Genomic DNA, 72,089 nt, shown 5'->3' with positions numbered 1-72,089 from the left:
GTATTGTGTTATAAGGAAAATCTTTTTTATGGTAAAAATTCTTTTTTTAATTAAATCTTAAAGTGCATCAAATAGATCTGTATTCATTATTACATAGATTTTCCCCAACTCTCACAGGAAGACAAAAAAGGAGACAATATTTTGGGGGAGGACTTGGTTGATCCGCATTCTTTCTAGGACATGAAGTTTATGATTTATATATGACAACTTGAAAAATAGGATCCATTTCCACTAGACTTATCCATTGGAATTTCACCTTAAATACAGTCAGTCAACCCTCTTTATTCATGGATTCTATTTTTGCAAATTTGCCTTCTTGGTAAAATGTATTTGTAGTCTCCAAATGAATACTCGTGACACTTTCATGGTCATTTATAGACATAAGTGGAGAAGCAAAAAATTTGAGTTGCCTCATACATGTGTTCCCAGCTAAGGGTTCCTGTCTTCTTCTTTCAGTTTTTTTTTTCAAACTTCTTCAGTTTCCTGTTATATTGTAAATTAGTGTTCTTTCTGGGGTCTATTTAATGCCACATTTTAAAATTTTTGTGCTTTTTGTTGGTGGTTTTGCTGTTTAAAATGACACACGGGCATAGTGTTGCAGTGGGTTTCCTGTTCCTAAGTACAAGCAGGCTGTGAATTGCCTTAGGGAAAAAACACATGTGTTAGATAAGCTTCCTTTAGGTAGGAGTTAAGTGCAATTGTCTTCTACTGAGCTCATTGAGTTCAATATTAATGAATAGATGATGTGTATTAAATAAAGTGCCTTCAAACAGAAATACACAAAACAAGTCATCTAATGACCAATTTCTGAAAATGTGACCGGAGGCTCACAGGAACTTAACCCTGTATTTTTCCTAGGAGCAATGATTCAGTACTAATTAATTGAGCATTTGTATCCACTTTATAGAATATAACTATAATAAATTATAAGAATTGACTGTATCTTGAAGTAATTAATGTAGTGAGATAGAATGTCACACCTAAAAGAAATTTTGTGGAGAACCGTCAATTTTCACCAAAGCTTTTATAATAGTAAGTGATATTCTTCATTTGAACAAAATACAGATATTCATAATCACAATTTAAAAAGTGATAATAATGATATAAATTGTAAAGCCACTTTAAAATTGTCAATTTGATAACTATCTGTTGGCCAAGGCATTCTAAAAGTTTAGCTCCTTTTGGGAGCAATTGTTTTTGATAATCAATCATAGTTTTGTATACTCTAGTTGATAAAGATATTCAATTATTAAGATTATTCAACTCAGTTAAAAACTATAATACATAGAAAAATGAGGAAAAATTGTTAATAGGGTCTAAATATTCAGGTCATCTGTATTTAAAATGTAATAAACTTCTACAATATATGTATATCAAAAAAGTTATTGTTTTTATAATATTAAACTATATAATTTAATAAGGAGGAGAAAAATAGCTACCATATATTGAGTACTTGTTATGAAGGAGATGCTTTCTCTTGCTCCTTATATGTATTTTTCCATTTTGCCCAGTAACCACTGTATTAAGTAAATTATATTAGTATCCCAATTATACATTTAAAACTAACAAGCCCAAAGTCACACAACTGGTAAGGAAGAGACCCAAATTCATAAGTGAGTAGCTGTAATTCCACAGCAAGGAAATAAGACATAACACAGATAAACCTTTTATCTGATGAGATTTTATCAGTATGAGAGTCCCATTTTCAAATCTGTTCTCCATCCACGATACCCATATATATATATATGGTTTTATGATGTTCATTCTCAATAAGCAATCCCTACTTTCAACCCAACAAAGAAAAGCAAACAAAACAATTGTTTCCTGTCCACTCTCACCAATTGCTTCCCCTTTAGGATATTTGTAATTTGAAATGTTTCAGTACTCTAATTCAATACTATTAATTAAGAAACAGAGTGGTCATGAATATAATTAGATGTGAACTGGGCTGAAAGCATAGGATATTTCAAAATAAAATTTGTCATACACTTTTTTTAGGGAAATAGTTCTCTAGGTTGTTGGAATGACTAATAAACAATTTAAAGAAACATAATATTAACAGCTCCATAAAACAACTCCTCATGAATTTGGTACACATATGGGCACCTTTATATTGAACAAAACTGATGACAAAAACAAGTTTTTCTTGGAATATAAACACCAAAACTAGAGCATCCAGATGCTGTACTCTATTCTTTGTAAAATTCTCAGATAAATTTGGTTATGATGTCATTCTGTTTGTTTGTTTAATATGCTCTGTACATCATTTTAATAAAGTCATCATTATTCCTGTTTTTCTTGTTGCAAGGAAGTGTGAGTTTCTCCCTCATTGTATTTGAGGCAGGATTTCCACATAACCCCAACCCCACTGGGGATCATCCCAATTTTTTCAAAGAAATAGGTTTTTGACACTCTCTTTTATCAATTCAGTGGGACCTTTAGTTCAGATATTACTGCAGTTCTTTTATTTCAGTTAAAATCATTCGGAGAAGACCAAGGCAGATGATCAAATGCGATTCTTCCTAAGGGCATCACAGTACAACAAATGTATTTGTTTTGGGATTTGTGACAAGTAGCAAACTCTGTTTATAAATACAGATTAGACCATAGGTATTAGTGACACTCTGTCACATCACATCACACAGTTGCCACTGAATAATTTCAAGGTGTCTGATTCTCATTCTTTCTGTGACTGTTTTGTAAGCTGAAGATGATCATCTTTGCTACACTGAAATAAAATTCACAGCGAAACATGAATTCTATCCACCCCTTGGTCATGTCCATCCCTGTTTAGTCATGGGCGTCTGAAGTGACATCAAGGGCAGAGATTTCTTTTCACCTTCAAAGAAAACACATTTCATCTGCTCCCCTCCTTTTTGTTTTGTTCCTTACAGTAGAAGAACCTGTCTTAAAACACTAACCAATTTATTACCTCCTGTAAAGTTTTGTGGTGAACTAGGCACAGCTGAAATCAATGGGAAGTCTTTCCTGCAAGGCTTTTTAGGGTTCGATTCTCCGCACATGGAATTTGCGAGGAAATCTCAATTACAGTTTGAGCTCTGCTGGAGGGTGTGACTCCCTGTGGGGAGAATCTCTTAAAACAGGGATGAAAACCTTCCCCACTGGACTGGTTCTGGAGTAACTCAGAGGATAAAGAGACGACATGGTCTTGAGAGCTTCTGTCCAGATACTTAGAAGAGGGATTTAGCAGCCACTGCCAGCTCTTAATAAGAAACAGGTATGCTGAATCTTTCACCAACAGCTCAATTTCTGTCCTTTACATTTTAGTGGTGTGTCAGTGTTTGCCAATTAGACAAAAAAAAATGCAGATATCTGACTATAATAGAAGGGAGTATGAAGTCAGGAAAAAAGGTGATCCCCGGGAATAAATTCTAGGATTCAGAACCACATATAATGGAGTTGCTTTTTGAGTTCACATAAGATATTAATTTGTAAGAGGGAAATAAATTACCCATAATTGTACTAAATAAGCAGACTTCATAGACAATGAACACATCCAAGTCTGAAGTAGTCATTGGCAAAACTCATGGAAAGAAGATTCAAATGTTTGTAGTTGTTCTCAGACACTGACAAAGACATAGTTATATAAAAGAGTAGTTAAGCATGTGGACTCAGGAGCCAGATGACCTGGGTGCAAGTTCTGATCCCTCTACTTGCTACTTGTATGATCTTGGACGTGTCACTTCACTTTTGGGTCTCAGAGTTGTCATTTGCAAGTTTGGAAATGTGCTAACACTTGCCTCATGGAATTGTTGTGAGGATTAAGTGAGTTTTAACAGACCTAAAGTGCTCAGAACACTTCCTGGCATAAGGTAAGTGTGATGTGTGTTACCTATTGTTTTTATTGTTGTTACTATTTTTATCTTTGATATTAATGTATTAGCCATCATGGCCTTGTTAATCACTTCCTCCACAAAAAGTGATTTTTCCTCCACATGTGCTGTGGAGATTCACACCACTTTTTCCTGAGATGTCTTTGGGCATTTTACCATAAATCTCATTCTTTAATGCTTCCTGTAGGCAACTTGATTTTTCCTCCTCACTTAGAGGACGCAAATACACCAGCACACAAATACACCGGCATTCATTGAAATCTACACAAGAGAGGTGCTAGAATTTATCTCTTCTCCCTAGCTAAATAGTAAATCTGCTTCAGTAGAGGGATATTTGAATTGATTCTAATATATTCCTCCCTCCCCATGTTTAGAGAAATTGGAAAGCTAAAAAATATATATTATGGAGATTCCCTTGAAGCCAGGGTTCTGGATGTTTTTCTTTTTCTTTTTTTCCCCATGACAATTAGATGTCTTTGTGCCAATCTCGGTAGAGAAAAGTGTCATGGAGATCATTTTCCTGGGAGCCTTGGTTGTTGCTTCTGGCAATCCAGGTCAGATAATACAAGACTCTCCTGTAGTGCTTTCCAATGTCCACTCTCCAGTTTTGTGGGTAAGAAGAATCAGTTGTCATGGCAGGGGCTTTTTGACCTCTTAATCCCTGGATCACAGATTGATGTATCTGTTATTTAGCTTCCTGGTGAGGATAGGAAGTCAATGCAGCAGTGAGAGAAGAGCTATTGTTGATATCTGAGCTCTGGGTGCAGAAAATTATCTGAAAAAGGACCTTGTGGAGTGGGGCAACAGAAGGGCTTCGGACACATTTGTTGAGTGAGAGTCTAGAGAGTTTGCCTTTGTTTCTTGGCTTCCGGGTTAGAACCAGTGGAGAATGCAAGATATCAGTAAGGAGCATAGATGGGAAGTAAAGTTCCTTTGTCTCAACATTCTAAAGGAGGAACAGGAATATTCCATCTGCCTAAGTGTGACATAAACGGATCTGAGAAAACCCACTGTCTTTCCCACAGCTTAGCCTGGACCAGCCATAACAAAAAGGACTCCCGTTCTTAAGAGAAACCCATAAGCTGTTGAAAGAGAGTGCCAAATGCAAAGGAGTCCTGAGGTTGACAATAAGAGACAATTTTTGGCAGTAAACTGTAGACCACATAAGAATGAGGAGCACTCAGCAGAAACCAGTGTGGAAAGATGATGTCCCAGACAAAATAGCCCCCTATAATTTTGTTAGGTATACCAAGGAGAAATAAAAACTTTTATCCATGGAAAGACTTGTAAACAGATGTTTCAAAAAGCTTTGCTCATAATAGACAAACACTGGAAAAAAACCTAAATACCCTAAAATAATGGATACACAATGCTTTATGTTCCCAGTATAGATTAAAAAGTCCTCAGCTGGGCTTATGTTGTCTCCCTGGGAAATATCAGTAAAATGCAGAGATTTTTTTTTTTTTTTTTTTACTGTTATAATTCAGGTGGATAGTAGACTAGTGAGTAGAGGCTAGAGGTGTTGTTAAACATCCTGAAATGCACAGGACTCCCTCTTTATAACAAAAAATTACTCAGTGCAAAATGTCATAGTGCTGAGGAAACTTGTATATGAAGAACAGGAATATGAACATCAGAAATGGTGATGACTTTCTCAGAAATACAGATATTCAATGTATCTTTTCTTAAAATGTCCCAGTTTTATTAAGTAAATGATCAAGCTTTTTCTATTTGATATGATCTCTAAAGTTAGTTTCTGCTCTCTTGGAAATGAAAAATTCACCAAATTGTAGGAAAATAGTTTCTTCCTAAATGGAAAAATAAATCCTTTCTAACTCTCAAACACTTTGATAGTCTTCTTACTATGTAACTAGTACTATTGCACATAACTGAAATTCCAAGCAATCACTCTTTGCGCTTCTCTTTTAATGAGTGAGTATATCTTGATAATTATGTGCACTATACCGAACAACAGAGAAAAATCAGTATGTCATTTTTTTTGCCAGCTTAGACTTTAATTACATCATTTCCTTCTTTATGTTTGCCTTTTCAATTCTAAATAACCTCCCATCAGCTTTTTTTCTTCTATATTAAGGTATTAGTTTTCTCATATTGAGATTTTAAAATATATCTTACATGTATGTCATCAATATCTAATGTACTAAAATACAGGGACTAGTTAGAGTTATTGTAATGTCAGCCTGTATCTAATTGCTTTGCAGAAGAAAATAAAGAGTTTACATTATAAAAATATATACCCACCAAAATGTTTGAAATAGAAAGTTAATGGACCAAATATCTATTTAAGAGTACAAAAAAAATATGATATTCAAACAAAACCATAGTTGATAGTACTTTATAAAAATTTGTTATCTTATTAAAATAATTTGTTTTGTCATGAACTGGTGAGTTTGTGATCTCTGAATCTTTTTTTCTTACATGTTTTGAATGTCACTATTTTGGTCTTATAGCTATCAAATATAAAAACTACATTTTAGAAAGTAGAGTTTTATATATGGATCTGTGGATGAACAATGAAGAGTAGGTCAAGATCTTTAAATGCAAAATATTGAAAGGATGACTAAAGCATCTGAAAAAGGAAATCTATAAATATATGTTAATTAAGTACATATTTAATGTATAGTCAATTAAATATATGCCCATTAATTAAAATATTTAGTGACAATAAATAGTTTTATTTTAAAAAGTTAAAAAAGAAAAATTTTCATAAATCAGCCTTGATTGAGGAGTATTATATTGGCTTCTCCTGTGATATGTAATTAGATTTTTCTGAGTACATTTGGTAGGAACTTAGAAATTTTTACTGTCTTTTTTCTTTTTATTATATATTAATATTTAATATAATAATATTTATAATTAATTTATAATTAATATAACAATATTTAATATAAATATTAAATAAATATCTATTTAATATTTAAATTTTTATTATGAGTACATAGTATATAATAAATTACCTTACAAAGATGAATTTAATATAAGTTTAATCATCAAAGAACTCCTGTTCTAATTAATGAGACAGATGCCTTAGGCATATAGGATAATTAGTCCAGACTGGAGTTAGGAGAGATAATTTTAGGTAAGTGAAGCTGATAGAATCCCTGATGCATCAGGATGTCTTCAAAGGAGATTTGGATAACTGGGGAAGAGTTTTGGTTGAATAGATGGTAGTTTTAATTGTAATTTGTTAAAAAAAAAAATTGGTATAGACATACAATGGAATATTATTTAGCTACCAAAAAGAAAGAAATCTTGCCATTTGCAATGACATGAATGGAGCTAGAGGGTATAATGATAAGTGAAACAAGGCAGTCAGAGAAAGACAAATACCATATGATTTCACTCATATGTATAATTTAGGAAACAAAACAAACAAGCAAAGGGAAAAAAAGAGAGAAAAAGAAATCAAGAAACAGACCCTTAACTATAGAGAACAAACTGATGGTTACCAGAGGGGAGGGGGTGGGGGATATGGGTTAAGTAGGTGATGGGGATTAAGGAGTGCACTTGTCACGATGAGCACTGGATGATGTATGGAATTGTTAATGACTATATATAAATGATGCAGATTTCTGCAAATACTGACATCATTTCTAGCACCTTCATTGTGCTTATAAACATGTTCATTTAAAAAGCACTCTTCAAATGAGTTCTTTTTAATTATTAAAGGGCTACAATAACTAGTTTATCTTCATATTACAATATTAAAAATTACTATAATTCTTAATGAAGATATCTTTAATCCCATGGAAAATGACTGCACCTTTTAGGTTAACAACTAACATCTCTTTAAGGGTTTATTTTGAAAAAAAAAATACTATATCAATTGCAACTCTACATGAAGATCAATCCTATTCAATTTAACATAATGAGAGAGTCCTATTTCATAGATTGATAACACATTTTCTTAAGAGAAAATATGAACAAATACTGCAATAAAATAAGTTAAACATAAATATTCTATGCTTTCAAATTTTCCTGTTTCAGCTGTTAAAACATTTTTAGGTATAGAAATGTTGAAATCATTTCACAACATTGACAAAATTTTTAGTGTTTCCTTCTTTTGTTCTCTTAATATTCTAACTATCTGGAACTTTGGCAATTGCTCACTAAATGGTAAACATAAATTATGGAAAGTGTTGATGATTATTACACAAATTTGGAACAAAATCGGACTCCAATAATTGAATTACACTAGGGAAAATTGGGAGAAGAAACAGGGACTGATATTTACCCAGTGCCTGATGTGTGCCACAGTTTTGTAAGCCATATTAATATGCATCAAAAATGACAGCTTTGTAGCTACATCATTATTCCAGTATTTAGAAATGAGAAATCTGGGATTCAGAGAGATTATGTACTTTTCCTGATCCTCACAAGTTGGTAAAAGCCTATTAAGATTTTATCTAAGTTTGACCCTAAAATTTGACAGCTTTTGTTTTTGCCTTTTTTTTTTCTGATGAAAGTGTTCATTTATTTACTTTTTTTTTTGAAATTTACTTTAAGAATTGCTTTACAGTGACATGGAAAAAGCTGTATGTTTTTAATGTGTACAACTTGATGAGTTTGGAGATAAGTATACATCTATGAAATCATCACCACAATCTATGCCATAAGCCTATCCATTACTTACAAAAGTTTTTTCCTGTCTTCTTTATCATTGTTATTACTATCATTATTATCACTATTAATTTATGTTAAGAAAACAGCATAAGATCTATCCTCTTAACAATCTTTTGAGTATACAATGCATTATTGTTAACTATAGACACTGCTATAGCAGATCTTTAGAACTTATTCATCTTGCATAACTAAAATTTTGTGCCCTTTGACTAATACCTCCCATTTCTCTCTACCCCCAGGTTCTGGCAACTGCCATTCTCCTCTCTACTTCTATGAGTTTGACTATTTAAAATTTCTTATATAAGTGGTATCATGTAGTCCAAAATGTGTAGGGAACTCAATAGCAACCCCCCCAATAATGTGATTTTAAAAAGGCAAAATAATTGAATAGTCATTTCTCCAAAGACATACAAATGGCCATTGGTAAATGGAAAGTGCTCACTCAACATCACTAATCATCAGGGAAATACAAATCCCATAATAAGCTATCACTTTACACCAAATAGGTTGGCTGTTCTCAAAACTTTTTTAAATTGAAAAAAGATAACAATTGCTGATGAGGATGTGGAGAAAAGGGAGCTTTGTACACTATTGGCTGGAATGTATATTCACATAGCCAATATGGAAAACAGTATGTAGATTCCTTAGGAAATTAAAAATAAAACTACCATATGATCCAGCAAGCTCACCTCTGGGTACATACCCAAAGGAATGAAATCAGAGTATCAGAGTTATCTGTACCCCCATGTTCATTGCAGCAATATTCACAACAGAAGCATGATAAATGTCCATCAATGTACAAATGGATAAAGAAAATTTGGTATGTGTACACAATAAAATGTTATTCAGTCTTAAAAAAAAAAGGAAAGAAATTCTGCCATTTGCAGCAACATGGATAAAACTGTATGCTATTATACTGGGCAAATCTGACTTTTTGCTCATTAGAATATGGTATTAAATTTAGTATTAAAAGATGGCATTAATATTGGTACTTGTAATAGCAGTTCACCTGAGAATAGCCATAGTAGTAGCGGTGGTAATTGACAAAGGAGAGGAAAAAGGAGAAAGAGAAAAAGAGCTAGAACTTACTAAGCATTTGCTACATGCTAAGGACTTTGAATGGATTACTTACTTTAATCCTCAACACACCAACATGCAGTGGATAATGCTACTTTGCACATTTTATTTTATTTTTGTTTTGTTTTGTTTTTTTAAGATTTTATTTATTTATTAGAGAGAGACACAGCGAGAGCAGGAACACAAGCAGGGGGAGTGGGAGAGGGAGAAGCAGGCTTCCCTGCGGAGCAGGGAGCCTGATGCAGGGCTCAATCCCAGCACCCTGGGATCATGACCTGAGCTGAAGGCAGACACTTAACAACTGAGCCACCCAGGGGCCCCTACTTTGCACGTTTTAATAGGTTAGAAACCTTAAGCGGTGTTAGATTAGTTGTCCAGGTAACACACTAATAAATTATATAGTTCAGATTCAAATTGCAGGAATCTGATTTCATAATCCCTGTTACCACCTGACTGATAACTTATTATGGTTCATAATATTATAAGTAAAAATATATTAAAAGTAACACAGTAATTCTCCTCTGATCTAGAATGAGAGAAAACATGAAATGGTTAGGAAGGATCTTCAATGAGCAAAAACAGAATGAAAATAACACATGCAGTATAATCAACTATATTCAAAATTTTTGCAAGAAAAGAGAACAAAGTGTATAAAACAGTTACTGATTATTTTCCCTGTGCTGTGGAATCATCCTCATCATCATCATTTGCTTTTGCTTTTTGTATTTTCCAAAGTTTCATCGATCACAATGTACAACTTTAACATTTTCATTAGATAATAAACAATATTTGTATGAGCTTTTATAGATGAGGAAACGGAGAAAAATATTTAATGATTACTCCATATCAATCTTCCATTTAAATGAATAAAATCAAAATAAATGTTTTGAAAGGATTATTACTTCTCTGCTTAGAACAGGTAAACACAAAATACAGGGAGGAAGCCCTTTGGCACGCTTTAAGGAGTAACTTTCTATGAATGCTTAACAACTGAATATATTATTTTGTTGTTTTTCTGTGGGCAGCAGAAAAAACATTATAAATGTTTTCAACTTTAACTTTCAAGCTGTTACAGTTGGGAGTATTCTGTGATTTGTCTTGCTGTGTATAAAAACTGGTTTTCCTACTGAAATTTACCATTAGCATATTCTCATGGAAAGAAATAGCTGAAGAGAGGTGGCTGTAATATCTTTTGAACTCCCAGATCAAATTCTATAAAAGCAGGGGGTTCGTCAGCTTGGAATAATTTGAATAAAACGTGGATTGGAGGATTGTTAATAAGCAAGAAGAATATGAGGTTTTATTCCATTTATATTTTAGTTTCAGTTCGTGACCACAGAACACAGTAAATGAAATGTGGCAATAGAGAAATGAAAGGCTCTATCTTTAAGATGCACAACTGAAAGATAACATGACAACTTGAGAGACAAGGTTTGTGGAGAAGCAGTTTAATTTTAACCTCAGTTACACATTAATTTGTGTTGAGAACATAATCTTTCCAGGGTTTAGAAATATTTCCACATGGGCTGTTTTTATGACAGTGCATCTTCAACACTGAAGTAAAAACAGTTGTAAATCAGAATTAAAAAAAGAAAATTATTTATAATTGTTAGAGTTCCTTCTTTGTTTCAAAATAGATGATATCTTAAAGACAAAAATCTGAAAAAATTAACTTTTTAGACATCTAATTTATGAAATAACTTATTTTTGGTAGCCTTTAGAAATGTTGAGACCTTAGATTATTCAGGGAAGCAATGTGAGAACTAGGATAGAAATAGCATGTAAAGAAAATATGGCATACCAAATACATCATCACCCTCTCTTCATGCATGTCATTTCATTTTACTTTCAATTAAGAATTAAATAAGGAATTTTTTTCTATATCAAAATATGATTTATCTTAATGCCTTTGTAATAAAATAATTTGTCCACAAGAGCCATGTAAATAGTAGCTAGCTGAGTTGGGCTGCCAGATTAAAGAGAAAGGAAAACATATTTAAATTATTAAATATTAGGGAGCCTGGGTGGCTCAGTTGGTTAAGCGACTGCCTTCAGCTCAGGTCATGGTCCTGGAGTCCCAGGATCAAGTCCCGCATCGGCTCCCTGCTCGGTAGGGAGTCTGCTTCCCCCTCTGACCCTCCCCCCTCTCATGCTCTCCCTATCTCTCTCATTCTCTCTCAAAATAAATAAAATCTTTAAAAAAATAAATTATTAAACATTAGAGAACCTATTATATGTGTATCATATGTTATCTAACCTCAAAGTCTACATAAACTCATTGGGAAATATAAAAAAAAAAATCACAGTGCAATAAAATCATTATTTTGTAAAACATCCCTTTTGTAAAACATTATCCCTTTTTTATATTATGTTACTTCCTACTAAATTATATAATTTGGTATTTTATGCAAGTTCATTTAATATTTTAAACTCAGTTTTATAACTTTGATCAAATCCTCTATAGCAGATTACTAAAATAAAGTTTTAACTTAATCTGGAAACATTCTAAATTGATTACTTAGACTCTTATAAATAATAGATGATTGAAGAAAATATGAGGAAAAAGGGAAACAATATTCAAGGAGAAAAAAGAGAAAGATAAAAAATGAAAAATAAATGTAAAATTTGCCTTACACTAGGCTAACAACTGCCCTAATTTTTCTGCTGAAGAATAAAGTTACTAAATACAAAACTATCAAAGAGCATCCTTTGCACACTTACCACTTCGTAAACTTCATCTCCATTATGTTCAACATTCTCTTTCCCTTTTGAAGTTTTTAACTTGGAAAATCTAGATTTCACTAGTTGTTATAACAGTCATACAACAGTATTTACAACAGTAATAACAACAATGTACAACTAGCATGTTATAACAATATAGCTATTTTATATTGTGTTTTTTCTTAATGTAAAAGGTTTTTTTGTGTTTTTTTTAGAGTAATAGTAATCATCAAATTGAGATGAGGAACCCTACTTAAACTTCTCTATGAAAATAATTCCAAGTAGTAATTTCCTAAGATGTGACAGAAAGCAGAAATATTTGCAGAATGGCAGCCATGACTTTTCTAATATATTTGACACAATAACAGTAACATTATAACATTTAAAAATAAAAAGGATATTAGGAGGAAACACTGTCTCAACAATTTTAAAGTCTTTGCTTTCTGGAAAGTAGTCTACCTTTCTTTTTCTTCTTTAGGATTAGTATTTTAGGTTCATTTCCAGCTTGTCTGCCTCACTTTTTTCTATGCCAAATTTCTAATTGGATGGGTCAGTACTTTGTCAGTCTCTCTTATTTAAAAAAAAAACATTATGAAATTTTAACTCTTGACCTCCTTAATGGGACTGTTGTCAGTTCAAATTGTGGGTCCTTTGGCATTCAACAGTTTCCATCAGATATTGAGTTTAAAACTACTACACCACATTTCAAAACATAAGTGCCAAAGAAAATACTGCACAAATCCAGCTAAGGATGTGGAGTTTAGATCAATTCTTTACAAGAACAAAAGCCCAAGTCTCTATTGCCTATAGTGATGAGTTTTGCTCTTGGGAAAACCCAAAGTTTAGATAGTTACAGATATTATATATTGCCTTTTTATTGATGCATTTTTTAGATTGATAAATAATCATCATATTAAGATGAGGAATTCTGCTTAAACTTCTCTATGGAAAAAATTCTGGGAAATAATTTCCTAAGATGAAAGAAGGAAAACAGAAATATTTGCAGGGTCTGATTTACATTATGGCCCACAATTAGCAAGATTGACTTTTTCTAGTATGTTTATCATGATAATAGGAAAAAAATATAGTATTAGAAAACAATTTTAGGAAGGAAAACCTCACTAATTTTTGCCACGATTTTATTCATATTATCTATTACATGTTTGAGTCATCTCTATTTTTTATTAATCATTTCTTTGTGCTTGTATGATTTTTTTAAAGTTGAAATAAATTAATTATAAAGGAATTTAATGCAAATTTCTTATTAGATTAAATAAGGAGGAAGGCGCTCCCCCCCCTTTTTTTTTGTTAGTGGTAGCACTTTTAGACAGGTAAAAAGTCCTTCAGAGAAAAATAATTGAAAAATTCAGAGAAAGATGAATCTAGCAAGCAATGTTTTCTGGTATGTAATATTGATATAAGAATATTTAATAAGAGGGACACCTGGGTGGCTCAGTTGGTTAAGCGTCTGCCTTCGGCTCAGGTCAGAATCCCAGGGTCTTGCGATTGAGCCCCACATCGGGCTCCCCGCTCAGCAGGAAACCTGCTTCTCCCTCTCCCTCTGCCTGTTACTCCACCTGCTTATTCTCTGTCTCTTTCTGTCAAATAAATAAATAAAATCTTAAAAAAAGAGTATTTGATAATAAAAAAAAGAATATTTGATAAATATATTTTTCTTACAGGGAGAGTTTATATACTCTTTTTTATATATTCTCAAAAAAATTACCCTGAGCTATTTTTATCCACTTGGTAGGTAGGTCTATTATCTCCATTTATAGATAAAAAAAATAGAGATTAAACAAAAAAGTTTAAGTTACTTGTCTGAGGCCGCCACATAGCTGGTAAAGGACCCACAGTTTCCTCGATTGCCTGAAACTGGTGTTAATGCTTTCATCCATTGCAACTGTGATGCTTCCTTTATGGTTCCCAGACCCAAGCATTTTATCAACCCTGAAGAGTTGTTCAAAGCTTTCTATCAAGTGATATCATATACACAAATGCTTTTTTTCTTTTAATGTGTATGCCTGTATTATTTCAATAACATCCAATTACTTCGCTATAATATCAAAATATTACTGTCCTTTAGACAAGGGTAAATAATGATGCAGTTACAGAAAATATAAATAATGGAAAACAGAATAAAGAAGGAATGCTGTATAAAAATATTATATATATATTTAAAATATATATAACAATGTATATAATATGCATTACATCTATATTATAAATATTTTAGAATTAGACAACAGGGTATGATGGAATACATAGTAACCAAAGAAGAAACCAGAGTTAGAAGAAAATTCTCCTTAATGTCTCACAGTCTACATAACAAGTAAAATGTATAAAATTTGACCTCTCTCAAGATATACCCTGATATTTTAAGTGTACTTTGAGGAAAAAGTAATGTGGCTAAAGCATATAAGAAGAAAAAAAAAAAAAGATTTTCATAATGGAGTAGGGTGGGAGCTTAACATTAGTTCCAAGGGATAAAAAATATTGAGTAAATAGAGTTTAAAGGAATAAGTACTTCAATTCAAGTATTTTAACCAAGTATACTATTATCCCTGTGTAAAAGCAAAAACAATAAAATATCAGATAAATAAGGATTGAGGAAATAAAACACCCATAACATCTCCTGGAAAATTATTCAAAATTTAATTTACCCAGAATTTTTTTAAACACATCAAAAATGAAAAAAGGAGCAAAAGAAAGATAATATCAATGAAACTATGAAAACATGTTTAATGATCAGTAATCATTTCTACCATCATGATAATGAAAGCACATGTAAGCATCATCAATCATAAAAAGGAAATGAAAATAAGCTGCGATTAGTAATGACATGTATCTTAATTACATATTACAGTCACAACTATTGGATGAATGGTGGGGTAGAAAAAGGAAAGGGAATGCATCATCTTACTGCTTTGATATTATTAGCAGGAAAAGTTTACACATGTGTATACGTGTGTGTGTGTTTAAGTGAAAATAGTATATGTATGTTAAATACATTGAGAAAAAAATGAAAATTTTGAAATATAGAAAAATCCAACAGGGGAAAAAAGATAAAACCATTTTGGCATGAAAAATACCTAATGGTTGAGAGTAATAAGGTCCAACTTATAATTTATCAAAATTAATATCAATGAGTTAAACCAACATACTAAAACAAAGATTTGGGGATTACATTAAAACTCAAATTCAAATATGTGGCATTAACAAGTCAAATAACTAAAACAAAAAATATATAAAACTTCAAAATATGACCAAGAAGGCAGAGTGGCAGTACTAATAAAAGGGAGGAATTATAAGAGAATTAAAAGAAGATAACATTTTATCAGGGTAAAATGAAATAAATTTATTATAAAGGCAAAAGAATCATGACTAATTGCTAAATAAAGTAATATCACACATATGAAAATAATCTGAAATTTACAAAGAAAAACTAAACATGACAATATCTCTGTTCATTGTTTAATGTATTTAATAAGAACTCTTAGTTCTAATAGAATTGAGTGAAGTTTTAAATTTTTCATCCAAATATAGACATTTAATTAATATAAACAGTACAGCATCTAGTATCCTATAACAACAGGGTTAGGATATAGCTCTCATTATTAACATTATAGATCCCCAACAATTTCCCTTCACTAAGAAAATGATACAGTCTTCCAAGACAAATGTTTTTAAGTTTTATTGCTAAATTGAACATTAAATTTATAATTATTTTATGCAGTTGGCATGGGTTCAGTCTCAAAATTTAAAAGCAGATGAGTATTTTCAATTTCCTTATTAGTTATGGTTCTCAGTGAAAACCACAATTTTGAACATCAGAGAAGTTGAATGAAAGGCAAATCAACTAATTGGCATAGTATCTCTTTTTCAGTTTCAGTGATATGAGAATGCTTTGTGGTCTCCCTAGAATGATGAAAAATTATGTGTTCATGCTATGATTACATACATGTAAAAGATCTCACCCTCCCTCACAAGAAGAAAATATATAAATAGGGCACCTGGGTGGCTCAGTTGGTGGAGCCGCTGCCTTCGGCTCAGGTCATGATCCCAGGGTCCTGGGATCGAGTCCCCGCATCGGGCTCCCTGCTTAGTGGGGAGCCTGCTTCTCCCTCTCCCTCTGCCTGCCTCTCTGCCTACTTGTTCTCTTTCTCTCTCTGTCAAATAAATAAATAAAATCTTTAAAAATATATATATATATAAATAGCTTTCCTTTATAAGATATTATAAGCACTATTTTTATGCCAAAATTAATTGAAAGGATAATGTATTAAATATATAAAATATGCAAATTAAACATCTTTTTTTAAAGCATGATAAATTTATCCTCAACATCTTCCTGACACATTTATTCAACTTGCTTTTGTTCAGAAGTGGTATTTTCTCATGGTGATAAATTTTATATAGAAAGCCGTTCTCAAAAACAAATTTATTATATCGCTATTAGTATCCTCCTGACTATATCTCCTAAAACATGCACAATTCAGAAAAGCCATCATTTTGGCCTTTTTAATGATTACTCTTATACATTTTCCTTTTTTTTTTTTTTTAAGGAGACTATTCTCTATACCCTCTTCAACTGTAGCCCTTTATGTAAGAAATATGTTGGGTTTTCTGTTTTGTTTTGTTTTGTTTTTAGGATAACATAATAGATTTAGCAATTCCAATAAGCATATCTCCTTCCACCCCCACCCTGATTTGTTATTTGTATTCTTTGAATTTTACAGTCAGTTACAAAACAATGTCTACAAAAATTTTCTATAAGGTCATTTAAGTGTCCAGACATTAAACAATATAAACTTCACTCAGAGTGACTATATCTAATGAAAGTGAAATTCGTTATCCATTTGTTTAGCTTCATTTTGCTATATAGTTACTAGAAACAAATTCCCTTACACATCAGCTTGTTTTAACAGTTAAAAAAAAATCACATCCCCTAAGATGCTGTAGCTTCAAACCATACTTAAATATGTTTTTAACAAAATAGTATAAGAAATTTAACAAAAAAAAACATTTTTCAGATGCAAAAGAAAGAATGAGTAATAGTTCAGGATTGGATAAATAAATATGTATGTAATTATAAATTTATATAAACAATTACAAGCTTCTAATTTCATATAATCAATTAAACTACATATGTTTTCTAAAAAAAATGTGGGTTTTTTGTGGATGGGTAACACTTAGAAACTTAGTTGTTAATATATGAAGTACTTTCCTTTTTCATTACTTATGTAGAAAAAAAAAGCCAAAATTATTAGTCAATAGTCGTATGTTCATGCACACATATTTTCATGATGTTCACATATCATGTAACCTTTGTGGCAAGAAAGTTAAGTATCATATTATAGCAAGAGCTTCAGTTGAGGACTCATAACTCACATTGCAGTCCATTAGTCTCAGATAAAGCTTACAATAGCAGACATGATTACTTAAACAGTTCAGGAATATATGATGAGGGTATTATTCAGTCATCTATTATAAGTGATCATAAAAGATATGTCACAATTTATTACAGTTAGATCAGCCAATGGGTCCTGAAGCACCAGCAAGATTATTTCCCTTTATTGTATATCCAACTCATCTTTATAAGTGGGGTCTCGTGAAGACAAGAGTCACTGAGATTAAAACAGACCAAGGGAAAAAAATAATACGTATCTGCTGCTATTCATGTACATTATAATTTAAAGGTCAGCAAAAAACAGAGTTTGACTTTCCCTTTTCCCGTATGAAGAAGTAAGATGCCAAAACATCTTAGAAGTTGGCTTTGATTCACCTGCAGGTGCGAAGAGTTGGATGTGAGTAGTCATGGTGATTGAATAAATAAAAAAGTAATGTGAAAAAAAGTATACCTTTGAGATTTGAAATTTTACCTCAGCCAAAATGTACTGTAATTTTTTTAAGACAGATTTTTTTTTTAATCAGAATTAAGGATACAAAACCTTACATGTGAATTCATTTGATTTTACAAAGTAATAGCTTATATTTTTTGGTAAATAGTCATGTAAAACCTTTTTTTTTTTTTAAGCCATGAGCTTTTTTATGTGTTTTAAAATTGCATTTTCTGGGAAGCACTAAAATCCATGAGCTACACTTATTTTCTAAGTAATGACTAAGAAATGATGATAGATATTCAAATATTTTCTCCAGAGTGAACTTACGGACAGTGATTAAAAATGAAATGACCGATTTCATAGGAAATTATTTTTACAACCATTTTTTTTTTATTTTTTTATTTATTTATTTGAGAGAGAGAGAATGAGAGAGAGCACATGAGAGGGGGGAGGGTCAGAGGGAGAAGCAGACTCCCTGCCGAGCAGGGAGCCCGATGTGGGACTCGATCCAGGGACTACAGGATCATGACCTGAGCCGAAGGCAGTCGCTTAACCAACTGAGCCACCCAGGCGCCCCTTTTTACAACCATTTAATCAAGTCAGGTTTATAGAAATCTCTGTTTATTACCAAATATAAACACATCTACACTTAAACCATTCTTTGAGTGCTGTTTCAGGTATAGTCAACCTCTGACTGCCAAAAAATACAATATCTCTAATATAGATTTTCCTAAACAGTTTACATTAAAATATGACTTTACTTTGCTATCTAACTTGTTTCTAACATCTCACTATCAGCAGGAAATGTCTCATTGGATGCTAACTTGTTTTATTATTGTTTAAAATTCATGATTTAGATAGCAAATTTGTAAATGTGCTGCCAAAGCGAGCACTAGATAGCAAATTTGTGACTCATAAACAGTTCAGATAAGAGAATCCTACCCTATACTGAACAATGCTTTCAAACACAAAGAAGGAGATGTATGTAAGCCAACTTTATCATGGAGGTGACGTTAACTTTATATTTAGTTACATCTTTTTATTAAAAAAACAGTAAAAAAATGTTTTTGATAGAAGAATATTATAGACAATAATGATATTAAGTCACATCATTATTATTCTTAATTCTTGATGTTTTTACCTAAGCTGAAGTTCTTAATGCTGATGTCTAGCATTCTTCCTCTTGATATATCTTCTGTAGTAAGGCTTTTGATTGCTAGGTTCCTCATGCTGAAACCTTCTGACTTGTCAGCATATTTGCCCTTGTCTATGGAGTAAGACCCTACAAGATGCTGTAGACATTGCAAAGCTCCCTATTTCTCAATTTTTAAAAAAATATTTATTTATTTATTTATTTATTTATTTATTTATTTATTTATTTATTTGAGAGACAGAGACAGAGAAGGAGGAAGAAGAGAATCAAGCAGACAGCATGCTAAGTGCAGAGCCGAACGCCAATCAATCTCATGACCTGAGCCTAAACCAAGAGTGTGACGCTCAACAGACTGCGCTACCCAGGCGTCCCACTAATTCTCAGTCTTTGCTATTCAAAGCCTGTCACACAACTGGAAGCATCGAAACTTCATGTTTATTACAGTGTCTTCAAATTTTAAAGCCCTGTGTTTTGGACACTAAACCTTATTCATTCCACATGTATTTTGTTTCCCAAGTTCTACTCTTTACCTCCCCTTCAAAGTCTTGACTCAGTCCCCAAAATATTGTCACTTTTTAGGAGACCACTCCTTTTTTCATTGACCAAGTTTTACACCAATTGAGAATGATGTTAACATTATACAGGAGGTTCTTTTTAAATTATGTCCTGGACATTTTAAAACAATGTTTCTTTTTAGTAATATAAATAAAACAATAGTAATTAGTGACATGGCATGTAGTGTAATGAAATGGGAATGGAATTAATATTAATGTTAAGAGAAAATACCAACAAGAGGAGAAATAGAGTATAGGACCTCATGTTTAACAGAGAAATAGGAGTTCACTCTAATTTTCACCAGGATAGATGTGGTCAATTCAGTTGAAAACACATTATTTTGAGAGCTTTCTCTATCTTGGTTGTGGATTCATGCACTACATCCATCAAGTGTTTATCGATGATCTATTGTCAAAGTACTGCAGCAGATATATTGTGGAAAAATTAAAAGACACATTTTTTGTCTTGAAGTTTCTTTTAGTCTATTGAAAAAAAAAGAATTATTAAGGGATTATTACAATACAATAATAACTGCTATATTAGAGAGTGACTATGGAAACATACAATGATCCTTTGTATAGACTAAAGGATGAAAAGCCGTTTTAGATGGGATTTTGCCAAAGATTAGTCTTACTTAAAGAGAGAGTGCTCCCATGTTATTTATTTTCCATATAGTCTATAATAAGAGCTTATTCTGTCATTTTGCTGCCTCATCCCCCATCCCCATGTTCTTTTGTTATGAACACATTGGAAGTTTATTGTTTTTGTGTTGTTATTGTTGTTTATTTGTATATTTTGTTGCTAAGGGTTACTTTAATGTCAAGGTTGGTAAATTGAACCATTTTTTTACTGATTGGAAAGTATTAATGTCTCTTCAACATTACAAATATCATTTGTTTAAGATTTCTTAAAAAAATAAACTAAAAACACCTTTCCACTCTGTAGGCCACCAGAATACCTTCATTCAATACAAACTGGGACTTGTTCACATTACACTCTCCTCTTAATCCAATGCTATTTCTTTCAGGTTGTTGTAGGCAGAAAATCTGGAAGACAGCTTTAGTTAATGTCCAGTATAGTGGTGTTGGGGGGGGGAAATTCATGCAAGCCACAGAATTATAAACTATTGGTCTACATTTAGTGTTGTCCTTTTAACTATTTTTAAAATATATCCACTTAATTAAATTTTTCATATTCATTATAGATTATGTCAAAATATTTGTATTTTTTATTCCTTTAGTACTTATGTATACCTTTTTTACTATCTATGATTATTGCTATTATTTTTCTTATGTTCTTTTTATTATCTAAACTTCAATAGCAGTGTTCATGAAACTATAAATTATGAATATCTAATTTTGGTTATATTTCTATACTTCCTAGTTTTTTGAATTGGTATAAATAATTTTTACCCCTTTTCATTCTTATTGTACTTTTCCCCCAGTTTGCCAGTCTATCTATTTTAAAACACATTGAAGAAAATGCAAGTTTTAACAAACAGTCATAGATATATTTATGTTTTAATTAAGGAAGGGTTTTTATATACCTAAATGGCTGTTCATAAATTAGCCTTTTTAGCTTCATACTGTGTATCATCCACACTTAGAAAAATGTACGAGACCACAAACTCAAATATCCCTGTTTTGCTGAATTCAATTAGAAATCAATTGTTTCACAGGCAAAAATGTTTCTCTGTATATCAAATATACTTCAGCAATCAAATAAATAGCCGAGATGTTACCTCTTAGAAATTCAAATTATTTAATCCCTATATGAGGAGACAAATGGGAATGCGTCAAGGAGCAGATGGAGAGGAATAAGCAGACTCTATGCTGAGTGTGAAGCCCCACACAGGGCTCATCCCACGATCCTGAGACCACAACCCGGGCTGAAACCAAGTGTTGGACGCTCAACTGACTAAACCACCCAGGTGCCCCAAATCTTCAACCTTAATTTAAAGCAAAAATATTAGCAATAAAAACTAAAGACTCCTAAAATGTCTATAAAAACACTGTGGAAGTTGGGCGCCTGGGTGGCTCAGTTGGTTAAGCGGCTGCCTTTGGCTCAGGTCATGATCCTGGAGTCACAGGATCGAATCCCGCATCGGGCTCCCTGCTCGGCAGGGAGTCTGCTTCTCCTCTGCCCCTCCCCCCTCTCATGTGCTCTCTCTCATTCTCTCTCTCTCAGATAAATAAATAAGGTCTTTAAAAAAAAAAAAAACACTGTGGAAGTTATAGCAGAGCATCTGTACCAAACTCAGAATTCTTGTCATACCCTGAATTCAATCTATTTTAATTGTAGTTATTATTTCTTCACAATTATCAGGAGAAATTTTTTTCATCTTTTGTTCTTGATAGTAACAGCTAAAAGGAAGCTGCTTAGATCAAAATTTATTCTCATGGCATTTTTAAAGTTTTATTCTCAAGTGGTGTATAAAATACTTTATTTCTAAACAAGAAGCTAGGGGCCCCTGGGTGGCTCAGTCAGTTAAGCATCTGCCTTTGGCTCAGGCCATGATCCCAGAGTCCTCGGATCAAACCCCATGTTGGGCTCCCTGCTCAGCGGGAAGCCTGCTTCTCCCTATCTCTCTGTTGCTCCTCCTGCTTGTGCTCTCTCACTGTCAAATAAATAAATAAAATCTTTAAAAAAAAAAAAAATAAACAAGAAGCTACCATCACCACTTAACACACAACCAGGACTATCATTAATAAGCCCAACCAAGTTAAAGAGTTAAGATTCTCTTAAAAAAAGGAAACCTGTGCCATTTCTCAGCTATACATCTCTGTTAAAAGGAAATGTTTTCTATTGACAATGAGTTTGAATAGATATTAAAAGCTTGGAAATCATTGCAGAGTCTCTGACTCAACAGAGGAGTAAAAAGTTGTAGGATTCACAGGTAATATCAAAGACTCAATTTATTATGATAAAAAAACTGCTCTGTTGGTTTCTTTGTTTTTTGGGTTTTTTTCTTCTAGTGGTGACCACAGACTTTAGTAGAAGCACATAACCAGGATTTATACCTCTACACAGTTGTTTTTTGTTCCAGGATTATGTAAGAAAAAAGAGAGTGGGATGTGGTACTTAACTAAAAGAGAATAGTTGCTGGAGTTTGGACTTTAAGAAAGATATTGACAAATGATGAAATAATCTCTGTCCACTTAGTCTCAAGAGATTTTATAGTGCTGTCTCTAGTTTTGCTGCTTAAATTTTCAGAAATACTTTTTTTTAATCATGGGGCACCTAGAAGAGGCAGAAGTCATGATGCTGTCAGTTTTAGTCCAGATATATAAATAACCCGCATACATCTTGTAGAAAGATATTAACACCAGGACATAATATATTTGTATCATTGAACATTAAATTAAATGAAGGAAATAAGTTTTTTATTTCATGAATTTGGTTACCTCACCAAATAAAAGTGGTCAACTTGCTCCTCCTCACTTTCTTTCCTTTTTCCCCTCCTTATAATATGACAAGAACCAAGTCCAAGTTTCTTGAAAGTACAGAATATAGCTGGCAGAGCTACTTTAAATAGATATCACCATCCTACTACATTTTGGAAGGAGACATTTGGTCCCTCGAAATTTCATTTCAAGGAAAATGCCCTAGAGCAGTGCAAAGCAGAGAAGCCACATGCAAGAGATGATTTGACAGAAGTTGCAAATCTTGCTGTACCAGCCCAGGCTTCTCTGCCCATCACTGTGCATAAGGGCTTTATGGGAAAGGAACAAGCGCCAAATGAACAATATTATTTGCTCTCAGCCACCTGGTGTGATAACTTACCCTGCCTGAACCATAGCCATTAGACCTATTGAGAAGGCATTTACTTAGTTTTGAGCATTCAGTGTGACACTGGGGACCAATGTGATTTAATATATAGCCACTCATCAGTCAATAATATCCACCATGAGAGTTATTCCATTCCTCTCACTCCATGCCTAAACTGATAACATTATCTATATCTTGATGGATTATCTACAGACACATAATAAGCCTCCTCTCTAGTGACTTAAACTGATACCTTCTTCTTTCTTTCAAATTTTCCCATTGTGTCCTTTGAAACTCCAATCACTCTATGATTGATAAAGTCTCTACCTCCTGTCCTTAACTGTCAATAGGTTCTCCTTTGAGAATACCCATTTCCTACAGCTTACCCATCATCATTTGTCAATATCTTAAGGATAGTTACATAAGGATAAATTATAGAGAATTTCTTTTGTAACTATAACCTGGAATTAATGTTTCCAAGGCACAGTTCTAGGAAAATGTATTAGTAGCTACAATTTTTTTATTATATAATTAACAACTTCTCATTGACTATTACCAATCCTAAAGTGATTCCTTCAGATTATCTGGGAATTGATTTTTTTTTAATTTTTTTTTAAGATTTTATTTATTTATTTGGCAGAGAGAGACACAGTGAGAGAGGGAACACAAGCAGGGCGAGTGGGAGAGGGAGAAGCAGGCTTCCCGCTGAGCAGGGAGCCCGATGTGGGACTCGATCCCAGGACCCTAGGATCATGATCCGAGCTGAAGGCAGACGCCTAACGACTGAGCAACCCAGGTGCCCCTGGTAATTGATTTTTTAAATACCATGTTTACCACAACTATTTCCTAAACCTGTTTGAAGTGATAAGATCCAGAACTTAAAAAGGCTAACCTAAATGTATGTAGCTCTTACTCTTCCAATAATATTTAGCTGTGTATATAACTTTAAGCGATTATCCTTTTTCCACTACACTATATTATTAATAGACTCAACTGGGTTTATATCTCCTCTGAGATATAAAGTGAGACTCACCCAAGTTAACTAATTTAAACGAATCTATCAAGAAGCCATAAAGAAAGGAGAGAGAAGGGAGAAAACACACACACACACAGACAAACACACCATGCCTCCTTTTCTGGCTATATTTCTCACTTCATTTCACCTTTCCACTGAAACATAAAATCTGCTTTCTTGCACCTATAATTCTAATACTTAGAATGTCTCTGCTACTACAAATTACCAACATGATTACTTCTAGGGCACTGTTTTTGATACTAAGATAGTAGATTAGAGATCATGATCCATTAGTGGGGTTGCAGAATTAATTTAGGGTTAAAAATTAAATAGTACAGAATTGAAAATCTAAGTGTATCAAACGCAGTAAGAATAGTATTATTTCATGAAATTTTAGTTTCAGTAGTTACTGTGAATGTGTGTGATGTGTACATATGCGTGTGTCTCTGTGTGTATCCTGCTTTGCAATGTATGCTGTATTTATAACTCAGGTTCGTGTTCAAAAACATCTGAAAACAATGTCTTAGAAAACAAATATTCATCTTTAAAGACTTGATTTTTACAGACCCATGACTATGAAGTTTTGGATGCTACCACTTACCTCTGTAGGAAATAACCCATTATACTATTTTGCACCATACTGTAGCCTAGAATGACATGCTGCCTTTATTTATATGCCTGCATTTCTTTGATGAGGTATATTACTTTGATAGAACAGACTGATTTGTTAATTCATCCTCGTAACTACCAATTTTAGCTGGTCTATAATAGACAGTACATGTTTTTTGAATATCTGCTTTAACTAGTATATAATTAATTAAAGCATGTTCAATTTTGAATAAATCAGTACTTCTTTAAGGAGATGTAATTTATAACTGAAAGCCAAATATTTTATAGTTATAATCAAAGCTTTATTTACCTTTGGACATAGAAAATGCATTTGCTGGTGCTACCTTACCAAATAACATTCCTAAAATGAATAGATGTTATTACTCAATTAGAAAAAATAGGTGGAACAATATTAATTATAATCATCTGGAAACTTTTCAGCTCCAGTTAATCTACACAATGAAGAAGTGGTTCATTTGAAATGTAGATGTAATGTATCTGTGCCACAGTGTCTACAAACAAAATTTAACTACCCTGAAGAAGGCTTTATAATACCATTGCTAATATTTGCTCATGTCAGGGATCTGCTGTGTTTTCTCTAGAGGTCAGATGCTAAAATACTAGCCAAGCCGGTTGCCTAGGTACCACCACACTCATCCAGCCCTTCTTAAGCTAACCAGCAATTAGTTTTGTGAACAGAGAAGTAATGGCTTTCTTCTGACATTGCTAAAACAACTTTTATTTGAGCTACTTCATGGATGTTTTCTTTACTTTTATACCACTAAATGATAATTAGCATTTTCATTAAATAGATATTAAAAATAGCAGATGAAGTCATCTAGAAAATTCTTGCAATGGATTAGATGGATTTACTAGCATGGTTGTGATCATCTCTTTGTAAGAGAATGAAATTACTCTCTAATAATTACTCATGGCATTATTATGTGTTATATATGAAAATATTATATGAGATCTACATATTTATAATAAAAAATATAGCACCAAAATAATATAATTATTTTTATTGTGAATAAATGTGTATGTATGTGTATTTATATATATAATACATATATAAATATGCACAATATCAAGAAATAATTTTTCCTCTTTAGTATACTATTCATATGGAAGACTGTTTTTCAAAGAATAACAAGAGGGACAGGTGCTTGGGTGGCTCACAGGTTAAGCATCAACTGTTGATTTTGCCTGAGGTCATGATCTCCTGGTCGGCATCAAGCCCTGAGATAGGCTCCATGCTCAGCAGGGAGTCAGCCTGAGATTCTCTCCTCTCCCTCTCTCTCTCTGCTCCTTCCCCCACTCAAGCACACAGGCATGTGTGCTCTATTTCACGCTCTCTCAAATGAATGAATGAATACTTAAAAAAGAATAACAAGAGGTAATGTGTCCTTTGTTTTGTAATTTCTTCTATATAATTTATAGCTTATAATTAAAAGAAGAAATGAGAAAAAGTCATTCTTTTTAAAAATCATTATTTAACTAAATTTTACAGAAAAAAGATACCAAATTCATTATTTCGTTACCTATAAAACTAATAAACCATTATGTATTTACATATATTGTTCATAATCTAATATTGTTGGTCATTTTCTTATTAACATTTTATTAATAATGAAAAGTGAAGAACCCCCTCCCCCGCAACTAAAGCACTTTCATAGGTATAACAAAGAAGCCTGTGATCAGGAAAAAAAAAAAAAAAAAACAACTATTTGATTTAATTTGGTTAGAAAACATGTTGACACAGTTGAAATTTATAATCACAATTTGCCCAAATAATTGAAAATAATCCTTTAGCAAGATAAGATAGTATTTTGATGTGAAGTTGAATTATTCTCTTCAGAGCCACTTTGTTCCTTTTGTCTCTTTGTAAAGCTAAACCACAATTTTAATTGCTTTTATCTCTAGCAATATAAAATAAAATTTATTTTTACACTTTAAGAACTTATTAAAATTGGACAAAACATTGATACCCATCATTTAGCCTTAGCTTTCAGAATGCATGGGAAACAAACAAACTGAACATGTATATATAAAATTGTTAATCTTTGGAAGTTACTGAATAAAGACTACAAATTAGGAATTCTTAAAAATTTTCACTTGGCAACTAACATTATATTTATGCAAATATTTTATGATGGTTTTTATTAATTTTAAAATATTTTGGTAAGCTGTTTTGTCATTTTCACTAAATTCAGCAATTTAGTTCATCTGAACTCAAAAAATGTCAGTAGCAAAGCAGAGCCAGATTATTTTGATATTTCAAATATGACTCAACTTAGCAAATTTTACAATCCTTCTCTTTTGTCATATCTGTGGCAAATGGTTAATTCTAAAGATCAGTTCTGTCATGTTTGGCCAATCAACAGATGATGAATGAAATCATAGCAAGTAGTTCCATAAGAATAATCTGGCTTTATTTCTGAGATTAAAAAGTAATTATTTGTAAAGGGAGAAATCTCAGTTTCTTACCGCCAGTTTTATTAATAGAAATTTAGTTGTACTGTATATAATTTGTAATTTTCTAATCTTTCCTCCTTGCCAAGGTAGAAACTAACCAAATAATGGAAGATTTTATTCTTGATATGTTTGTAAAAAAAAAAATGCAATTACTTCTCAATTGATAAACGTTTCTAGATTACCTTTTCTAGGAGATGTCTCCTAAAAATTACAAAATCAAAAAAGATGAAGCATAATTACATAATCTCATAATGTGAAGCCAATAATGGGAATATAAATAATTAGGTATGTTCCAGGTTCTTGGAATATGATCAAGCCACAGAGGATTTGATGAATCTCATGTATTAGGAAAGCCATTCTTGGAGAGATTTTTCTAATATTTGCAAAAAGTAAAATAAAAGTCAAGTTGCATTTGCTAGCGTTGCTAGGAAGAGGCAACTAGTGCATGAATGTGACAGTCATTAGTGCTTTTTGCAAAGCATTTCCAGTATTCGCCGTTGTGGGCCTCGTTAAGAGCCGTCCTCCAGAACTGTCCTTTTCCTGTGGTGGTGGGAGGTGGCCACTGCTTCATTATTAGCTTGAGTCCCTGAGTGACCCAGAGAGTAGAAATCCCTCCCTGACTTGCAATGAGGAGATAGCATGAACAAGAAGAAAATAACATTTTGTAGTTGTTTTTTTTTTTACAGTATTATAAATTTGCCGTTCTTGATTGATAGAATGTAAGTGAAACCTATGAACTTGGACATTTTATGCCACGTCCAAGGCTTTCTTTTTCTCCACTATTCCATCCTGTCATAGAGTGTGTGTAGTAATCCTTAGTAGGTCATAACATCAATAGAATAGGTCAGATCCAGCCTCTTTTTTTTTTTTTTTTTTTTTTAAGATTTTATTCATTTATTCATGAGAGACAGAGAGAGAGAGAGAGAGAGGCAGAGGGAGAAGCAGGCTCCCAAGGAGCAGGAAGCCCGATGCGGGACTCGATCCCAGGACCCTGGGATCATGACCTGAGCCGAAGGCAGACGCTTAACCATCTGAGCCACCCAGGCGCCCCTAGATCCAGCCTCTTTAAATAAAGAAATGAAAATAGTGGAAAAAAACAGCAGAACTAAATGATAAATTCATCAGAATCTATCTACCTATCTGTCTATTTGTTGAGATGATTACTTCATTTATGTATATGTACAAGGTAAAATGTAGGTCGCAGTCCAAAATATGATATAAGCAATAAGATATTTGAAAAAAAGGAAAATAAAAGCATAATAATATATCATAATTAATGTATTATAATAAAGTGGTGCCCAGAGGGAAGCTTATAGCAGTGAATAGTTGTATTAGAAAATAAGAAGCATCTAATACAGAAACCTAGATAATTGATTGATATGAGGAACATTAATAAAATGTTTTTATCCATCAAGGAAATAGAATTTCAAATCACAGAGATACCATTGCACATCTCCTAGAATAGCTAAAATTAAGAACCAAACAAAAAATGTGCCAGTACGAAATGTTGGAAAGAATAATATTACCCAGCTATTCCACCCCTAGATATTTACCCCAAAAAAGTTAAAATATATGTCCATACAAAATCTTACACATGAAGTTTTTATGTAGCACAAGTCATAATAATAAAAAAAAAATTAAATAATCAGGTGTCCATCAATAGAACAGCTGAGGGCGCCTGGGTGGCTCAGTCATTAAGCGTCTGCCTTCGGCTCAGGTCATGATCCCAGGGTCCTGGGATCGAGTCCCACATCGGGCTCCCTGCTCGGCAGGAAGCCTGCTTCTCCCTCTCCCACTCCCCCTGCTTGTGTTCCTGCTCTCGCTCTTTCTCTCTCTGTCAAATAAATAAAATCTTTAAAAAAAAAAAAATAGAACAGCTGAATGCGTCTGTGTATACAGTGGGATACCACCCAGTGCTAAAAGGGGACAAGTTAGTGAAACATGCAACAACTTGGAAGATCTCAAAGATATTATGCTGAAAGAAGCCAGATACAAAAGAGTATGTATTGCATGATAACATTTATGTGAAATTCTAAAAATAACTGATTAATTTATAGTACAGAAACCAGATGATTATCTGTGGTTGGGGATGAGTAGCTGCAAAACACCATGCGGAAAATTTTGGGGATAAGAGAAATGTTCTTTGAAATGGTGGCTACATGGCTGTACGTACATTTCTCAAAACCCTCCATACTATACACTTAAAATGAGTGCATTTTACTGCATATATAGCTCATCCAGGTTAGGACAGTTTTGATATTCAACAAAATATTGCTTGATTTTCAGAAAATAGTGTTCACGATGTTATAAAAATAAATACTGATGTGGTAGAAACTTTTAATTTTTTATGTGTTTTTTCTCCATTACCACACATAGCCAGACTATGTTTCTTATCAACTTAGTTATGTGTGGCTATGGGAGTAAGTTCCGGCTATTGGACTGTGAAAGCAGTGTTGTTTGCCCATTCCAGCCCTGGTTCATGAAAAAGACCTCCATATGAGATCTTCTTTCTAGGGTCTGTCTTCTTTTGCCAACTAGATGAAAATACTCTAGCAACTTTGGAAGATATGTTTGAAGATGGCATAGTCTTCATAAGTCTGAGCATCTGAATGACTATATAGCAGCTATCCTCATGTTATCAGTTAATATATACACCTAGAAACATCTTGACCTGTTCATATGAATGACCAAAATGAATTTACATTTTTTACAGTCTCTACATCAGTCAGCCTACTCTAATAGCATTTGGTATAAAATTCTGCAGAAAAGAATTCTGAAATATCTACATTTAATTGCCTAACAGGCTTTGATCACCTTGTAATAAAAATTAAACTGATAACTGTTTGCTTACAAAGACTTAACATAACTTGGCCTTAGGTAGTCTCTGATTTTACTTTCTATCATTCACTCCCCCTTTTCATATATTTCAACCCCAGTGACTTTTTTACCATTACTCAAACATACCGGCATGTTTTTACCCGGAACTTGCACACATGCTATTTTATTTGCCTGGAAACAGTATTCCCCCTGGGTAATAGCACGGCTCTAAACATGATCTCACCATTTAATATATTACTAAAATAAGAACCTACTCCCATTCTATCATTTTCTGTGCTTTGATCTGGCTTCATTTTTCTTCAAGAACTTAGTACTACCTTTCAGTACATCATACAATATACTTATCGTTAATCTGTTGATTTCTTGTCTCTACTACTGATTCTTGTCTACTACCAGAATATAAATTGCATGAGAGTATTAATAACAGCTACAGGAGTACATACTAATTATTCAATAAATGTTTGAGGAAGGAATTAATTAATATATAAATATAATTATTGAGAATTTTGATCTTCTTAGAAATCAATGAGCAGAGCAGCCAAGCAAAGAAAATGAGTATGTTAACATGAGTAAGTAACTCATTCTTTCATTGTAAGCTGCTCACTTTCCAACTGGTCAAAACAATTTATTGTGCTTATCTTCTTTGATTTTTATCTGAAATCAGGAAGAAACATCTAGACAGCTAACATCAAAAAATTAGCATTTCCATAAATGTGAACAACTAAAGGATTTATTATTTAAAGAAATTGTCTGTGTTTAGATAATGTGTTAGGATGAAAAAATTTGCAGATATATTTTAGATAGTTGAGTACACTGTTCAATTAACACTATAAAGTATGTACAAAGAAAGCCACACACCAAGACAGATATATTGATTTTCTTTAAAAATTTTTTTTCACTTTATTATGCTTTTAAACGCTTTGGTTGCAGGGATGTGTTATTTATAGCAATAAATAAAATATAAAATACTGTATACTACCTGATAAAGTTATAGGTACAGGTTTAGCTACAGGTTAGCTAAAAGCCAACATTTTTTATCCAAATATTGTTGGATAAAGAATGCATGTTGGTTAAAACATGAGTCCAAAATAAGAAAAATGTATCACAGTGGGTTATATGTAATGATTTGCATGTCTATATCTTTTATTAGTTTTGTCTTACCCAAAAGTAAATACTGTATTCTTGCCATCATTATATTGACAGTACTAAATACGGATTCTTTTTTTTATTTAAATTCACTTAGCCAACATAGCGGATATCATTAGTTTTTTTTTTTTTTTTTTTAAGATTTTGTTTATTTATTTGACAGAGAGAGACACAGTGAGAGAAGGCACACAAGCAGGGGGAGTGGGAGAGGGAGAAGAAGGCTTCCTGCGGAGCTGGGAGCCTGATGTGGGGCTCGATCCCAGGGCCCTGGGATCATGACCTGAGCCAAAGGTAGACGCTTAACGGCTGAGCCACCCAGGCGCCCCACATCATTAGTTTTTAATGTAGTATTCAATGATTCATTAACACCCAGTGCTCCTCAGATCATGTGCTCCCCTTAATGCCCATCACCCAGTGGGCATCCCCCCGTCCACCTCCCCTTCTGCAACCCTCAGTTTATTTCCCAGAGTTAAGAGTCTGTCATGGTTTGTCTCCCTCTCTGATTTCTTCTCATTCAGTTTTCCCTCCCTTCCCCTATGATCCTCTGTGCTCTTTCTTATGTTGCACATATGAGTGAAACTCTATGATAATTGTCTTTCTCTGATTGACTTATTTCACTTAGCATACTACCCTCCAGTTCCATCCATGTCGATGTAAATGGTAGGTATTCATCCTTTCTGATGACTAATATTCCACTGTGTATATGAACCACATCTTCTTTATCCATTCATCTGTTGAAAGACATCTCGGCTCCTTCCACAGTTTGGCTGCTGTGGACATTGCTGCTATGAACATTGGGGTGCAGGTGCCCCTTCTTTTCAATACATCTGTATCTTTGGGTTAAATACCCAGTAGTGCAACTGCTGGGTGGTAGGGTAGCTCTATTTTCAACTTTTTGAGGAACCTCCATACTGTTTTCCAGAGTGGCTGTACCAGCTTGCATTACCACCAACAGAGTAAAAGGGTTCCCCTTTCTCCACATCCTTGCCAACATTTGTTGTTCCTTGTCTTATTAATTTTAACCATTCTGAATGGTGTAAGGTGGTACTCGTTGTGGTTTTGATTTGTATTTCCCTGATAACAAGTGATATGGAGCATTTTTTCATATGTCTATTGGCCATTTGTATGTCTTCTTTGGAGAAGTGTCTGTTCATGTCTTCTGCCCATTTTTTGACTTGATTATTTGTTTTCTGGGTGTTGAGTTTGATAAGTTCTTTACAGATCTTGGATACCAGCCCTTTATCTGGTAAGACATTTGCAAATATCTTCTCCCATTCTGTGGGTTGCCTTTTAGTTTTGTTGACTGTTTCCTTTGCTGTGCAGAAGATTTTTATCTCGATGAAGTCCCAATACTTTTGTTTTTGTTTCCCTTGCCTTTAGAGACGTGTCTTGCAAGAAGTTGCTGTGGCTGAAGTCGAAAAGGTACTGCCTCTATTCTCCAAATTTTGATGGATTCCTGTCTCATATTGAGGTCTTTCATCCATTTTGAGTTTATCTTTCTGTATGGTGTAAGAGAATGGCCCAGTTTCATTCTTCTGTTTGTGGCTGTCCAGTTTTCCCAGTACAGTTTATTGAAGAGACTGTCTTTTTTCCGTTGGATATTCTTTCCTGCTTTGTCAAAGATTAGTTGCTAAATACAGATTCTTAATCAGTACACAGTAAGTGCTGAAGGGATGTTTGTTTAATGGAAGATAGAATATTAAATGAAAGAATTAATATGTGAGTTAGGGTTTCTGGTACCCTTAGCCTTTTGGGACTCAATTCTAAGGAGGAAAGTGTAGTCATAAAGGTAAAAACACAAGTGTTAAAGTACTGTATTTCTTCAGTGAGTAGTTTTCAATTTTATTGTATATAAGAATAATCTGAGGAGCTTAAATATTTTAAGTTTCACCTGACTCAGTAATCTAGGGTAAGGACCAGAATCTATGTCTTTAATAAGAGCTACTGATATTCCACATTTTTATGTGGGAGGCCCTAGAAAGAAATTTTGGCAAATTCTCTATTAGGTTTTTTCAAAAGCTTCAATTGTCATTACTTCCCATATGATACTTAACAATGTAAGTTATCTGGCTTCCTAGCTCAAGGGAAATTAGCTTTATCAATTCACAAAGAACCATATAATGCACAGAATTTCTAGGAATCCATTGAGTGCATTTAGCTTAGAAATGTATTTTCTTCCCCATAATTATGCAATAAGATAGCTTTATCACAATATTTTAAAGAATGAAATAGAACTATTAAAGAAAATTACAAGGCCAATTGATATTGTCCTCACTAATGCCCAAAACCTGTATAATCTTGGCTAAACCTATAGTTCTACTAAATCATGTCCTTCTATTCCACTTCTATCATATTATTTTGACTTAACAGTTTTTCCTCACATGTTTTAATCGCTTGAGTGGTTTCACATTTTGACAGGTCTGGCATCATATCTACATGATTTTATACTTTCTAAACTATATAGACCCAGCTGCCAAATTGGAGCAAGTGAAAAAGACAGGAATTAATTTGTAAACACAACTCTCCTTTCACTGAAACATGAAAAAACTGTAAAGAAAATAAATGCCATATCCCTGTGATCTCTTATCTTTGTGACTTCAGAGCAAATAACCAGCTATGGAGAAACAGAATGATGCTTTCTATATGATCCTCCCTATTATTTTCCCTACAGATAATTTAACATTTATTCTGAGATTCTCCCTCTTTCGTAATCCATACTTTAGCAGCAGGAAATAAGGTATACATTTTTCACTAACTGGAGTCTGTCACCAGCTAAAACCATTATTTTTGATAATTATATTTAATTAGGCTTCTGAAAATTGCATATTATATACTCATTTATAAAAAGGTGACATTTTGGTAGCATTTTGTCATGCATTCAAAAATTGTATAACCTTGAGCCAGTACTCTAAGTCCTTGTAGAATTTAGTTTCCTCCTCTAGAAGAAATAGCAAAAATACACCTCTTGTGTGGTTATTATGAAGATTATATTAGATGATGCACAGAAAGTATTTAGTACTGTGCCTGGAAATAAAAGTTGCTAAAGTCACTTTTGTACTCATTCATACTATAAAAGATTGAAATATTTTTGTCAATGAATGACAAAATGTAACCATCAGGAAATGAACAGAAGTCTCAGTATCAGGGATATATCTGTGACAATTGAAGATAATATAAAACCTTACTGGCAAAGTGAGGAACCGATTATACATAAATAACAAAAGATTACATATTCTGTTAAAAAAAAAACCAAATATATAATTTAAATATATATTCCAGAATATCCTTCACATCTAGTTCCCTGAATTTAGTTTTAGTATACATTTAGGCTCATGTTCATTTCTCAAATATATTGCATTTTTTCATATTATAGATTTTCATTTTTACATATGCATACAATTTGATGGTAAAATTTGTATTGAAAAGTCTAAAATCAAATATATATTATATGTAGTATATCTGTGTTCAAATAATTCATTAAATACAATGTTTTGTAGCTCTTTCATAATAATATTTTAACTTTAACATGAAGCAATGAAACATAATGGTGTATAGCTATTTCTCCTATATAGAATGTAGTACAAAATGTTAGCCATAATATGATTTTAGCAGCTCAATGAAAATAAACATTTTTGCTTGATTTAATGAAATAGATGTAAAATATATTGAGTCATGAAAATAAATTGTTGGATCAAAGGTGATCCAAATAATCATAGAATTTTCTCTTAGCATTCTCAAAATGATATTTTTGCATTTCAAAGTATTGTTTCAGATGAAAAGGTTTAATATTATAAACTATTAGAATTATTAATTATAAAAAATCATAAAATACTAATCAAGATTTATTTCTTGTATTTAATATATGTAAACAAACCATCTTTTTTTTTTTAAGATTTTATTTATTTGACAGAGAGAGAGACAGCGAGAAAGGGAACACAAGCAGGGGGAGTGGGAGAGGGAGAAGCAGGCTTCCCCCTGAGCAGGGAGCCTGTTGCGGGGCTCAATCCCAGCACCCTGGGATCATGACCGGAGCCGAAGGCAGACGCTTATCGACTGAGCCACCCAGGTGCCCCTAAACAAACCATCTTTTGACTTAAGTTAAAATGTTGGATAAAGAAACAGATTTCATATCTCTCTATATTTTTCCGTAGTAATTGTTTCAGACAGTGGCTAATTATATTAGAGAAGGATTCAACATCGACAGATTAATTACTTTCAGATGTGTGTGTAAATTTGCATGTGTGAGTGTGTGTGTGTATAATTATATTTGTATAAATATGGGGAAAAATCCTTATACTTTAATAGCACTAAAACTCTGGGGCACAAACTGAAAATTACTTTTCTAAATATCAATTTCCACAAATTTTTCAGATATTTTTTAAAGCTGTTGACCAGCAAATAATATATGAAAGCTTTTTTTTTCAGAAAAGATTTAGAATATCTTTACATCTAGCCTATCCTATATAATCATCTAAATGCTCTTACCTGATCTCAAGTCCATGTAATTAAAATGCACATTGAAGTCAAAGGAGGATAAATTTTCAGTGGTTTTCTGAGTTTCCTGGGCTTAAATGTGACTGTGGCATTTCATATTTCCAGGAAGCTGTCAAATTCTACATATTTTGTACCATGCTGATATTTGCATCCCTTGCCTAAAGGAGATAGAGAGTTTGGATCAGTGACCTCAATTTTGTCGGTATAAATTTCCATTATTTTATCTTTCCCAAACCTTGTTCACACAGTCACCACCTAAAAGGTTCGATGCTACAGGCGATGATGATATATGGGCAAGGATTCAGGCATATTTCCTCCTTTTGTTCTCTTCCTCTAGGCATGAGGGGAGTCGGACTCAATGCAAAGGATAAAATGTAGCTTCTTTTTACATTAAGTCATATATAGAGATATGACTTTTAGCTACTCACAAAAATCCATGGTTGTAATTCTGAAGAGATTTGGGCTCTCAAAAGGCTCTTAACTAGGGGTCATGACATATAAATTCTAAACAAGGCTTTGTCACATTTCAACTTCAAGATTGGACATTCACTGCAATGTCTCTGTGGCCCAGGCTTACTGTCAGTGTTTACACTAATAAAAAGACTTCATTTTATATAACCCATTATGCTATTCTAAGGATTAAGTTAAGTGATATAGTGTATATTTAAACTGCCTTGTAAAGTATAATGTATTACAAAATCATTGAGAAAAGATTTGATCATTTATTCAAGTTAGCAGATATGAATGAGAGGACTAGAGATTTAAATGCCCTAAAAAATCTTAAGCAAACTCCTCATGATTTCTGGTTTGATTTAAAAGAAAAAAACGTAAATGGATGTCGAGCATTATCAAATATGTGTTTTTTTCAATTGATCAACATTAGCATATAGTTGTTTTCCTGTTAATATGGTGAATTTCATTAATCACTTTTACAATAAATCAACATTTTGTTCCTAGAGTCTCTGGGATAAAGTAAAAAGGACAATGATGGGTTACCTTATTTGATACTTTTCTGGATTTAATTTGTAAATATTTTATTTAGGATTTTGACATGTATAGTTACAAATGTGATTGAAGCTTATTTTTCTAGCATTATTCCTACCAACGCTTAGTAATAGTGATCCTAGTCTCACAAATTACTTGGGAAATGATCCTTATTGTTTTGGTCTCTGAAAGTGTTTGTGCATGATTCTAATTTTCTGTTCTTTAACGCTTGTGGACATATCTTTTGGGGCAGGTGTGTGTGTGTGTGTGTGTGTGTGATTCTCTATTATCAATTTGTTTGTCTTTCTAATTTGGGGAGCATTTTTATTTGCTACCTGTGTATCTTTTTGTGGTGAGATGTCTGTGCAAGTCCCTTGTTCATTTTCAATTCAGTTGTTTGTTTTCTTATTGTTGAATTATGAGATCTTTGTATTGGATACAATACATATTATATATATTGGATAGCACTTCTTTATCAGATAGGTCTTTTACAATAATTTCTCTCAGTCTGTGGCTTGTCTTCTCATTCTCATAACTGTGTATTTCCCAGAGCATTTTTTTCCCTACTTTTAGTGAAGTCATATTATCAATTATTTCTTTCATAGATCATGCCTTTTGTGTTGTATCTAAAAAGTTATCACCATACCCAATGCCATCTAGATTTTCTCCTGTTATTTTCCCAGAGTTTTTAGTTTTACATTTTACATTTAGATCTCTGACCCATTTTGAATTAATTTTTGTGAAGAGTGTAAGGTCTGTGTCATTTTTTTTTGCATGTGGAATTTCAATTATTCCAGCACCATTTGTAGAAAATATTATCATTTTTAGCTCTATGGTATTTGCTCCATTGTCAAAGATCAGTTGAATACATTTATGTGAATCTATTTTGGGGCTCTCTTTTTCTGTTTCATTGATCAGGTTGTCTATTCTGTTGTCTATTCCACATTTCCTTGATTATTGTAGATTTTTAGTAAATCTTTAAGTAGGCAACAGTCCTCTGATTTTATACTTCTTAAATATTGGCAATTCTGGGGGGTTTGCTTCTCTATATAAACTTGAGAATTGTTTTTTTTTTATATCCTCACAAAATGATTTGCTGATATTTGGACTGGAAAAATGTTGAATCTACAGATCAAGTTGGGAAGGATTGACATCTTAACAATACTGAGTCTTCTACCCATGATCATGGATTATCTATTTATTTAGTTCTACTTTCTTTTTTTAAGATTATATTTATTTATTTGAGAGAGAGAGAGAGCACAAGCAGGGGAAGCGGCAGGCAGAGGGAGAAGCAGGCTTCCCACTGAGCAAGGAGCCCGATGTGGGACTGGATCCCAGGACTCTGGGATCATGACCTGAGCTGAAGGCAGACGCTTAACCGACTGAGCCACCCAGGCAACCCTGTTTAGTTCTATTTTCAATGCATTCTTTAGAGTTTTGTGGTTTTCCTCATATAGACCTTGTGCATATTTTGTTAGATTTATACCTTAGTATTTCTTTTGAGGGAATGCTAATTAAATGGTAGTGTGTTTTTATTCCAAATTCCTTTTGTTCTTTGTTCAAATACAGGAAAGTGGCTTTTGTATGTTAAACTTGCATCCTGCAAACTTACTATAATTACTTATTTGTTTCAGGAAATTTTTTTGGTCAATCCTACATAGAGTTGTACATAGATTTTGATTTTCTATATAGACAATTAGATCATCTGTAAATAAAGACAGTTTATTTCTTCCATCAATCTGTGTATACCTTTTTTTTTCTTGTGTTATTGCATAAGGACTCATTGTGCAGGATTGCTAGTATGATGTTGCAAAGAAGTGGGGAAGGGGTACATCCCTGCCTTCTTTCTGATCTAAGTTGGGAAGCTTCTAGTTTCTCACCATTTAGTATGATGTTGGCTGTAGGTTTTTGTAAATGTTCTTTATCAAGTTGATGAAGTTCCCTTCTACTACCAGTTTGCTAGGAGCTTTATTATTTTACTATTATTTTTTAATCATAAATGTGTGTTGGATTTTGTCAAATACCTTTTTTTCTGCATCTATTTATATAATCATGTGATTTTTCTTTTTTAGCCTGTTGATGTAATGAATTACATTAATTGATTTTTGAGTGTTGAACCACCCTACTTGATCAAGATGTATATTTTTTATGCATTACTATATTCAATTTGCTAATATTTTGTTGAGGACTTTTGCATTTATATTTATGAGAGATATTGGTCCATAGTTTTTTTTTCTTATAATGTCTTTATATCTGGTTTCATTATTAAGGTGATTTTAGTCTCATAGGATGAGTTGAAAAGTATTACCTAAGCTTCTATCTTCTAGAGGACATTATAGATACTTGATATAGTTTCTTCCTTAAGTACTTAGTGTAGTTCACCAGGGAACCTTTCTGGGTCAGCTGCTTTCTGTGTGGGAAGTTTTAATTGCTGATTCACTATCTTTAATTTTATTCAGATTATCTATTTCTTCTTGTGTGAGTTTTAGTAGATTGTATCTTTCAAGGAATTGGTCCATTTCATCTTGTTTACCAAATTTGTGGACATAGAGAATATCCATCTCCCTGCTTATATTACCCATCTGTTCTTGCATGTTGTCTACTTTTTCCTTAGAGTCCTTAGCATATTAATCACAGTTTTAAATTCACAGTCTGATCATTTCTACATCCATGCCATATCTGAGTTTGGTTCTGATGCTTGCCCTGTCTCTTCAAACAGTGTTTGTTTTTCTTTTTCTTTTAGTATGCTTAAAGTCAGATGCGAGATACTGAGTAAAAGAAACTCTGGTAAAAAGACCTTTAGTGATGTCGCATTAAAGTGTTGGTAAGATGTGTATTCTATAGTCCTGTGACTGGATCTCAGTCTTTTATTGAGCCTATGCCTGAAGGCTGTGAACTTCACAACTACTTCTAATTTTCTCCCTCACCTAGTAGGGACATGATGACTAGAGGGCCTGGAATGGGGTATTACCTTTCCCTGAGGTCAGTTAGGCTCTGATATAACCCCGATAGATTATGCTCTGGTAAAGGTAGTTTGTCTTAAGGGCAGGCCTTGTTAAGAAGAATAGAATGTTCAGACTGTTCTAAAATCATTTTTACCCTCCCCCTGCCAGAAGCCTAAGGGGATTTTTCTCTCAGTTTTACTGTGAGAACCTGGTAGAGCTCTATGAGGTAAACCTTACAAAAGTGTGGGGACCCCCTCACCTTTTAACTCTCAGACTTATCTACACTGAGCCTTCAGCAATTCATCAATTATAGTTTGGGTTTTCCTATTCAGGTACTAGTTCCCAGTGAGGTTTATGCTTATGGGTTTCTGCTCCAGTGAGTTGTGATTCTCTATCCATTTGTCTGTCTTTCTAATTTGGGGGTCAGTGGTTTGCCCTGTGGCCTCACTTCTCTAATGGATCTAAGGAAAATTACTGATTTTCTGGTTTATCCAGCTTTTTATCTGCTGTTAGGTTGGATCAGTGACTTCCAAGCTCCTTATATGCCAGACTGGACACAAGATGTCTTTTTTTTTTTTTTAAGATTTTATTTATTTATTTGACAGAGAGAGACATAGTGAGAGAGGGAACACAAGCAGGAAGAGTGGGAGAGGGAGAAGCAGGCTTCCCGCAGAGCAGGGAGCCCAATGCGGGACTCGATCCCAGGACCTTGGGACCATGATCTGAGCCAAAGGCAGACACATAACGACTGAACCACCCAGGCACCCCTGGACACAGGAAGTCTTAAGTCAGTTTTGATATGTTGAATTTTAGCAGAGATTTATCTACTTTCTCTCAGTTTTCAATTAACTTTTATAAAATTCACTATATACTTTTTTTAAATCCTAATATTTTTATATTCTAATATGAATGCCTTTTTTCTGGTTTGTTTCTGGTAAATGTTACCAAAGGTTTGCCCATTTTATTAGAACAGATTATATAATATTAGGAGACAAGACAGAAAGATAATATGTGTATGTGAAGGAAGGAAAATTGAATCATTTTCAGACCATTTTAGAGACTTTGGCTTTTACTCAGTGAAACAAGGAGGCAGTGGAGGCTTCAGAAGAGGCATTATTCAGGTTCACTCAAGCTGCTCTCTATAGACAGGGGAGGAGGCAATGGTGAGAACAGGAATATTGATAGAAGGATACAGTTGCACTCATTATGACAGATATTGGGTGCTGGAACCATATTGGTAGCAGTGAAAGTGATAAGATATGGTTGCATTCTAAATATAATTTGAAGACAGAATTAAGCATTGCAGACAGATTGGATGTGTGGTGTGAGAGCATGTAGTTAAGGATTACCCTAAAGGTTTTGGCCCAAGAAATAGAATGTGAGTTAGCTGAGATAGGGTCACTACTGGGTGCTGGGAGAATGTTTGGTGACCATGATGGCAGTTAGATTAGAAATTTAGTTACAACAACTATACACACACACATTTGTATCCTCATGAAGACATTCTGCAAAAATGAAAATTTTGGTGTGGGAGAGATTGATTTTTGTTCCTCTGTCCACTTGATAATATAATATTTTTCTTGGGCATGAGTTTTTCATGATCTTCAAATTGTTTTATCACTTTATGTTTTGACCTTCTGTTACTTTTTCCCTCTTTCTGTATATGTTATCCAGAGGAGTAACATTCACATTTTGGTCTAAGTTGAAATAGATTTACCTCATCATTGAGAAACACATATGCATGACCTTTCTTATTTATGCCATTCCTCTCCCTTCTCCTCCCCTGCCTCCTTCTTCTTTAATCTATCAGCCATCTACACATCCTAATACTTTCTTTTAGATTCCCATATTCCATTCAGATCTAGGAGAATAATGTTAAACCAGGAGTAAGTTGATTAATTTTACTGTGTAAAGGCAATTGCTTTAAACATAGGATTAACTCCAGCCTCAAACTCTTTTCCTTATTCAGTAAATGCAGATTTCCTGATCATATGAGACATGAAAAATTTAGGTAGCATTTATAACTTACATAGTTTGGCATCACTAAGTAAAACATTTTCATGTAGACCCTGTGGCATTTCTCAAACCACTTCCGCAATACACTAGCTGATTTCAATTCAGCTCTTTTCACATTAATTTCTTGCCAGCAAACATAGCTGGTACTTGGCTTGGCCCTCTCACTGTGCCTTTCCTTCATGTCAATTTCCACCTCCCTCACAGACACAGAAATGCAATTACAAGGCATGGAATTACCATTCTGCACCCTCCATTATTTCTCAGAAGGTTCTATTTTACAACAAATATGCCCGCTTTTCTCTCCACTTCACCTCTAGTGCCTCTTCCCAAACTTCTCTTCTCTTTTTCTAATTATTTTTAACAAACTGCACATTCATTCTCCAGACTGCGGGGGTATTACACAAATAATCTCTCTACAGAAATCCTAAACCAAAATTCAATCCTCCTGGGGTTGGGGAATTACTTCAGTTGGATATCGGAATAAAATTATTTCTCAGGTGACTCAAAAGTTTAATCTTACGGTTTCAAGCAGACACAGTCTGAATGTCTGACAGTTTTAAGTAGAAATGGGAATAAAACTATTTTCCTGGATCAGATCAGCCTCAAGTTAACCATGCCAACTTTCATGAATAAATGTTCTCAGAGTTTTGCTCTCTAAGCTATTTTCATTGTTTTTATTTCCTTTTTCAGACAATATCCATTAAACAGGTGGGATTTTGAAATATAAAGCCTAGGAGAATTTAAAGGTTTCTCAGGTGAATAAGACTACAACACTATAAGAATGTCCCCAAACTAGGTCCTCCAGTACTATATACATACTTAAACAACTTTAGAGATTTTCAATAAAACTTTTGATGAATACTAATTTTAATAAAAGTCTTATATTATTAATATCAAAAATAAAGGTATAAGACCTAACTCAGATTATTTAAAATAAATTATGAACAGGTGCTTTATTACACAATTTTATTAAGTGTTTAATCAATGAATTATTAAAACAGTACAGTTTGTAATGCCACCTAGTGGATTTCTGACTGAAAAATGCCCCCTGAGTATAACTGATGTATAATATGAAACATATGCAAAAATAACGCTAATCCAGTCTTCCTATATGTTAACACTGCTCTCTCTCTCTCTGTCTGTAATGTAGTATATATAGTATTTTACTTGAGAAATAAAGGATTAAAAAATTAAAAACATTAAATTGGAATAGAAAAGAAAACATATGTCTGGAAAGTTTATTTATAAGTTTCCTATAGATATAGAATGTTTAAATAGAATCTGAGACAATAGGTAAATTCTTGTCACAATTAGCTATAATTTAGCAGCCTATAAAGATGACTAAAATAAGTAAACAGCAAAGAGTGTGTGTGTATATACATATATATATTATGCTTAAATTAAATCATTATCAGTTAAGCCTTTGATTTAAAAAAAAAATAAGATTTTATTTATTTGCAAGAGAGAGAATGAGAGACAGAGAGCATGAGAGGGAGGAGGGTCAGAGGGAGAAGCAGACTCCCTGCTGAGCAGGGAGCCCGACGTGGGACTCGATCCTGGGACTCCGGGATCATGACCTGAGCCGAAGGCAGTTGCTTAACCAACTGAGCCACCCAGGCGCCCCAAGCCTTTGATTTTTAACCCCACGTGAAATTGTCTGGATAAATACAAAGCCGTGATTTGTAAATATGGCAGTGTACCAAAAATCTTCTGATTAAAAGTCTTCAGGGATGAGGCCCAAGAATGTCTGCTCTGCAACCTCCCCAAGTTATTATGATACACAATACTAGCTGATAATTGCTGCTGTAAATCATTATCTAGACTCAGAGACTAGTGTCCAGACTGCCTAAAACCAGAAAAATGAAACCTTATACAAAATATTGTCTTAGAATGGTTTTTCTGTTTGGATATAAAAGTAGCATGGCAATATTCACTAGTTCCAATTATCTGTCGATTGATTTAAATACTGGTCTACCCTATGATTCTTTGTCTCATCCTCTCTCCTCTCTTAAAAATTACCCTGGGTCATATGCTTCATTTCCATGATTTCAAATACCATTTATATGCTGATATCTTCAAAATGTATGTAATAAACTCATGTCTATATCTTGACTCCAAAATCTGTATATAACTGCCTTCTAAGATATCCCTAGAGTCACCCCAATTTCACAGCATCCAGAGTTAAAGTCATCTTATTCTATCTCTAACACCCAAACAAATTCATCAAATTTTACCTTCCCTATTTTAGTAATGCAATCAGCATCACCAAGATATGCAAAACACGAATGTTTAAATCTGATTCTTCCATTTACCAAACTCTCATAACTTAGTCCTTAAAGCTCATACTTTATACTTCATAGTTTTAAATCTACTTAATTCTTTCTCTCCACACTGTGACTACCTTAGCTAAACCTTCCTAATTTCTTTCTCTGATACTAAACTCAGTTCTGTTTCCCTCTAATCCACCTCTTCCCTTCACCCTATAGAATGATACCAAAGTGATCATTCTAAAATATAATACTATAATACTTTAAACCATTATTAATATTCTTAAGTCCCTTTAAATGGCTTTTGAAATAAAATTCCTACATTTTAACAGCAGTATTCCTGAGAGGCTCTTCCATAATCCAGTTGAACTAGAATCACCAAGTGGTGTGCTTGTGGAAATGTGGATTCTAGGGTTTGATCCTAAACCATGGGGTGTGGGGAATACTTTAAGGGATCACCCACGGCAGAACAATTAGATGCTAAAAGACACCTTTCTTGAGGCATTGCTTGCATTACAAGAATTAGAAAAAAATTTTAAGAGTATTTCTTAAAACAAAAACAAGTTGGTGCCAGATCTAGAAACACCATCACAAATTGCCTAGAGTGTTACAGAGTAGTGCAGTTGCTGGATTTTAGGGTAGTTCTATTTTTAACTTTTTGAGGAACCTCCATATTGTTTTTCACAGTGGCTGCACCATACTCACCAACAGTGCAAGAGGGTTCATTTTACTATACATCCTCATCAACACTTTTTTTTCTTTTCTTTTTTTTTTTTTTTTTACCCATTCTGTGTTGTGAGGTGATATTTCATTGTGGTTTTGAGTTGCATTTCCCTGATGATGAGTGATATTGAGCATCTTTTCATGCTCTGTTGGCCATTTGAATGTCTTCTTTGGAGAAAATTCTGTTCATGTCTTCAGCCCATTTTTAAATCAGATTATTTCTCTTTTGGGTATTGAGTTTTATTAGTTCTTTATATAGTATGGGTACTAACCCTTTATCAGATATGTTATTTGCAAATACCTTCTCCCATTCAGTTGGTTGCCTTTTAGCTTTGTTGATTGTTTCCTTTGCTGTGCAGAAACTTTATTTTGATGTAGTCCTAGTTTATTTTTGCTTTTGTTTTTCCTGCTTCAGGGGACATATCTAGAAAAATGTTGCTACAGCCAATGTTAGAGGTATTATTTCCTGTGCTATCTTCAAAGATTTTTATGGTTCCAGGTTTCACATGTAGGTCTTTAATCCATTTTGTAATATAACTTGAAATCTGGAATTGTGATGCCTCCAGCTTTGCTTTACTTTTTCAAGGTTGCATTGGCTGTTTGGGGTTATTTTTGGCTCCATTAAAATTTTAGGTTTGTTCTAGCTCTGTGAAAAATGCTGTTGGTATTTTGAAAGGGATTGCATTAAATCTGTAGATTGCTTTGTGTAATATAGACATTTTAACAATATTTGTTCTTCCGATCCATGAGCATGGAATGTTTTTTTTTTCATTTCTTTGTATCATCAATTTCTTTCATCAGTGTTTATAGTTTTCATAGTACAGTTTTTTCACCTCTTTGGTTAAGTTTACTTCTAGGTATCTTATTGTTTTGGGTGCAATTGTAAAAGGGATCTGTTATCTGTCTAATGTTTACTATCCATAGTATATTAATATGGCTTATGGAAAAAGAGAAATTTGAAGCTGTTTAATTATAATTACAGCTCAAACAAATAAAAAAGCCTAGTATTTCTCTATTCATTCTCTCTCTTTTCTTTCTGTCACTCCTATGTTTGTTTTAGTACTTTGAAAATTGATTTACCAGTCTCTATCTCTTTCTGGAACTGGAAATCAAGCCTCTCTTACAATATGAGAGTAGACGACAACACTTACATAAATACCACCCACTTGCTGTGTCCCTAGATAGATGGAGCTTATTTATCACTTAGAGCAGAATAAAACAAAACTATATTATCAGTATTAAATAAATCCCCAAGGCAAAAGAATGGGTTATAGAGCAGACCTTGAATAGAGCTAAGGAAATTAGAAAAGGGAATTTAGATCCATAAGTTATACTGGAACAAGACAGTCCTTAAAATGTTGAGAGCAATTTTGAATCCATCCCAACATAAATAAAGCTTCAGGGGAATTGTCTGAAGAAGATGAGAATGATGTGTTCCTGTTTCCTTGTCCTACTCAGGGCAGAAATACACAGCCAGAAAAAATATTGTCAATCCAAGCCTTAAAAGTCACTGCTAAATATACCATGGCCTGATCTAAACTGCAAAAAATAGAAACAATTGTCATGTTTTTTGCACAGTGAGCTTAACTTTATCCTACCAACCTATGTTGTCCTTAATTTATAACTTCCTGCATGCATTTAATCAGTGTCCATCTTTTTTTTTAAGCATGTATTAGCAGTAAATTTTCAATACAGTATAATTATCTGGGGAAAAACAGGTTGGATTTAACTGTAATTTTGACTTATTTTGAATAATATCTTATTGTTAACTAATATATCCTCTCCAGGAAATAATTTAGCCAGGTAAGAAGAAGGCAAATTAATCACTGAAATTTTTTGAATTTATGTAAAGCTATTAGGTTTGCTTTGTTTCCTAATATAGATAGGTTTATTTCATGAGATGATACATATGCATATTCATTTAAGTACACCCTTCAGTTTATTAAAAGACAAAGAATATTCAATATTTTTTTGTATTTGGCATTAGTAAAAATTATAAACATAAATTAATAGTTATGCATAACTGAGGATAACTGGGAGGCATAGTAATCTTCAGATTATCAAATCTCACAACAAGAAGCTGACGCAACTAATCCAAATTTGAAATTCCTGAGCGGGGGGAAACATTTACCTTTTCCTTTCCTCCTTGAATGTAAAATAATAGTAGTTTAACCTGATGTAGAATATGTTCCAGGATTAATAACTATTGAGAGTTAGCTGCCCTTAGATTATTTTTAGGCATCAGGGAATGTATGACTATTAACATTGTCTGATTCTTATTCTTGAAGGCGTGTAAATATTTTTGGAATGAATGAGTTATTATATAGAGAGAATGAATAAATGTCCCCAACATTGAGAATTTGCTGTTGTTTATTTGTCAGGACACACTTAAGTCAAAATAAATTTGATATAGTTGAAAGTAAAGGTGAGAGCTATTGGAGATGTTAGGGGAGAGGGAGTGTCTGCATTGTGTGAATGGAGGTCTGGCTCCTTGGATTCCCCAGGAGATTTAAGTGGGGATCCGCATTCAGAATAAAGACAACCATAGCAAAGTAGCAAGCACAAAGCAGTTTATTAAAGCGAAAGTACACACTCAAGGTGGGAGAGCCAGCAGGGTCCCAGAGATGGAACTGGTACCTCATTGTTTTGGAATTGGATATTACTGGATCTCTCTGAGCTGGGAGGAGCTGTGACATCAGTGGGGTGATCTCTAATGGAGGCTGCTACAAAACATTTGGGAAATTCCTCCCACAGTTTGGGAAGGGGGGGGGTTGACCCTATAATGTTTGCATAGGAACCACAATGGTAGCCTTTCCAGGAGGAGGAGGGGGCTGTTCCTGCAATGCAAACACATTATAGTGAGTCTAGGGGTTACCCTGGGACAGAGGTGGAAGATGAGAATGCTTGTTCTGAACCTGTGACTCTTGATCTGTCAGGCCCAAGGTCTTGGAAGCCACAGGGTCAGGATATTGAGCTCCAGGGCTTATAATGTGTAGTTTTGTTTTGTTTTGTTATTTTTAAATCACGGTCCTTGCACCCAGCTTCTGTCTCTACCATTCCCCCTTCAAGGACTTGGGACCCTGCCTCGGATCATTCCTTCCACTGCTCTTGTCTAGCTTCTACCCAACAGAAAGATACTGAAGTATATTTTAAGAAAGTTTGTGAGAAACAAGAATGTTCTGAAGCATTTCCATGGATCATCCCTCCATCTAATTCTTTTCATTTTTTGCCTATGAACTCCCAATTTCTCCACTCTTCTCTCCACAAGAAATAGGGTCATGGGTCATGGATAGCTTCCAAAACTCATATAAGGTTACTTCCCCTAGAGAAGGACTCTCCTGCTCTTTGTCATAGGTTGGAAAATCTAGTGAAGTTTTCTAATTGGCTTAATTTGATTCAGGCACTCAGCTCGGACTGGCACAAGTGGAGTCAGGATTGTGTGACTAACATGACTGGCTCAACTGGGTCAGATTATACTGCAGGTGAAGGAGCTAGGGTAATGTTAGCACAGAAAAAGCCAGTTGGGGCCCAGTAGCATGTATCAGCCCCGTCTTAGAAATGAAGCAATTCCTCTGAACTAGGTACTATTTCAACATTTTTATCATTTCATTTGGCAGTTCCACATTTTCTCTATTTCCAAACATTTCTTGATGTTAGGGATCAAAAATAGCGTACTATCTATTGTTGTGAGGAAAGTGAACATATTTCTCTGAAACACATTAGAAAGTATAATTTAAAAATAATATATGTATTAACCTTATTGTGGGAATCACTTCACAATATATATGTATATCACATTGTACACTTTAAGCTTACATAATTTTATATGTTAATTATAGCTCAATAAAACTGAGAGAAAAAAAGAACCCTTATAATTCAATAGTAAGATAAACAACATAATATAAAACTCTGGAAAGGACTTTTCCAGAACTTCTAGAACAGAAACTTCCCCAAAGAATACATATGAATGGCCAATAAACACATAAAAGATGCTCTACTAAAGGTTTCATTCACAGCTTATTCTCAAGCAATTCATTTAAGTTAGAGTAAAATGTCTCTTTATATATGTCACAAATTGCAAGCAAAAGGAGCCAAGAGAAAAATACTTTCTTACTTTTTTCAGGTTTTCTTTTTGCTAACATTCTAAGTCAAAAGACAAGCAAGAAAACAAATGAAGAATGTTAGAAGAAAAAAAAAGCCTGGAAAAAGTAAGAAAATAATTGTGAGGTTTTCTTCTGTTTTAACAATTCATTATTAGGAAGAGGAACATGGAATCCTTCAAAAAAAAAATTCTGATTTTTTTTTTTTACCTCTTACTTGATACACATCATAAAATCCTTAGTGAATAATGCATACCGAAGGTCTAAATGTTTTAACTGTGTAAAATTAAGTGTGAAGTAATGAATGTGTAAGAACTCCAATTTGAATGTTTCCCTATACTCCTGTTAAAGAATCTACCTTTGTTTGTAGTGATTATCACAATTATTATGAAACATGAAACTTGTCATTTAAGAAAAGAATTATGTATTCTTTTAACAGATAAGTAACCTAAGGTCTGCAAATAATTATTGTAAGAAATATGTCTGCTGGTGATAGATTTGTTCCACAATATCATTCATTTTTTTCCATGAGGTATACTCAAAGTCACACAATTAATTGTTTCTAAAGTTAGAAACAAAAAGGTGTTTGCCCAGATTTTCTCATCTAAACAGTTGCAATTTTGATAGAAAATGCCAATCTCTTACCTAATAACACAAATGTCCATGACACCAACGCAACATTTAAGTATTTTGAATGATTAGTTCCCAGTTATCTGAATAGTTATCTTGGTGCTTCAGAGAAGCAGGGCTGGCTAATATAAACTGATTTTCCCCCCAAAATACTGGCTCAGTCTTTGTCACTAATGTAAGCATAGATATACAAGTATCTACTGATACGAAGTATGGAATGTAAAATTAGACCTCTTTTTATTTCGTTTATGAAATTTTCACAGTAATTTGGAATTTTTAGCACGGTATTTTCTAACCTTATTTTAGCTCAGGCCCTGACAGCTGAGCTGAATTTGTCAAGCTTTAATTTCTAGAATTGATGTTGCAGAGATATATTCCTTAATTTCTTAAATATGAATTCATTTTATAATATTTGGTGTAACTTTTCACAGTTGAATGCCCTACCTGCCATCTCCAGAAAGTTTTTATTTGTTCTCTTAGAAGAGCAATCTTTTCAGGTCATAACTTACAGGAAACAGAACATGGACTTTGGAGTCTCAGTAAGAGTCTACCCTTAGCCATAAGGTCTACCAATATAATGGTAGTCTCTCTGCCCTAACCCTGATAACTTCTTCCTGTTAAACGAGAATAGTACTTATCCTCCAGATTTCCTGTGAGAATAACTGATTACTGTACCTGAAAATACAAAGGACAATAACTGGCATATAAGTGGCTCAGCAACCTCTTCGTATTTCTGAATTGTTGAAATGGCATCCTAGGCCCATTCAATAAATATGTCTATATACGTGTCAACAATTATTTTGACAACCAAAAATTAAATTATTTTTTCAGTGTAAACTCCCAAGACATTAAGAATGGTTTATTTTTCAGGCATCCATTATATTTGAATAAGCTATTATAGGAAATACTATACTCTCAACACTGGATCTGTTGACGTGTAATAGAAACCATCCAGAATGAAACACATACAGAAAAGAGTCAAAAAAAAATAAGTAAGAGCAGGGCACCAGGAAGTGATGAAACAATCTCAAACAGCCTAATAGATGTAATATGTATAACATATGTAAATGTAGTTTGTGAAATAAAGGATGACATAACAAATATGGGATGAAATACTGGTCAAAATTTCCAAAAATTTGATGAAAATATTAACTGGTAGATTCAAAAATCTCAGTGAACCCCTGACTAAGTAATATAGTGACAAGCCAGAAGGAAGAGTAACTGCAAGACAATTTGCTTGTTTTGATTTTTTCAATGAAGTTTATTTGAGGCAGTTTCTCACATTGGTTTAACAATTGTCAGCATGTTGAAAATATTATAAATAATCAGGTTTGCATTTTTTAATTTTGAAGAAAATGCAGATAAACAGTATTGACCAATTATTTACTTTTGAGATATGTAAGCTTTAGCACATAATACATATGAACAAGTTTAAATGTCTGTAATACTTTATTTGGCATTGTGTTATCGAGATGAAATATAAATTTTGTTTCTCTGGAAATCAATAGTTAGAAAGCAACAAAGTACCTTCATCTTAATTTCAAGGCACAAAATAGAGATTTTTGTCACTTCACCAAAGTAGAGATGCTATGATAGAAATGGGGGTAACCAGCAAAACCATGTCTGTCATTCTTCTCAAATAAGAAAACATGTACTGGGACGCCTGGGTGGCTCAGTTGGTTAAGCAACTGCCTTTGGCTCAGGTCATGATCCTGGAGTCCCATGATCAAGTCCCGCATCGAGCTCCCTACTCACTGGGGATTCTGCTTCTCCCTCTGACCCTACCCTCTCATCTGCGTGCTCTCTCTCACTCATTCTCTCTCTCTCAAATAAATAAAATCTTAAAAAAAAAAAAAGAAAGAAAGAAAACATATACTTAGCTAGAGAGAATTCTCTCTTTCTAGTTGTGGGCCCCTGTCATAGCCAGAGTAAGACTTCTCTGAGATTTCACCACAGAAGACCATTATGGCTATAAAATCTAAGAAATAATAAACAGAGTTTGATTTAAGTGCACTCTAAAACTAGAAGAGAGGATATCCATGGCATTAACTAAATTAAGAGAAGAAAGGATTGAGTTTCCATTTGTTTATTATTTTAAAATAACAGTTATAATTATCTCAACCAAAATTCTCTAAGTTACATTTCTAAAAAGGAAAAAAAGGAAAGACAGAGAGAGAATACTTATTAGGCTCAAATAAGCTTTTATAAGCCTAAAGATGATATCATTAACTGACTTGTTTAAATATATAGTTAAATCACTTTCTTTGGGAGTGTGAGTGAACTAAAACATTCCCTTCATAAAGCAAACTATATGCGAAGAATTATTTTCTAGTTCAATGCTTTCATTCTTAAGTTCAAGTTACATAGCAGATTCTCAATTATTATGACTTAAACTATGTTGTGGCCAAAAATATTTTTAATAGGTGCCAAAAATCCCAGAATATTGCACATTATGAGGATTATATATACTATTTCATTCCATGCTGTATTGGGAGTGATCTGGGAAGGCTGAAGTGTCAGGATCCAAGCTTCCCAAGATTTTTGCTTTGTTCTTAGAGTAGGGAGATTTGTGAAAACAGGACGGTGGTGGGTAGGCCGCAAGTGTCACCAGAAAGAGTCTGCCTTACAATCATTCAATTCTTAGAGTCAAGCTCCTCGGTAAACTGCTGTTTATGTTACAGCTCTTCACGTTTCCATGAGGAGATCTTCACTAGAAAAACACTTCGAGCTCTTTCCCCGCCAGCTATCCATTTCTTTCTGTGGGAGAAGTGAGTTACAGATTAGAGATTTAAGCAAAAGGAGCCTGGACATGCTCAGCTTAGCTCTTTCCTCTTTTAGAGTCGGGTCTCTTCATGCCATAAATTTTATAAGGGTAAGCTCAATAGAGGAAGTTTGTGGTTTTCTAGCTATGTCTGTACCTGGGTGAATAAGTGTAATTCTTCGATGCACTGTTAGCAAGCCATGTCTTCCAACCTAGCTTTTGTCGTAAATCAAGATGATAGATTAATCTCCATCTGTCAGACTCCTTCATCTAAGCCACACTTTCTTCTGTTGCACTCTTTGTATGTATTTATGAAGGCTCCTATTTCATTCTATTGCATTTTAAATTTATTCATCTCTTTCACTGGGCTGTCATTTCCATTATAGGCAGAGGATGTCAATTTCATTGCCCTATTTTAACTGCTTAAAATGTTTAAATATAGGAAATAGGCAATGAATGTTTGTGGAGTAGATGGATCAAAAGTGTAGCAAGAATCCCATATGATAAAGTTTATTTTGGGTGTGTTTTACATAACAAATCCTAAAATAAAGGTCCAGTAATCTTGTTCAGTAAGCTTGCTGCTGTTTACTGTAGTATAAAACGTAAAGGGGATAGATTAGTTCTAACAGGGGCTGTAACAGGGAGCCAACCTCCATCCTTAGGCTGCTGAATGAACTTTGTAGAATCAAGGTGACTTTTCCAGGTAATTAAACACCCTCCAAAACACTATAGCAGAGTTTTCTGTTTCTTCTGTTGGATGGTTCATCCTTAACCTGTGGTTCTTTGTGTGATTCTTTCCACATAGATCAAGTGAAAGAAATAGAAGTTTTATTGAGGGTAAAAGAGAGCCCATTGGCACAATGACAGGAGAAAGCCTTTGAAAGCACAGGTATTTCTCATTCTTTTAGCAGAGCAGACTTTGTTTCAAACCAGCTGTTTGATTCCCTAGGGTCCTATTTCTTAGACTATCCCAACATTAAAAGCATTGTGGCATGAATTATATATATATATTCTAATACTAGTTTAGAACTATAAGATTCAAATAAAATGCACCATGCAGAAATTTAGGATGATCAATACAGGCAAAGAAAAATATATTACTGGAAGTAGGGAATGTTAAAAAAGTTACTGATATTTATTATTGAAATATTGGCTTATGAAATGAAAAATAGCCAGGATTTTATAAGTATTAAATAAAATGTAAAATGCTTCCAGGTCATGTTATATGCCTCAAAAATCGGGCAAGAATTTTTCCATTTCCTTTCTTTTCCAAGAGGAAAATAATAGTAATAACTATGATATTGAACCTCCTCTGGGATTTGGTAAAACATTATAAAAACTCCAACCTGTGCATTTTTGGTTTTCATGACCTGAACTGAACATGACCTTATCCCATATTTCCAACTTCCTTTCCAAAACTGAGAAATTAGTGATTTATAACATCATGTCATTTTTGGCTGAAGTAACATATCATAAATGATGTTGCACGTTGTTACAACATGTAGAGTGTTGAACAAATATTTCTCTTTTCTTTCCTTTTTCTGTGTTGTTTATTCACTTGTATTCCTAGGAGATGCCAACTCAACACAAAACTTTCTGGCAAAGAAATCTTTAAATGAGTGGAAATACCCAACTATATTTTTGGTTTAGGAATTGCACTAGCTATAGAATCCCTCAAGCCTACAGGAAGAAGCTATTAAAATGGATTCCCTACATGTTCATTTTAAATGGGTCAGAAGGTTACATAACAACATAAAAATAGCACACTAGAGTTTTAAAAATGATTTATACTTTGTTACATTTATTAATACTAATAACTCTGAACATTTTATATAGAAAAAAGCACTTTACTCTTGAAGAATATCATGTCCATCTGTGGACAGATGATGTTTGTCAAGTATCTTTATTCACAGCTTTATATCCTCATTTCCAGATTTCTTATAAAGTGGTTTTTGTCTCAAATTTAGACTTTTCTTCTCTCTTCTGGAGAAAAGTAGTTCTTCATATTACTATAGAAAAAAGGTATGTTCTGTGTGAAGGCATGATATGTTATCAAGAAAATGCAGTTAGCTTGAAAAACAATTTTATAAAGAATAGGCATGTTTTATAATTTCTAGTTATTTCTATAAAGGGCTTTACTCATTTATTTTAGTTAAGAAAACTTTCATATCATTTAATCCATGCCAAGTATTATTATGAATTCTTTTCATGTACAAACTTAGTTACTCCCCCATCATACACTAAGAGGTAGCATCTGTTAGCATCCCTGTTTTATGGGTAAGAAAATTAAACCACACTGTTCTTAAGGAATGGGTCAAGTGACTCAGCTAGTGTGATGAAACTAACTGACTCCAGAGCCTGAACACCAGAGCCTGTGATCTTACTCCTAATGCAGTTACTGAAACTAGAAAATCAAGGAGAAAAGCAAAGCACTCCAAAATACTACATAATATTCTTATTTATTTCCTCTTGTCCATAATCCTATGCCTAGGGAATGAACTTATGCTTGAATGTATATTTACAGTTACACCCACAATAACTACACAAAATTTTACCTCAAATTTAACCTATAATTTTATCGTAAATTTTAGTCTGTTTTTATATAGTGAGTTTAACTATCAACTTGAAAGATGCATAAAATATTACTATATCTTTGTATACTTATCCTTTTTTATGGAGGTTGAGATTGAATAACATTTTCTCCACAGATAATAATTATGATTAATATTTGGAGAATGTGGCTAAACTTTTCCATAATACAACAGCATCATGAGCAGGTATAATTATTCCTATTTTAATGAGGAGGGAACCAAGCACAGGGTGATCAAATAGATAATTGGATATCACACAACTTATGGACTAATATGGGATATGAATAGGTTGTTTGACTAGAATCTTTGGTCTCTTTCCCATTGAATGAACCATTGTGCCTGGGGAGTTGTCCAGGGTCAAAGACTAAGTGAATTGCCAAGACTATAGATGCATTTAAACAATTTGACATAGGAAAGGGTTGTTTTATTTACTTATTCAGGTAGACTGGAGATGTTAGCCAACCTCTGCCAGGATTAGAAGCTTTCTCTTCCTCTGGATCCATCTATCTTTATATCTCTATACCTATGTAGAAATATATTTGCTTAAAATATTTTAAAATAAAAAATAACAACTCTTTAAATATGCCTATACTTTAATAATCATTTGCAGTTAAAAGTTATACATATGTATATATATACATGTATATAGCTTTATTTTCCTTTTTTGCATATTTTTAAATAATTTTGGCAATTTTAGATTACTTTAATTTAATAATTTAATTTAATACATGGGATGTATTAATATAATAAAACATTATCATTTTTCTACCTCATTTATTTGTTTTGCCATTTTCAAAGAAGTCCTTTAGCTGTGTTGATACAGTGGCTGAATAATTTTCTATGTCTTATCTTCATAACACTAATCCAGCAAAAGAGAAATGATGCTTACCCATTAATTTCAACCAAGTGCCATTTTTAGAGACTAAAAGCTCTGACTGGCCCAACTGCAGGCAGGATCCATCTCTGGAAATCATCCCTGTGGCAGGTTAATGAGATGTGTGCCAGTTCTAACTCACATACTCCACTCTTGAGTCAGGAATTGGAGCTGTTCATGAGAAAAGCATGGATTGAGAGTTGGTGAGATGTGGCTCCCCAGATGAATATCAGGAACAGTTAATATAAACATGGAGAATGCTGACTGACCTAAGTCAATAACTGTAGACAACATAAGTGAATAAAGCAGATAATTACTGATCTCTTGGAGTTTATATTCTTGTGTTTGAAGACAAGTAAATGAATATGTATAAAGCAAAGAGTTGATTATAAGTGAATTTATAATGTAATACTTATAATATCTGACAGCTTTGATATCAGATTGTGCTTATTTTTTAAACTTTCTAACTTTCCTATGAGCTAGAACATTTCTTTTCATCATTTAAAAATACCGATTTACGAATTACTCATACTGATCTTTAGGACATTTACAGTCTGATAGGAGAAATGAGATATGTAAATACATTTATTTTTCAATATTTTTTTTGCTTATACCTTTTTAAAGGTGGAATAATAAAATTACAATTAAGTCACAAAATATTTAGGGCCCCAGTAGTTTGAGCAGATTTTCTATGAGATAAGATATATGAATTGTATAGATTTTATTAACAATATTATATACCCACCTAGCATAGACTAAACAACCCAAGTGAAGAATTTTGGTCAATCTGGCATAAACATAACAGAATGATGACAACTTAATCTTTGCTTATATAAGCAATGTGTATCTGGAGAAGGTATTTGACAATATGCAGTGAAATATTTATAACATTTCAATAATTATTAATGTATATCTCACTTTAAACAATCTTGATAAGAATCTCCTAATCATTTGAGTTTGTATTTATATTTGAGTAAAAATTTTTGGCTTTAAAAAGTTGTTCCTTTGTAGTATGTCTTCATTTTATTTAACATATACAAAACATAACTGTGTAGAAGTGATGAGAAGTTTTTACTTTATAGTACTTTATGATGAAACTGTTCTTTATATAGTGAAAGTAAAACAATTATGATTTCAAAGGTTACAAATGATGGCACATTTAAAAAAGAAAATTACTTTTATTGGTTATAAAAGTCCCTCTTATATATAAGTGACACAAACATTTTCTCACTTCAACGAGGTATTTTGATTACCTTTTTACTGATCTATGAAATTAGGGCCATAGTGCAGAATTTTCCTTGTCCTTAAACTTTTGGACTTTTATATCTTTCTCCTTTCAGAGCCTTATATTTTCTTTTAGGCACTTAAAAGCTCAAAGATATTTGTTTTATAATATTGGCAGAAAAGTAGAGAGTACCTGGACTTTCTTTTCCATTAATAAGCCAAGACAGATGCTCTGAGAAAATTCTTGATACAAAACACCTATAAATGACTGGACAATGTAGAAAACATTTGTTAATGCAACACTGTGCCTATAGGAGAATTAAAAAAAATCCCCAGAGCCCAAAAAATGAAAATAAAAAAATAAATCTGAACCAAAAATTGCAAGCTAACTTTCAAGCTATAGTCACACTTGGGGCATTTACTAGCTATAATTAAGAGTACTGGAGTTTAGGGGCACCTGGGTGGCTCAGTCGTTGGGCGTCTGCCTTCGGCTTGGGTCGTGATCCCGGGGTCCTGGGATTGAGCCCCGCGTCGGGCTCCTTGCTCCGCGGGAAGCCTGCTTCTCCCTCTCCCACTCCCCCTGATTATGTTCCCTCTCTCACTGTGTCTCTCTGTGTGGAATAAATAAAAAAAAATCTTAAAAAAAAAAATAGTACTGGAGTTTAATGTTGGACCCTAGAACATAGAGAACCTCAATAAAAATGTTGACAAAAAGTCCCCTAAACTAACAAAGATAGCTGAAAAGGAAAATTGTTTCTTTTGGCATTTACAACATGCAAAGAAGTTCACACAGAGGAAATGATATTAAAGAGTTCTAAGTTTGGTAGCAGCCTGGAGCGACTAACAAAAAGTAAATGCAAAGGACTCCCATAGATAAAGTTAGAGAAAGGCTCACTAGATTACAAACCCTACTAAAAATGATTAAAAATCCAAAATTACAAAATAACCAAGGAAACAGAAAATCATGAGTGATATTCCCCAAAAGTGAACATCATGGAACTTCATGTGATGCAGAGACTGGATGAAATACACAGTCTAGCTGAACAAAAAAATAATACAACCCTTTCGCGTATCAAATGGGCAAGATATATCTATAGCTTTGAAAATTCTCTTGTGAGGCTGGACTCTCTACCCAGTGGTTTATTCAATGGAAGGGAATGTAATGTTATATAAGAGCAGAGATTCAGGTCACTGCATAGTTTCTTCCTCATTAAATAGGAATAATAGGAATAATTGTACCTGCTCATAAGGCTGTTGTGAATATGTTGGGGATTATATTGAATCTGTAGATTACTTTGATATATTAGTGATTGACATTTAATATTTTAACAATCCATGAATATAAACATGAGGTGTGTTCCCATTTATTTATATCTTCTTTAATTTCTTTTAACAATGTTTTGTAGTTTTCATTTTATTTCTTTTGTCTCTTTAGTTAAGCTAATTCCTAAGTATTTTAATCTTTTTGATGGTATTATAAATGGAATTGTTTTTGTTATTTCCTTCAGATTGTTGTTTATACATAGAAATGCAACTCATTTTTGTTGTATCCTGTTAACTTGGTGAATTTATTTAGTAGTTCTAACAGGTTTGTTTGTTTGTTTGTTTATTTTCCGGACTCTTTAGGGTTTCCTATATATGATATCATTTTATCTGCAAACAGTGGTAATTTTATATCTTACTTTGCAATTTTAATGTCTTTTATTTCTTTCTCTTGCTTAATTGTTCTGGCTAGAACTTCCAGTAGTATGCTGAATACAAGTGGTGAAAGTGAACATTTTGCCCTATTCCTGATCTTAGAGGAAATACTTTTAGTTCTTCACCACTGAGTGTGATATTCACTGTTCATTTTTAATATATGACTTTTATTATGTTGAAGTGATTTCCTTCTATTCCTGGTTTGTTGAGTGTTTTTATCATGAAAGTGTGTTGAATTTTGTCAAATGCTTATCCTGCATTGATTGAGTGAGCCATGTGGGTTTTTTAGTTTCCTTCATTCTGTTGATGTGGCGTGTTACATTAATCAATTTTCACATGTTGAACTATCCTTGAATTCCACAAATAAATACCCTTTAGTCATGGCATAAAATTCTTTGAATATGCTGCTGAATTTTGTTTGCTAGTATTTTGTTGAGGATCTTTGCATCAGTGTTCATAGGGGATATTGATCTATAGTTTTCATTTATTGTAATATCTTTGGCCTTGGAATGAGTTAGGAATTATCCCTTTCTCTTCAGTTTTGGTTTTTTTTTTCGGCTATATTTTAGAAGGATTGGTATTAGTTCTTAAGTGTTTGATAGAATTTACCAGTGAAGCCGTGTGGTCTTGGACTTTTGTTTATTGGTAGGTTTTTTATTACTGACTCAATCTCTTTACTAGTTATATGTCTGTTCAAATTTTCTGTTTTTTTTATGATTCAATTTTGGTAGATTTTGTGTTTCTAGGAATTTTTCCATTTCATCTAGGTTAACTAATTTGTTGATATACAGTTATTCATAGTACCTTTTTATTTTTTTTAAGATTTTATTTATTTATTTGATAGAGAGAGCACAAGCAGAAGGAGAAGTAGGCAGAGGCAGAGGGAGAAGCAGGCTCCCTGTGGAGCAGGGATCCCAATGAGGGGCTTGATCCTGGAACCCTGGGATCATGACCTGAGTGGAAGGCAGACGCTTAACCAACTGAGCCACCCAAGCGCCCATAGAACTCTTTTATATTCATTTTTATTTCTGTGGAATTGGTAGTAATGTCCTCACTTTCATTTCAGATTCTAGTAATTTGAGTATTTTTTTTCTTGGTCAATCTATAGAATCTGTAGAAAGTATTAAGATCAAACATATGGAATAAGGAAGGACATAAGAATGTCCCCTAGATTCCTAGCTTGTCTTACTGATGGTGCTATTACTTAAGATGGGGAAGCATGGGAGAAGGCGCAATGATAGGATCAAACAAGGAAAAGCAAACTGAAGCCATGTTTCTGTATTTCCAAAGTCCATGCTTTGCACAGTTCCTACTACCTTTTTTTCTATTTCCTATAGAAAAAGCCCATTCTTCTTTGTGATCTCCTTCCTTAGTATGGTATAACTGCCAAGGAAACGGGTTTGCTTTATATAATGCACCCCTACCTCTAGAACACATCAAATAAACATGAAATGAATGAAATGATGAGTGTTATTTATACAAATATCACATCAGAATGAGTTTCCTACCTCCTTTTCAAAACACATAGTTGTTCTTTAGCATTACTTGGAAAGAAAATTTGCATCCATCACTCACAAGAATGACAGATTCACAGAGAAAATTCACTGGAGTAAGGACAACAAACTATACAGAGTAAGCAATGTCTTTAGGGTCCATCAAGAATTCTATCTGGTGAGTCATATGAAATTGCCAGCATCTGATCCTTTTTTACCTATAGGAAAATGCAGCCTCATATAGTTTAACCAAATAGTAGGTCCAGCAGAAGGTCAGATAATATTTTTTTGAGAACTCTAATGGTTGTCATCTTATAAATAAGTCTTGTCTACTCACTAGTGTCAATATTACTTGGAAAATCTCTTTGACTTTAGTTTTTTGCATGTATTTCATCTCCTGCCCCCTTTACAAACTAATGAAAATTCAATATATATATTTGTATAATTTCTTAAAAAGAGAATCTAACAATCAATCAATTTACCATTGCTTTCCTTTGGACAGAGTTTGCTCACCAGATATAAAATTTTTACTGACTATCAAAATGTATTAAAATCCATTTAGAGTTGATAATTGATATTAGGTGTTTCAACTCAGTATTTGATAGATATCAAAAACAGACAATTTTTCCATCTTAGTCTAATTACATAGACAGTAAGATTTACATTTTTCTATAACTTTTTTTCCTATAGATAATTCCACATTTTCAATTTTTTTCACCACCAATATAATGTAATTACTATGCTGTTAATTATTCAACTATTAGTGCAATAGAAACAATCAAAATTTGCTAAAATATTAGATGATTTATTAATAAAATGAAGTTTTATTAAGCATAACAATACATATTTTATATTGAAATTTAAAGAGATTAAATAAGTGCTTGGGCCATTGAATTGCATTTTCATCATTACGTTATAATGTGATGCATACCTTTTATTTTCTATTGACTATATTAATTTCAAGTAATACTTTGTCCCTATGTATGTTCATTTTTTTTGAGACTTTAAATAGAGATTAGGTGACTGTGAGAGATTTATTGACTTCGCCTTTTATGTTGCTCTCCTGTGTGATGTTGGGCCCTGCTTATTATACAATAATATAATCAAAGTTAAAAGATGAAATTGCAAAATGAATAAGCTCCATCCAATTGAGCATGGTTTGGGGGAAATACAACTGCTTCAAGAATCTTGGGAGCTAAGCTGACATCCCTGAGAACCCCAGAAACTCTGGGCACTTGTCTTCTATAAAATGAAGATATGGATTCTTGCCACATCTAATTCATTCAGCTGTCATGGTGATGAAAAATGAGATAATGATGGTGAAAGAACACCATGAATAAATTGTTATGAAAATATACATGGATATCTATTTCGTATAAATGAGGAAACTTAGATTCAGAAAGACTAAATAACTATTAATTATAGACCTTCTTTAAAAAATCCATGTGATCTGTCTTTAAAACTCTATAGAGAATGATACAAACTTGAAGACAATGGTTAGAGTAATAGCTCCTGCATTTTCTAATTTTTAGCCTAAATCATTCCTGTTGCAATTTAGTTTAATTCTCTGGTCTTGCTGTGGTGCAAGGGGAGAAAAGGTGTTCATCTATCCCTAGAGCAGATCTCTGACATTATTGCATACTATGCTATTATTAGATTCTTTCCTTAGCTGTGTTTTATCCAAGTCACACAAACATAAGTTTTTAGGTCTTACATGTTATCCTAATTTTCTTTTTAATCATCTCTCTCTCTTTTTCCCACTGTGCTGTCTCTGTTGTTTTTCTTTTCTTTTCTTTTTTTTTTTAATTTGAGGCATTGAATTTGGAAACACTAGTTAAATAATGACTAGGCCAATGTCAATTGTGATTTTTCCATATTCTCTGGGTAATAGATTCATTTTGGATATTTGAGATTCATGCTTGATAGTAACTTTAATTGCTATTCATTTATTGTTTCAAATAAATTATGATAATCTGCTACACTCCATTCTTCCAAAGTGGGAAAATGTATGTTAAGCTTCATATTGATGTAATTACATATCATTTTTCTTATATTGCCTCACTATGTAAATGCCTTCTTATTTTGCACTCAAATTTAACTTTCTTTTGAGGTTGGAATGATTGATCAATAGTATTTTAGAGGGTCTCACATTTATTTTTCACTTATGGTACATAAGAAATATATATAATCTAGGCTGAAATAGAATCACATTTTAATGATAACAAAACTTTTGATGAATCAATATCACACTTATTGGTTTTAGCAAAATCCAAGCATCTTAGATCAGTTCGAGAAAAGTAAGTAGAGTCAGTGGAGTCATTATGTTTTCCTTGCAAGGTTATCATTATTATCTTTGAGTCCTTCTTGGACCTTTCTTTGGCTACAAAGCCATTCACACACTCCCAATTTGTAGATAATGAGTTAAGTATGCAAGTGGTGAATTCCCATAGATAACCTATTCTATGAAGAAGCCAAATATTACTTATAAGTAATGAAAAACAATGGTAAGCACACCATATTTAATAAATTTGTAATATATTATGCAATGATAATCAAATAAACAGCCTCAGCCAATTTACACAGTCCTGTCCTTCACTCCATAGCTTATTATTGCATTGTGTTTTAGACAATAAATTAAATACCAACCTTTTTTGTTAATATTTTAAAGAATGTTCACTCCAATAATAAAATTTCCATATAATTATCTGGAAATGTTTTTATTAGTTCTGATTCTAACGGTTTAGCAGAATAGAAAAGATGTCTGTATAAAGGAATTTTTATCTGAGCCTAAAATGAAATTATCATAACCAATATGACTATAAAATTTCTACATGAATCATGATAAGTACAGATTTCTAGGAAATAAAAAATAAAGTGCCAAAGGAAGAAACAATATATAAAAGAATAGAAATAAATAACATATGTGCTATGGAAATACTTTTGTTATTCTAAGTATCTCTTCTGTGGTTTTGGACCTAATATTTATTTTTAGACTTTCTAGTTTTAAGTAGCACAATTAAGAAAAAATGTCCACCTTCTCTTCCCAGAAAGTTTTAAGATTATTAAGAGATATCTGCAGCCCTAAACCATAATACATAAAAAAAAAAAAAAAGAACCAACTAACCAAACGCAATGAAGGTTAAGTAGAAATGTGGAAGGTCTCTAAGAAGTGACAATGTCGAACTTTGATCATCTAAGCTCTGAAAGCAGCGATGGTAAATAAATCCTCACACACACTTTGGTGTCCTAGAAAATGGCTTACCCAAAGAACCATCCTTCTCTGTATAGTTTACTTAGACTTGCTGTCCTCTCATTCATGACTCCCATAAGACTCAGAGAAGATGTACTTGTTTGCCTATGACAAGGTAAACACAGATCTTTAACCTTTTGCTTTAACTTAACAAGGCCAGACACAGATCCTCCAACTTATCATTCTTTGTCTCATCTATGATTAATAGATGAGCTCTAAAATAGATAGACACAGAAATAAATAGTCCCTGTTTTGCTGATTTGACTGAGACATGCTCTGATTGCAAACTCAATTCCAGTAGTAAGTCATTCCAACTATGACTCATCTACTGCTCCTTGTAAGTATAAGAAGGTATCTTCCTGCCAAGACACTCTCATTTTCAGATCTGAGGTGCTCTTCCCATTGCAATAACTTGAATAAAATTATTTTCTTTGTTTTATTTTGGTTGTTGAAAGAGGGAACAATCAAAAGTGTGCACCCTATAAAAATAAGACAGGATATTTCTCTGCATGGCATTCAAGAACATAAACTCTGCAACCATTACATCTGGATTACAAATCCCATCTCTAACATTTAAAAGCTTTTTGAACTTCAGAAAATTTACCTAAAATAGGCATCAGTACATTACCTATTTCATAGTGTCATTGAGAAAATTAGAGTTACTGTATATCTGCATATATACATATATCACTTAAAATTTTGCCGGTCACATGTGAGGATTATTGGAATGTTAGATGTTATTGTTATTACTATTGCTGCTTTTGAATATTAGCTCTTCTTTTTATTATTATTTCATTTTTTCTCTCAATTAAGTTGCACAATTTAAAGAAATAAAACAATACTGAGTTTGGAAAACTGGGATAAAATTGAGTGGGCTAGAAGGGGGAACATCCCCAGATGCTGTTTGAAATAAATGTGTGGGTCTAGATTAGGAACCATTCAGAAAATCATTTATGCAAGGTGGAGTAAGTAATCAGGATAGAACAGAGAAAGAGTTCTCTAAATTATGAGTGTGGATTTCAGTTACAAGGACTAGGAATTAGCTTGCATATATACACAATATATACACATTATTATAAAAACAATTTATGCTTCCTTCAAAGAAGTACTTGGCTCACCTCTATATGAACTTCATGGAAATAGCTGGTTCAAGAAGAAGTAATCTCATAGAAATATGAGTAATAACCAGATAAAGACAAATTATACTACTCATTTATTTGTTTGTTTATTTATTCAATCAACATTTCATGAGAACTCACTAGTGCCAGGAATTTTTTTGATACATCAGTAAACAATAACAATAACAAAATAATGGTGACTGTTCTCAAGGAATTTTCATTTTATTGGGAGAAATGAATAATAAAAGCTAAATTTTATTTTTTTTAAAGATTTTATTTATTTGACAGAGAGAGACACAGTGAGAGAGGGAACACAAGCAGAGGGAGTGGGAGAGGGAGAAGCAGGCTTCCCGCAGAGCAGGGAGCCCAATGCGGGGCTCAATCCCAAGACCCTGGGATCATGACCTGAGCCGAAGGCAGACGCTTAATGACTGAGCCCCCCAGGCACCCCAAAAGCTAAATTTTAGAAAATAAACAATAAACTTTATAAGTGAGTAAAATTTATGTTGTGGTCTTAGTGATTAAGATTGGAAAGGAAAAAGAAAGCAAGATGAAGAGAATCAGGAATGCTGAGTAGTACAAATGGGAGATAACTACAGTATAATATTAAATAAGATGGTCAGGGTAGGGGGTGCCTGGGTAGCTCACTTGGTAGAGCATACAACTCTTGATCTCAGGCTCATTAGTTTGAGCCCCTCATTGGCTATAGAGATTACTTTAAATAAATAAATAAATAAATAAATAAATATTTCTTTAAAAAAAAGAAGTGGTCAAGGTAATCTTTGAAAAGATGAGGTTTAGACAAAGACTTGCAGAGTGTGAGACAATGGAAGTGGATATGTGAAAGAAGAACATACAAGGCAGAGGGAACATTTGGAGCAAAACAAAAATATGCCTAGTGTATTTGAGGAAGAATAAGGAGACTGAAGTGACTGGAGCAGAATGAAAAGTAGTAGAAAAATCTGAGAAAGAATGGGGCCCGGTCATATAGGGTCTGGTAGACTGGTGAAGTTTTCTTTGTTTTTGTTTGTTTGCTCTGAAAGAAATTAGAGAGCATTACAGGGCTTAGAGCAGAAGAGTGACATAATCTAACTTGGTTTTAACAGGATTAATATTTCTGCTCTTTTGAAAATAGATGAAATGGTTTTGTTGATTGTTTCCTTTGCTGTGCAGAAGCTTTTTATTTTGATGAAGTCCCAATAGTTTATTTTTCCTTTTGTTTCCCTTGCCTCAGGAGACATATCTAGAAATAAGTTGCTATGGCTGATGTCAAAGAGATTACTGTTGGTGGATTTTTATGGTTTCAGGTCTCACATTTAGATCTTTTATTCATTTTGAATTTCTTTTTATATATGGTATAAGAAAGTGGTCTAGTTTCATTCTTTAGCATGTGGCTGTCCAGTTTTCCCAACACTATTTGTTGAAGAGACAGTGTTTTTCCCACTGGATATTCTTTCTTGCTTTGTCAAAGATTAACTGACCATATAGTTGTGGGTTCATTTCTGGGTTTTCTATTCTGTTCTTTTGATCTATGTGTCTATTTTTGGGCTGTATACCATACTGTTTTGATCACTACCTCTTTGTAAGCTTTGCTTTTCTTTTTCAAGGCTGCTTTGACTATTTGAATTCTTTCGCTGTTCCATACAAATTTTAAGATTGTTTGTCCTATTTCTGTGAAAAATGCTGTTGCTTTTTTTTTTTTTTTTGATAGGGATTGCATTAAGTGTGTAGATTGTTTTGGAATATGCCAGGAATGGCCAGCACTCCCTGTACCGACAGATAAAAGATGACTCCAAACTTTGCAGTGAAAAAGAGGAGAAGGCAAGGGAATCAATGCTCAGAGACAAAGACCCTTTCCTCTTCTTTGCTCCTGCCTTTATTGTCCTTCAGGATAATCATAAATCTTTATCACTGTTTCTCAAGCATGTTATGTGTGACAAGGGGTCTTACTGGAACTGGGAGGATCTGTTTCCGGGAAAGATAAGATATGCTAAAAGCGTGTTTTACGAGCTCCGCTAAACATGTCCTAGGGGACAATGCATACATCTCTTAGATCACAGGGCACCTGTTTGGGCTAAGAAAGCTTCAGAGACGACAACTCCCTGAGGCATTCCTATGGCAGAGTGGTTGCGCAGGCCTCGGCATTCCAAAGGCCTACACCTTTCTCTGAAACTTTCCCTGGTCCCAGCGGCCTCCGTGTTACATTTTAGCAAGCCAGGTATTATGGATGATTTCATGCTCTACATTAATCCCAACAGGAATGGGTTAAATAGGTGATGGGTGTTAGGGAGTGCACTTGTGATGAGCACTAGGTGTTGTATGGAAGTGTTGAATCATAAATCATACACCTGGAGCTAATATTACACTGTATGTTAACTAACTGGAATTTAAGTAAAAACTTTAAAAAAAAAGAAACAAATTAAATAAACTACAGGAATGATAGCAAAAGGAAGATCTGTTAACAGGCTATTAAAGTGTAGAATGATGGTGGCTCAGTCTGGGATAATGACAATGCATTGGTGAGATATGTTCAGATTAGATTTTGCAAGAATGAACAAGAGTTCAATTGTGACATGTTGAGATTTAGATGAGATCCAAGAGATGTTTGTGTAGGCATTTTTATAATTTAATCTAGACTTTGGGGAGAGGTCTTTATAAATTTATGCAGATAAAAACTTTAAAGTCTCATATAAATTGTTTAGGAAGAGGAATCAAATGCAATAACCAAGGGATATAGAAAGAACAGAAAGCAAAAATGTACCAAATGTACATAGTGATAAGTAAAAACAAACCAACAAATATAATATAAGAATAAAAATGTTTTAACTTAAATTGCTAACACTGCTATATAGGAAAGATGTTAAGAGAGCAAATCCTAGGAATACTCATCACAAGGAGAACATTTTTTTTTCTTTTTTTCTTTATTTTTTCTTTTTATTGTACCTGTATGAGAAGATGCATGTTATCTCTTGTGGTAATTGTTTCACAATATATGTAAATTAAACCATCATGGTGTATGCCTTAAACTAATATAGTTATGTATGTCAATTACTTCTCAAAACTGAAAAAAAAATTTTAAAAATAGATATATACCATGTTCATGGATTAGAAGACTAATATTGTTATGACATTACCTCTCCCCAAATTGATACATAGATTAAATGTAATACCAATTGAAACCACAGCAGACATTTTTAAAGAAATTGATAAGCTGATTCTAAAATAGATATATCAATATAAAGAACCTAGAACAGTCAAACAATTTTGAAAAAAGAGCAAATTTAAGATACTTTCACTACCGATATCACAGTTTATTCTAAAAGCGGAGTAATTGTGAATGCCATACGATATTGACATAGACAAATAAATCAGTGTAGCAGAACAAGTTCAGACATCGTCCCAAATAGAAATCTTCTGAAGAAATATTGCAGAAACAAATGAAGAACTACATGGTTGGTCACACTTTAAGAGAAAAAAATATTGAATAATACATCATCAAAAATTAAAACATGTGCTCATCACATATGGAAGCAAAAAAGGAAGTGGATAGCCTAGCTACACACTGGGAGAAAATCTTTCAATACATCTATCTGACTGAAGACTTTACCCAAATTACTAAGAGTTCCTACAACTCAAAATAAAAAAGAAAAATAAATAAAATGGATAAAGAACTTGAACAGATACTTGAGAAATGACCAACAATCACATGCAAAGGACTCAAAATCAACAATAAGCAGGGAAATGCCAGTTAAAACTTCTGTTAGTTATTTTGTACAATTTCATACAATGATTATAATTAAAAAGACTAATAACATCAGCTATTGGTGAGGATGTGGAAAAACTGATGCTTTTACATACTGCTGTGCCAGTATAAAATGGTACAACCACATGGCAAACTGTATACAAGTTTCTGATAAAATGCTATCACCTAGCAATTCTATTCCTATGTATTAAATATCCATAGAAAGACTTGCATAAAAATATTCAGAGCAGTTTTATGCATTATAGCTACAAATTGGAAGCAACCCAACTGTCTATCATGAGACGAATAGTCAAAAGAGAAAATTCTTTGAAATTAAATATATATGATTTCTAAGAATTTAGTGAATTTAGATGAAATGGTTAGGAAATTACTGAAGAACTTAAAAGCAAAATTCAAATTAAAGGAATACATGAGAAAAAATATAAAAGACGAAGAGGATTGATCCAAAAGATCCAAGACCCAAGTAAAATGAATATAAAAAGTTGGAAAGAGGATATTATCAGTGGAAAAATATAAGAAATTTAGAACTGAACTGAGACAAGTGTCTTCTATTTAATAGCTCTACAGAGTATAAGCAGCATAAATAAAAAATCAAATAACTCACATATGTTATATACTATAACTTTGGGAATTTGTATTTTTTCCTTAAAGAAAAAAATTAGCTGGAGGCATTTATTGCTATTATTAAATTATTAAGTACTATTTAAAATATATTATTTTGGAATATTTTCTTTAAATATAGGTGGCCACTAGGAAATGTTATTCCTGATCAACTAATAATTTTATCAGAAAATAAATAATTATATACATATAATGATTTACCTTTCTTTCTGGCTAAAATAATATCCAGTAATAAAAAACAAAAAGGCTTTCAAAGGGAAGACCAATTCTTTTTCACAGCACAAATAGCCCGAAGTATAAAAACTTGATCTATACTTTCTGATGGAAAATAAGCAGCAAGAAAAAAGTAGAAAGCCAGTTCTAACAGGCAATATGTACATACACACATACTGATATTTGGTTCTTGGGGATAATTTTAATGTTGTGAAGAAATTTTTCAACATTTTATTCTAAATTAAAAGGGAATTGCTTATTACTAATGTTATACTATTAAATATTATTAAATACATAAAATGTGTATATGTAAATGAAATACTTCTCGAATCTTCAAAGCAATAATGTGAGACCTTCTTTTACATGTTCAAGACTAAATGTAGTAGTAAAAGAATGTGATTTGTAATTTCAGATTATAGCCAGATTGATATGACTTAGAACCCTAGGTTTACTACTTAAAAGCCATGCCCTTGGAATCTGAGGACTTCAATGTCATCCATCAAATAAAAATCAGAATATGTACCTTGTAAATTTAATGCAAATTTGAATACATGTAAAATATCTCATGTAAAGCCTTAAACATTATAGATGCTCAATTCAGAATCATTTTGTAAAATCCTTCCCTGGCTTCCCAGTTCCCCTACAGTAAAATACCTTGTCCTAAATATGGATCACGTCTCTTCATCATCGGAGACTTTTTTATCTCTCCACCTAACATCATACCTGTCCAGCAATATTCAAGCACTTACAGTTACTTGAATGTGCAATCTGCTTCTACACTTTGCATATGCCTCTTTCTGCATGTGTCACTCTACTCTTCTATATCAATATGTCTCATCTTTCACCTTCTCAGCTACATCTTACTCATTTTTATTTCTTCATTGACATATTCATCACACAGTGACTGTACCTATCTGTAAGGCACTGCATCTGACTCTCAGAATATGGTGATAAGCAGAGTAAAGATTTGCCCTCACAGACCTTACAATGGAGGGAATGGAGACACATCTATATGGGCATGCATACATACACAAATCTATAACACAGGCAGGCAAGGAATGTAAAATCTGTTGCTGATGAGCGCTATGATCAAAACAGAGCCACAGGCTATAATGCAGTGTGGATTTAACAGTGTAAGTAAGATAAGGCCATGAATGGGAGGAAATGAAATCACTGTCAAGAAACATTTGATATACCACCTGGTAGTACACACTGAAAAATTCAGATTTTATTTTAAGAAGACTTTGGATGATTTGGAGCAGGAGAATAGTATAATCCAATTGGCATTTTAAAAATATCCTGATGTTTGCTGAACAGAGAAAATTTTGTGGGATAGCAAGAAAGGAAAAAAGAGACCATGTGGTCAAGGTGAGAGAAGATAATGACTTTTATTGTCATACAGGTGGAACCTGGGTTAAGGGCTTGTTAATGAAATATGAAAAATTCACTTTGACTTCCTGATTAAATTTAGATGTGAGAGATGGAGGTGCAAGGTTGACTTGTAAGCATGTTGGTGATGGCACTGCCAGATACTAAGATGAGATGTTAGTGAAGAAGACCTGGGAGAAAATCAAAAGTCCTTTATAACACATGTTTTATTTGAGATTCCTGGTAGGCAATTTTTCTTTTTTTTTTTTAAGTTTTTTATTATTATGTTAATCACCATACATTACATCATTAGTTTTTGATGTAGTGTTCCATGATTCATTGTTTGCGTATAACACCCAGTGCTCCATTCAATACGTGCCCTCTTTAATACCCATCACCAGGCTAACACATCCCCCACCCCCGTCCCCTCTAGAACCCTCAGTTTGTTTCTCAGAGTCCATAGTCTCTCATGGTTCGTCTCCCCCTCCGATTTCCCCCCCTTCATTTTCCCCTTCCTGCTATCATCTTCTTTTTTTTTTTTTTTAACATATAATGTATTATTTGTTTCAGCGGTACAGGTCTGTAATTCAACAGTCTTACACAATTCACAGCACTCACCATAGCACATACCCTCCCCACTGTCTATCACCCAGCCACTCCATCCCTCCCACCCCCCACCACTCCAGCAACCCTCAGTTTGTTTCCTGAGATTAAGAATTCCTCCTATCAGTGAGGTCATATGATACATGTCTTTCTCTGATTGACTTATTTTGCTTAGCATAATACCCTCCAGTTCCATCCACGTTGTTGCAAATGGCAAGATTTCATTCCTTTTGATGGCTGCATAATATTCCATTGTGTATATATATACCACCTCTTCTTTATCCATTCATCTGTCGATGGACATCTTGGCTCTTTCCATAGTTTGGCTATTGTGGACATTACTGCTATAAACATTGGGGTGCATGTACCCCTTTGGATCCCTACATTTGTATCTTTGGGGTAAATACCCAGTAGTGCAATTGCTGGGTCATATGGAGGCTCTATTTTCAACTTTTTGAGGAACCACCATACAGTTTTCCAGAGTGGCTGCACCAGCTTGCATTTCCACCAACAGTGTAGGAGGATTCCCCTTTGTCCACATCCCCACCAACATCTGTCATTTCCTGACTTGTTAATTTTAGCCATTCTGACTGGTGGGAGGTGATATCTCATTGAGGTTTTGATTTGGATTTCCCTGATGCCGAGCGATGTTGAG

The sequence above is a fragment of the Mirounga angustirostris genome, unplaced genomic scaffold (genome assembly GCF_029215605.1).
Source record: "Mirounga angustirostris isolate CCGP_5_RB_7025 unplaced genomic scaffold, mMirAng1.0.hap1 SCAF_5, whole genome shotgun sequence".
Lineage (NCBI taxonomy): Eukaryota > Metazoa > Chordata > Mammalia > Carnivora > Phocidae > Mirounga > Mirounga angustirostris.
Note: the sequence above shows the minus strand (reverse complement) of the source record.